The 69,648-nt window shown below is 46.0% G+C and overlaps 5 protein-coding genes and 1 long non-coding RNA gene across 6 annotated transcripts; 4 read left to right on the forward strand and 2 right to left on the reverse strand.

Annotated features, from left to right (window-relative positions):
- Positions 1-5,487: 5,487 nt before the first annotated feature.
- Positions 5,488-28,300, reverse strand: setd1a (SET domain containing 1A, histone lysine methyltransferase). Its single transcript, XM_041236749.1, is given in 22 exon segments — positions 5,488-6,755; positions 7,538-7,675; positions 9,256-9,375; positions 10,532-10,639; positions 11,109-11,281; positions 11,909-12,251; positions 13,048-14,459; positions 15,248-15,541; positions 16,244-16,286; positions 18,269-18,418; positions 18,798-18,878; positions 19,327-19,512; positions 19,890-20,258; positions 20,305-20,652; positions 21,885-22,944; positions 23,245-23,655; positions 24,517-24,800; positions 25,474-25,598; positions 26,034-26,304; positions 26,685-26,783; positions 27,191-27,343; positions 27,885-28,300. Coding segments are annotated over 21 exon segments (6,327 nt in total). The 5' UTR covers positions 27,329-27,343; positions 27,885-28,300; the 3' UTR covers positions 5,488-6,581.
- Positions 28,301-32,226: 3,926 nt separating this feature from the next.
- LOC121305167 (protein orai-2-like) lies at positions 32,227-34,437 on the reverse strand. The gene is made up of 2 exons (XM_041236712.1): positions 34,112-34,437; positions 32,227-33,093 (listed from the first exon to the last, which is right to left on the reverse strand). The coding sequence occupies exons 1-2, from the start codon at positions 34,340-34,342 to the stop codon at positions 32,536-32,538; spliced, it is 789 nt and encodes a 262-aa protein (XP_041092646.1). The 5' UTR covers positions 34,343-34,437; the 3' UTR covers positions 32,227-32,535.
- Positions 34,438-36,625: 2,188 nt separating this feature from the next.
- Positions 36,626-47,230, forward strand: zgc:158376 (uncharacterized protein LOC100101643 homolog). The gene is made up of 13 exons (XM_041236750.1): positions 36,626-36,861; positions 39,256-39,376; positions 39,720-39,914; positions 40,519-40,662; positions 40,990-41,076; positions 42,046-42,225; positions 42,491-42,523; positions 43,168-43,551; positions 43,584-44,059; positions 44,721-44,884; positions 45,390-45,551; positions 45,875-46,093; positions 46,249-47,230. Exons 2-13 carry the CDS (start codon positions 39,335-39,337, stop codon positions 46,428-46,430), a joined length of 2,268 nt encoding a protein of 755 aa, XP_041092684.1. The 5' UTR covers positions 36,626-36,861; positions 39,256-39,334; the 3' UTR covers positions 46,431-47,230.
- Positions 47,231-49,646: 2,416 nt separating this feature from the next.
- On the forward strand, positions 49,647-54,249 carry LOC121305156 (zinc finger protein 135-like). The gene is made up of 2 exons (XM_041236696.1): positions 49,647-49,803; positions 51,695-54,249. The coding sequence occupies exon 2, from the start codon at positions 51,719-51,721 to the stop codon at positions 53,225-53,227; it is 1,509 nt and encodes a 502-aa protein (XP_041092630.1). The 5' UTR covers positions 49,647-49,803; positions 51,695-51,718; the 3' UTR covers positions 53,228-54,249.
- A 2,582-nt stretch (positions 54,250-56,831) lies between these two features.
- LOC121305209 (complement factor B-like) lies at positions 56,832-65,579 on the forward strand. Its single transcript, XM_041236751.1, has 15 exons — positions 56,832-57,153; positions 58,416-58,619; positions 59,233-59,418; positions 59,625-59,798; positions 60,495-60,575; positions 61,092-61,186; positions 61,416-61,524; positions 61,844-61,963; positions 62,348-62,428; positions 62,627-62,752; positions 63,151-63,260; positions 63,630-63,750; positions 64,316-64,472; positions 64,841-64,926; positions 65,488-65,579. The coding sequence occupies exons 1-15, from the start codon at positions 57,087-57,089 to the stop codon at positions 65,577-65,579; spliced, it is 1,809 nt and encodes a 602-aa protein (XP_041092685.1). The 5' UTR covers positions 56,832-57,086.
- Positions 65,580-65,846: 267 nt separating this feature from the next.
- Positions 65,847-67,557, forward strand: LOC121305235. Its single transcript, XR_005948058.1, has 3 exons — positions 65,847-65,963; positions 66,429-66,478; positions 66,896-67,557. It is a non-coding gene; the product is annotated as an uncharacterized LOC121305235 (long non-coding RNA).
- Positions 67,558-69,648: the final 2,091 nt, after the last annotated feature.

Consider the following 69,648-nt stretch of genomic DNA (forward strand, 5'->3'; position numbering starts at 1 on the left):
CTCTAGTGGACACAACTGTTCACAAAATGTGTTTTTAACCCTTTCCGTCCTTTTCCTTTTTATTTTTTGTCAAGGTGAAGGCGGGAAAATTACAGTCATATATAATTAAAACGGGGAAATCCTTCACTATGCGTACAGCTCTGGCCAAAAGTTTTGCATAATTTAGATATTTTTATTTAACATTGTGTAAATCAAAGAGAAACTACAAAATGGTATCGCAAAAAATAAATGAGTATTTCATATTAGATTTCAGAAATGTCACATTTTCCCAGTCAGTTTTTTCAATGTGAAGTATTTGGAAAACTACAAAGCGCTGGGTGAGCAATTCAATATGTTAACAAGGGAACATTATTCAGCAGCTTTCACTGGACTCTATGAAGCTGAGGGAGTTCATTCTATATAGAGGGGGTGCAATTCAATATGTTAACAAGGGAACATTATTCAGCAGCTTTCACTGGACTCTATGAAGCTGAGGGAGTTCATTCTATATAGAGGGGGTGCAATTCAATATGTTCAAGGGAAATTATTTTCATTCTATATAGAGGGGGTGCAATTCAATATGTTAACAAGGGAACATTATTCAGCAGCTTTCACTGGACTCTATGAAGCTGAGGGAGTTCATTCTATATAGAGGGGGTGCAATTCAATATGTTAACAAGCAGCTTTATTCAGCAGCTTTCACTGGACTCTATGAAGCTGAGGGAGTTCATTCTATATAGAGGGGGTGCAATTCAATATGTTAACAAGGGAACATTATTCAGCAGCTTTCACTGGACTCTTTGAAGCTGAGGGAGTTCATTCTATATAGAGGGGGTGCAATTCAATATGTTAACAAGGGAACATTATTCAGCAGCTTTCACTGGACTCTATGAAGCTGAGGGAGTTCATTCTATATAGAGGGGGTGCAATTCAATATGTTAACAAGGGAACATTATTCAGCAGCTTTCACTGGACTCTATGAAGCTGAGGGAGTTCATTCTATATAGAGGGGGTGCAATTCAATATGTTAACAAGGGAACATTATTCAGCAGCTTTCACTGGACTCTATGAAGCTGAGGGAGTTCATTCTATATAGAGGGGGTGCAATTCAATATGTTAACAAGGGAACATTATTCAGCAGCTTTCACTGGACTCTATGAAGCTGAGGGAGTTCATTCTATATAGAGGGGGTGCAATTCAATATGTTAACAAGGGAACATTATTCAGCAGCTTTCACTGGACTCTATGAAGCTGAGGGAGTTCATTCTATATAGAGGGGGTGCAATTCAATATGTTAACAAGGGAACATTATTCAGCAGCTTTCACTGGACTCTATGAAGCTGAGGGAGTTCATTCTATATAGAGGGGGTGCAATTCAATATGTTAACAAGGGAACATTATTCAGCAGCTTTCACTGGACTCTATGAAGCTGAGGGAGTTCATTCTATATAGAGGGGGTGCAATTCAATATGTTAACAAGGGAACATTATTCAGCAGCTTTCACTGGACTCTATGAAGCTGAGGGAGTTCATTCTATATAGAGGGGGTGCAATTCAATATGTTAACAAGGGAACATTATTCAGCAGCTTTCACTGGACTCTATGAAGCTGAGGGAGTTCATTCTATATAGAGGGGGTGCAATTCAATATGTTAACAAGGGAACATTATTCAGCAGCTTTCACTGGACTCTATGAAGCTGAGGGAGTTCATTCTATATAGAGGGGGTGCAATTCAATATGTTAACAAGGGAACATTATTCAGCAGCTTTCACTGGACTCTATGAAGCTGAGGGAGTTCATTCTATATAGAGGGGGTGCAATTCAATATGTTAACAAGGGAACATTATTCAGCAGCTTTCACTGGACTCTATGAAGCTGAGGGAGTTCATTCTATATAGAGGGGGTGGAATTTAAAGCTACACGGTGGAGATGCAAAATTCTTTGGCCGCTGCTGTACTTGAGAATTTTTTTTTGGTTAAATATGGTTTTCATAAACATTCCTTTAAAGTCTCGTCAGCAAGTTTAAGAACTTTAAATGCCAAGATACTGAAAAGTAACTTGTGTGATTGACGCATCTTTGGCCTCCAAGGTCAAAGCATATTTCTACTCGCTTGTGTAATAAACACAGCGGCTGAAGGACTTTCATGCCTGGTTTCTTTCTCACTGACAGAAACCCTGGGTCACTCTTCCACACTTTCTTCCTTCTCTCACAACGTGGTGTTCTTTGACAGTTTAAGAGAGCTGAAAGGTCTCGCGTGGTGTGCAGGGGGGGTTGTCACAGTCAGGGGAGCGCAGGGGTCCCCGAATGTTTCCCCTGGTAAAAGGCACGGCCACGTGGCGTGCAGAGGGGGAGTCAGTCAGGGGAAGTCGCCAGCCTTTGCTGCATTGGCTGTGGAGTTAGAGAGCCAAAACAGGCCAGGCAGTCTCTCATCGCGCAGCAGCGACCCCTACTGGCCAGGCGAGCTCAGAGCGGACACCTGCAGGGCCTGTCCACCAGAGTGGTAGCTCTCCAACATCTGCTCTCGAGTTCCCGTGTGTGGAAGAGGAAGCTGGCAGATTGCGCACAATCAAAACGTACATTGGGCCGGTTTCCCCCACACCGTGACTAGCACTAAATGTTCTAGTACTTATCTGGGGAACACGATTTCTGTATAAAAACATCAACATGGCTTAAGTGAGGTTGGCGCAGTTAAAAGTTTACAGCGTCCTCCAGCGCTCGGCACTCTGCAGATAAGCTCAAAGCGAATGTGGAAAAAACAAATCAAAAACCCCATTCAAAAAGGTTACTACTTTTTCTTGACTGAAAAAAAAAAAGAGAGTCAAAAAAAGTATTGTAAAAAATATTTTAATACACCATTAAATGAAAGTTTGAACTTATTTAATACAAGAGGAAAGAAAACAAAAAGAAAGTAACATATTTACAGGTCTCAAGTAGGAAATCATGTAACATATTTACATAGAAGTAACTCGCGTGTTTCTAGAAGAAACATCAAAATCTACAATATGTACACTTTATAGTTTTTTTGAATGACTTGGAAAAAAATAAAAAATAAAAATGTGTATTTATATATTTTGTCGTCTATCGTTAACCAAAAGACTGCAGGCAAGGATAAACTGCCCCCCCGCCCTCCCGCCCCCCCCAGAACATAAACATGACGTATTAACTTGACTGATCGCAACACCAGACAAAAATGTAAAACAAAAAAAACTCACTCTAGAAACCTCAGGGTTAAAAATAAAACTGTTTAACCTTGTTGCTAACGTTTTTTGTTTTTTTTTTAAATTATTTTAATATTAAAATATTCTGAAAAGTTTGGAAGGGAGGGAGAAAGGAAAAATGAAAAAAAAGAAAAAAACGAGCTGCTACGAGCGACTGTCTGAAACGCAAAATGTGAAACGTTCGATGGCTCTCCCACGTATGTACTGTCTTAACATTTTTGCCCCCTCCTGCGTGTCGATTCCGCTCTAGGCTCGTCCGCAAGTCTGGGAATCAACTCCTGTTTTCGGTTGAAATTGGATTAAGCAGGAACAGGGATTTAAAAACTGCGACCGGTAGCTAATTTTAGCTTATCAGATATTGATCTGCGATTACTTTTTTTTTTTTTTTTTTTTTTAAAAAAAAGGTCAAACTGGGAAGTTCAGCAAATACAAGCTGGTTAAACTACTTTCAATTTGCAAAACTGTAGTCCTAATAAAATTTAACAGTGTAATATATTACAGGGAGAGAGAGAGAGAGACAGAGACAGAGAGAGACAGAGAGACAGAGAGAGAGAGAGACAGAAAGAGAGTGGAGTTTTCTCATCTCCAAATTAAACGCAAACTGGCGAAAGAGCAAGGCCTTCACATTTTTTGAGAATATTAAATTTAATACCCTACTTGTGTGTGTGTGTGTGTGTGTGCGCGTCTCTGTGCGAGTGTCTGTGTGCGTCTGTGTGTGTCTGTGTGTGCGCACCTGCCTGCCTGTCTTGTATAATTCTCATCATTTCCGCTCAGATCAAGCTAAACAGATGTTAGATTTTTATTTTTAGTCCGATTTGCAAAAAGCCGTTTTTCAATGTAAATATTGCAAAAATGCATTTGCTATAAAGTCCTTGAACAGCAAGCTGACCTCTGCAATCCATTTAGACTGTGAGGCTGTTAATGCTTTTGAGAGAATTTGCCATACTAAGATATAACATTACCAGTCCAAGCTATCATAACTGAGAGAGCACCATACATACATACATATATATATATATATATATATATATATATATATATATATATATATATATATATATATATATATATACACACACACACACACACATATATACGTATATATGTATGTATGATTTCACTATGTAACACAATTTTTGTTCCTGGCTAGTAAGTGTTATTTCCTAATTGCTTATGCCTCAAAAGTATAGAAAATGGCTATTATTCCCCACAAACTTTGCTTTTGTGACCAGGACAGTGATATTTCAAAATATCACTATTTCCAATGAGAAAACGGGCAAATGTGTGTCTTTTCGTTCACATAAAGTCAGAAAAAAACAACATATGAATCCAAATTAACATGTATTTATACTAAAGAAATACAAAAACGACTACAAAAGATTTAGAAGTGAGTAGTTTTTCGAGATTTACAATTATAGTGTATTAATTTACTGTTGTTTTTTTTCTGACTTTATGTGAACGAAAAGACACGCATTTGCCCGTTTTCTCATTGGAAATAGTGATATTTTGAAATATCACTGTCCTGGTCACAAAAGCAAAGTTTGTGGGGAATAATAGCCATTTTCTATACTTTTGAGGCATAAGCAATTAGGAAATAACACTTACTACCCAGGAACAAAAAAATATATATTTGTTACACAGTGTTTTATATAAGTTGGTAACACACTGTTTTTTTTTTGCAGGAAAAAAAGGGAGAAAAATGACTTTCATTCAATAATCTTAAAAAAAAAAAAAAAAAAAAACAATATACTATTAAAACATATAAAAAAAAAAAAAAGAGTCTAAAAGTCATACCAAGAAATAAATGAAATGTTGGCAACAAGAGACTTTACATTACAGCCCTCACAGCTCATAAACGTCTCAAACCATACTGTGCTCTGAGCCCTCTTCACTTGCATACAGCACACCAGAGCTGGCAAAGAGACTCCCGCTGCACAGCGGTGTGATCCAGTCCTGCTTTCACTAGGAGTTTAATAATCAGACTCCCGCTGCACAGCAGTGTGATCCAGTCCTGCTTTCACTAGGAGTTTAATAATCAGACTCCCGCTGCACAGCGGTGTGATCCAGTCCTGCTTTCACTAGGAGTTTAATAATCAGACTCCCGCTGCACAGCGGTGTGATCCAGTCCTGCTTTCACTAGGAGTTTAATAATCAGACTCCCGCTGCACAGCAGTGTGATCCAGTCCTGCTTTCACTAGGAGTTTAATAATCAGACTCCCGCTGCACAGCAGTGTGATCCAGTCCTGCTTTCACTAGGAGTTTAATAATCAGACACACCTGAGCTTGTTAGCTAAACACACTGGGGGCTGATCAAGCTGCTAGTAAAACCTGGACTGGATCACACTGCTGTGCAATAGGAGTCTATTTTCAACCCTGAAATTTCACAACAAATGAAAAATCTAATTTGCAAAAGGGTAGCTATGTAGAATAACAGGACCTAAATAGCGCTCAGCCTGTGAAATATCTTTCAGTAGAAACAGATTCCTGCAATAGCTGTGGCTAGAAGCATTGAATATTTGAGTGATTCTCTGCATTGACTGTTACACGATTGTAAGCCTGCTAAATCAATAAACATAAGTGCAGTTCAAACCCAAAACGTCTTCAGCAAGAAGCAGACGAGAGAGTTTAGCAAAACCGAAGGGAAATACACTGCTGTTAATTTTTTTTAAATTAATTTTTATAGCAATAATAACAATAATAATAATAATACAACTAGGAGTCTTTTTTTGAACAAATTAAAATGTCGATTCAATTCTGCTGCTTGCACAGTTTGAAATTGAAATCCCTGTGAAGCTCTAGTGCCCTACCCGAAATCTTTTAACAGATAGCTGGTTTTTAAAAAAATAAATAAATAAAAAATGATATTTTAAAGACTGGATGAGAAAATACAATGGAAGTAAATAAAACGGCTTTAATTTTTACAATTAAAAACTAATTGTAGAAAAAAAAAAAAAAAATCCACTGTCCTTCCCTCGCCTTTACAATAATTTATCAGTTAAACTGTTTTAAAAGTCGAATTTCTCTCTCATCCGGGACCCTGGCATTTTTACAGTAGCGTGATCCAGTCCAGGTTTTACTACCAGCTTGATCAGCCCTGTTTTCACTAAAATAAATTATTATTATTATTATTATTATTATTATTATTATTATTAATGTAATTATTTTAAATTGCAGAACCAGCATTGGTAGAAGGTCGGTAGATACTCGATTGAAAAATAAAAAAAAAGACAAAATTAATAAGAACGATAAGCAGCAGCGTGGAAATGAAGGGGAATTTTTCAAAAAGTATTTTTTTTTTTTTTTTTTTTAAAGGGAGTAGAGGGGTAGGTGCGGTGCCATCATTGTGCGTGGAAGGCAGAAGAGGACTGTTTTGGGGGTGTTTTTTTAGTTCAGCGTTCCCCTGCAGTTCTCCGTGCCGCACAGACAAGGGATTTTGTTCTCCTCGATGGGGAATTTGTAATCGTACGTGATCTCCTCGTTCATGCCGATCGCCTGCTTGGAGTAGATCACGATCTTCTTCTGGGATTCCAGGGTGATCACTTTGGCATAGCAGTTCGGCTGCAAGAGGAAAACTTAAAATCAATGTTCCACAGGCAGCTCTGTACTCTAACAGAACTAACGCTGCATCGGCCTCTCCTGCAGCTCTCTAAAAGTTTTGCATCCTCTAGAATGAACTCGCTCAACTTCAGAGTCCCAATGAAAGCTGCTGAATAATGTTCCCTTGTTAACATACTGAATTGCAGACCAGCGCTTTGTAGTTTTTCCCCCAGATACAATGAAAAACTGACATTTGCTAAATCCAACATGAAATACTACTGGACTGCTATTGTGGCTTCCAGTAGACTTTCCAGTAGATGCAAAACTTTTGGCCAGAGCTGTAGACAGGAAACATGAATTGTGCACAGTGTCTGAAGTGGATACATGAGAACTGAAATTGAAAAAGAGAAAAACAAATGGGAGAGAGCCAGGCACATGACAGGAGAAGAGAAAGAGAGCGAGTGTGAGACAGACAGAGGAGAGAGAGGGAGAAGAGATAGAGAGGAGAGGGGAGAGATAGAGGAGAGAAAGATAGGAGGGAGGACAGAGATAGAGGAGAGGGGAGAGAGAGAGGAGAGATAGAGAGGAGAGAGGGAGGAGAGGGACGACAGAGAGATAGAGAGAAGAGAGATAGAGGGAGGAGAGGGGAGAGGGAGGAAAGAGACAGAGGAGAGGGAGGAGAGAGAGAGGAGAGGGAGGACAGAGGGATAGAGGGAGGAGAGGGGAGAGAGGGAGGACAGAGAGATAGAGCAGAGGAGAGAGAGATAGAGAGGAGAGAGAGATAGAGGCCTGGCTGTACTTACCGTGCAGCAATGGTTGATGAATCGGGCGAGGTTGCCACATTTGGTGGCATCAATGATGGTGTCGTGATCCACTCTGAACAGATAGCTGCTCCCTATCCCCTCCTGGGCATATCGCTTCTCGCGCATGTCCGCCACCACCTGGAAAACACACGCGCCACTTTGAGTTCCAAACAGCAACACGGGATTCAAAACGTCTCGGCTTCAAAACACACACCGCGTCATTACTGCGATCAATCAAAAAATCAACGTACTATCAGGGGTCTCCACTATGACACTTCAAACTCTTAAACCTTTGCGGTCTTGTGTTGGATAATGGCTCCGACTCTCTGGAACTCTCTCCCTGCTTTGGTGCGTGATGCTCCCATCCTCACTCACTCTCCAGACCTGCCTGTTCTCTCTTGCTCTCCGTGCTCTTTAAGCCTGACATCTGCTATTAGCTGCTGTGTATTCTGCTGCTATCCTGTATTCTGCTCTTTCCACTGTATTTAATGCACTATTTCATGTATTCTGCTGCTATCCTGTATTCTGCTCTTTCCACTGTATTTAATGCACTATTTCATGTATTCTGCTGCTATCCTGTATTCTGCTCTTTCCACTGTATTTAATGCACTATTTCATGTATTCTGCTCTTTCCACTGTATTTAATGCACTATTTCATGTATTCTGCTGCTATCCTGTATTCTGCTCTTTCCACTGTATTTAATGCACTATTTCATGTATTCTGCTGCTATCCTGCATTCTGCTCTTTCCACTGTATTTAATGTATTATGCATTGTGTGTGTTTTTGCTGTATATCGTGTATGATGCAGTTCTCTGTTTTTGTAGTATTGTGGATTTTCATCTTGTTACTGTATCTTGCAAAGCGCTTTGTGATGGACGTCCACTGTCACTGTGAGGCGCTATATAAAACAGATTGTTTTATTGATTGATTTATTGATAATCCTACAGAATCAGCATCAATTGTTACCCACCAAGAAAGAGACACTCGTGCGGTGCTTGCTTTTATAGTGATACCCTAGAGGACTGGCACACGCGATAGGGGTAGACTGATACCCTGATTTCACGCTATGCACGCCGTGGGCTAGTTTTATGACAGAACATTTGGTCATTACTGTAAATCATATTTCATAAATGAATACAACTCATAGGGATGGGTGAGAATCAGACTCCCGCTCCACAGCGGTGTGATCCAGTCCTGCTTTCACTAGGAGTTTAATAATCAGACTCCCGCTGCACAGCAGTGTGATCCAGTCCTGCTTTCACTAGGAGTTTAATAATCAGACTCCCGCTGCACAGCTTTCCAGTCCTGCTTTCACTAGGAGTTTAATAATCAGACTCCCGCTGCACAGCGGTGTGATCCAGTCCTGCTTTCACTAGGAGTTTAATAATCAGACTCCCGCTGCACAGCAGTGTGATCCAGTCCTGCTTTCACTAGGAGTTTAATAATCAGACTCCCGCTGCACAGCAGTGTGATCCAGTCCTGCTTTCACTAGGAGTTTAATAATCAGACTCCCGCTGCACAGCAGTGTGATCCAGTCCTGGTTTCACTAGGAGTTTAATAATAAGACACACCTGAGCTTGTTAGCTAGACACACTGGGGGCTGATCAAGCTGGTATTAAAACCTGGACTGGATCACACTGCTGTGCAATAGGAGTCTGATTCCCGTCCCGGTTAAGCAGGCTGGCTGCGGGGGAAATGCCTCACTAGCACCCCCTACCTGTCGGATGTTCTGTCCCACGTATTCGATGACCATTTCGTCAGCAGCAATGGGTTCCATGGCAAAGAGGCCCCACTCGTGAATCCGACTCCTGCCAAAGCGAAGCTTCTTCTTACGGAACTGTGAACGCGGCAAGGACAGGGTTAATCACGCACAAGACAGGGGCAGCAGTTATACATACAGAGAAATAAAAACAAACATTCTGCCGATATTCAGCAGAAAAAACACTGAAAGAATAATAATAACAGGATTCTGCTCATACAAGTCAGCAGGCATTTTTTGTGGTAAGCTTTCTAATCACCCTGTACACACACACTGGACTCTATGAAGCTGAGGGGGTTCATTCTATATAGAGGGGGTGCAATTCAATATGTTAACAAGGGAACATTATTCAGCAGCTTTCACTGGACTCTATGAAGCTGAGGGAGTTCATTCTATATAGAGGGGGTGCAATTCAATATGTTAACAAGGGAACATTATTCAGCAGCTTTCACTGGACTCTATGAAGCTGAGGGAGTTCATTCTATATAGAGGGGGTGCAATTCAATATGATAACAAGGGAACATTATTCAGCAGCTTTCACTGGACTCTATGAAGCTGAGGGAGTTCATTCTATATAGAGGGGATGCAATTCAATATGTTAACAAGGGAACATTATTCAGCAGCTTTCACTGGACTCTATGAAGCTGAGGGAGTTCATTCTATATAGAGGGGGTGCAATTCAATATGATAACAAGGGAACATTATTCAGCAGCTTTCACTGGACTCTATGAAGCTGAGGGAGTTCATTCTATATAGAGGGGGTGCAATTCAATATGTTAACAAGGGAACATTATTCAGCAGCTTTCACTGGACTCTATGAAGCTGAGTGAGTTCATTCTATATAGAGGGGGTGCAATTCAATATGTTAACAAGGGAACATTATTCAGCAGCTTTCACTGGACTCTATGAAGCTGAGGGAGTTCATTCTATATAGAGGGGGTGCAATTCAATATGTTAACAAGGGAACATTATTCAGCAGCTTTCACTGGACTCTATGAAGCTGAGGGAGTTCATTCTATATAGAGGGGGTGCAATTCAATATGATAACAAGGGAACATTATTCAGCAGCTTTCACTGGACTCTATGAAGCTGAGGGAGTTTATTCTATAGGGCGAGGATGCAGAACGTGACCAGAGCTGTGCGTTACTAACAGCACAAAACTGTTTTTTTTTTTTTTTTTAGGGTTAAGTCTGATTCCTAACAAGAAGCGTAAAATTCAGGCGATGTGTTTTACCTTGAGTTGATTCAGCTTCAGCAGGTCGCTGTCCATGACAGCCTGGGTGCCAATAGCGCTCAGCAACCTTCTCTGCTCCGACCTGCGCTTTTTTTAAAGTCGTGATTCCTACCAGAACGTAAATGAGGCTACCTTGATTGATCAGCAGCTCGTCTCTGCAGACCCTAGGTTGGACGCGAGCTGCTTCCGCTGCTCAACCCTGTGCGGGGGGGGGGTGGGGGGGGGGGGGTGGGCGGGGGGGGGGGGGGTGGGGGGGGGGGGGGGGGGGGGGGGGGGGGGGGGGGGGGGGACAGGACCAATGCGTTTTTAACGCATCTAGGAACGAATCCGCCACGGTGACTCCAGAAGCCCCACGGCGATCGCTTAGGCATTTTGGTTTTAAGAGGTCTCCTGGTCGTGTAACACACGCGCGTATCTCTCTGTCCGTATGTATTAAATAAATATTCTCACAAAGCATAACAAAAGGAGATCTAGTACATTATTCCCCGAAGAACCCGCGAGCAGCCACACAGAAAACAATAGTGTTTTGATTATACAGAATGGTATCCTGCCGCTGCAGATCCAGTTCACTGCTTACCTGGGAGTCATATTCCAGCTCTCTGGCGCTCACAGGATACACGTCCAGGTAGATGTCTTTCTCTCTCTTGCTGATCGAGTAGTACCCCTCGCCTCTGGCGCAGCCAGACTTGTGCTCCCTCAGCTGCTTGTCCTGAGATCTCTTCCTTTTCCGAGGGTTCGGGATATTGGTGAGTAAAACCAGAGTCAAGGAGCAAAAACGGGATATTGTGTGTAGGGGGCCAGTGGCTGTTTTTCAATTATTATTATTATTATTATTATTATTAAGTCATTTAGCAGAGGCTTTTATCCAAAGCGACTTCCAGAGACTAGGGGTGGTGAACTCTGCATCATCAACAACCACTGCTGCTGCTGCAGAGTCACTTCCAATAGGACCTCGTTTTGTTTTGCGTCTCGTCCGAAGGACGGAGCCCAAGGAGGTGAAATGAAATAAAAACATGACATTCCGTCTGAAGTAATTTACAATAAGAAAAAATTTAGAAAAAAAAATTATTTTAATATCGGGGAATTTGTTGTATCCAAACTGACTATTTCAGAAAAACTCCCCTTGCACAGCAGTCTGATCCAGTCCAGGTTTTACTACCAGCTTGATCAGCCCCCAGTGTGTCTAGCTAACAAACTCAGGTGTGTCTTATTATTAAACTCCTAGTGAAACCAGGACTGGATCACACCGCTGTGCAGCGGGAGCCTGATTCCCTACCTTTGTTTTTACTGCTTTTGGTTTACTGTAAATAAAACAATTTATATAAAATAAACAGAACGGCCCCAGGGTCTAACAAGAGCGGCCACAGCGAAGGATATTGGTGTGATGGACCCAGTGGGTGTCGTTGAGCCAGTCTGTCCTGTGGTCCTCCTGCAGCAGCTTCTCGTAGGTCAGTTTGAGGAGCCGCATGTCCTCCACGTCCAGCCCGCAGTTCCAGATGTCGTAGAGTATGGTCATCTGCTCGAACTCGCTGCGCTGCTCATACCGCAGCGGGCCAGCGGGGGGCGCCGTCCTCTTCTGCGGCTGTCTGGGGCCCCCGTCTGCCGCCTGCAGCTGGATCAGCCTCTTGCTCTTCCTCCTCTCCTCCCCCTCGTCTTCCTCTTCAGAGTTCATCACCTGGCCTGGTTCTAAATCCTCGACGTCTATTTCCTCCTCTTCCTCCTGAAAGGTTCGAGAGAGAAGGGGGGGGGGCTGTTACTTTACACACGCAAGAAACAGTCAAGCGAGAAACTCCTCAACCTCGAGAGACGCACAAAGCGATTTTTAGGATGGATCTCTCCACAGAAATCAGGTGCCGACAATCAAGCGAGGGTGTCAAAACAGGCCGATTTACCAGAGATGGGAACAGGACTCCCGTTGCACAGCTGTGTCACCCATTCCAGGTTTTACTACCAGCTTGATCAGCTCACAGTGTGTCTAGCTAACAAGCTCAGGTGTGTCTTAAGCAGCTCCATAGTGAAACCAAGCATGGATCATGCTGCTGGGCAACGGGAGTCTTATTCCCAGCCCTGAACACCTTTCTGCTCGCCTCCTCAAGACACACCTCTTCAGACACCTGGAAAACTCTTCAACTTGCACTGATCTGCTCCCTGTGTTACTGAATTTAACCCTGCACTGAACCCTAATCTGTAGTATCTTCTATTTCACTTGCACTGATGTAACTCTCACTGTTATCTTGAACTGCCCCAATATCAGATCACACTGTGTTGTGTATCTTGCTCTTAATTGTGCTGTAATTATTGATATGTATTTTCTTGTATACAAAGTGTAAGTCACCCTGGGTAAGGGCGTCTAAGAAAAATAATAATAATAAGAAGAAGAAGAAGAAGAAGAAAAAGAACAACACCATCATAAAACAATCGCACATCGCTGCAAATCTCTACAATGAACCGACACTAGTGCATGAGCACAAATCTCCAATTCAGTGCGATACACACACACGCACAGAGAACTCTACCTCTGCCTGCGATAACTTCTGCTGCTTCTGCTTCTCTTTCCTCCTCTTCTTTCTTCCCTTTCTCTTGCCCCGCTGGCCCGTGACGACGGGAGCGGTCTCATCCTCTACCTCCTCCCCTTTCCTCTTCTCCTCACGCAGCTCCCCGACCCCGGGCTCTGTCTTGCCCACCCCCGCGACGGAAGAGGAGGAGGTGGGGGAGGGAGTGGCGGCAGAGACGGGCAGGGGAGCAGACTCCCCGATGACCTCCTCCGGCGCTTCCAGAACGGTCTCCATGTCGTGATTCAAAGTCACAGAAGCTGGGGGCTCGGCTGCCTTGTTCCCACTTCCTTTCCTCGGGGTGGCTGGCGACGGGACGAGGGGCTTGGCGTAGTTGTGTTCCAGCAGGACCGAGAGCGGGGATTCCTGTGGGGGACGAGGGGGCCCTCCCAGCATCCTCTGCTCCTCTGCCTCGTCCGAGGTCTCTGTCTCTTCTGAATCCCCCAGGTACAGGTCGCCCCCAGAGAGCTTGTCTCCTCCCTCCTCCTCCTGCTCCTCCTCCTCCTCCCCTCCAGCGAGCGGCAGCTTGTGGAGAGCGACATCAGCCAGCACGGAGAGGTCGACTGGCGAGCCAGGGTCGGGGCGGGTCGGGGAGGAGGAGGAGAAGGCGGCAGTGTTGGCCAGCTCCAGGAGAGTAGAGGCTCCCAGCTGCTCCTTCAGTGTCAGTTTCTGGTCTGAATCCTCCGCTGATCCCACCGGCTGGCTCACGGTTCTGGGACGGCCTCGAGGGCGCCCCCTGCTGGTCACCGGCTCCTCCACAGGCGCTTTGACCAAAGACGCGTGATCCAGGGGCAGGTTGAGGACGGTGCGGCAGATCATTTTGGGGCTGCGACGGCTTGGTTTGAGCTGGGCTTGGGCGCGGGGCGGAGTCGGGGGCAGGGTCTCTGGGGCAGCGGCAGCTGGGCGTAGCGGAGGGGGGATGGTGAGGATGTCGGGGGCGTCTTTTCTGACAGGGCTGCTCCCCATGCCAGATTCGCTGGGTTTGGGGAAGTTGGAGAAGGGCAGGAGGACTGGGGAGGAGGGCTCTGTTTTGGGGGTGGTCAGGATGGATTCCGGAGGCTGGGATTTGACTGGGGAAAGCATGGCAGAGGAAAGGGAAAGGGCGATCGGAGCGGCTGGCTGGGTCACAGAGAGCAGGGCGGCAGCGGGCAGTTGCTCAGAGCGCGTGTTGTCATTGTGATCTTCCTCCATGCAGAAGGAAACGGTTTTCCGGCGCTTTTTGAGGGGAGGCAGGATCGGGGTGGCGTCTTTGCGGGCGGGCAGGAGGGATTCGGAAGGGGGGAGAGGGAGTGGGAGCTGGGAGCGAACAATAGGGGGAGGCAGCTGCATGATGTCATCCGGGGGTTTGTCTGCTTTTTTGGGCTGCTCGCATTTTTCTTAAAAAACAAACAAAAAAAGTATATTATTCAATCAGTCAGTCAGCAGAGGCTTTTATCCAAAGCGACTTGCAGAGACTAGGGAGGGTGAACTCTGCATTATCAACAACTGCTGCTGCTGCTGCAGAGTCTCTTCCAATAGGACCTCGCTTGTTTCGCGTCTCATCCGAAGGACGGAGCACAAGGAGGTGAAGTGACTCGCTCAGGGTCTCTCACACACACACACACACACACAGGGAAACGGTGGCTCTGCTGGGATTTGAACCTCCTGGTATCAAGACCCCCTTTTCTTTAATCTGGAGATATTGAAGCTTGTCCACTTCCTAGAAGCTGATTAATCTCAGAACTTTGAAATAAATGTTCAGCTCTGGCCAAAACTTTAGCATTATCACCCTCTATATAGAATGAACTGACTCAGCTTCATAGAGTCCAGTGAAAGCTGCTGAATAATGTTCCCTTGTTAACATATTGAATTGCACCCCCTCTATATAGAATGAACTCCCTCAGCTTCATAGAGTCCAGTGAAAGCTGCTGAATAATGTTCCCTTGTTAACATATTGAATTGCACCCCCTCTATATAGAATGAACTCCCTCAGCTTCATAGAGTCCAGTGAAAGCTGCTGAATAATGTTCCCTTGTTAACATATTGAATTGCACCCCCTCTATATAGAATGAACACCCTTTTGACCACAGCTGTAGATTCACATAAACTACATGATGCACAAGCAAAGGATCACGGTTCAAAATCGATACTCTGCGTTTTTTCAGCCCTATTTTGGACCTCTTACCTGGTCTGACCTCCAAACTCGCCGTCTTTTCAGCGGCCATTTCAGAGAAGACGTCTCTATCCTCCACCTCTGCCACAGAGCCATCCATCGTGGAGTCGTCCATGGTGTCTGCCGTCTCCTCTTCCTCGTCCCTCCGCCGGCTCACCACCTCCTCCTCTTCCTCCTCCTCTTCTTCCTCGGAGGAGGAGGAGGAGGAGGAGGAAGAGGATCCCGAGCTGCTCTCCGAGTCCGACGAAGACTCGCTCTCCTCTTCGTCCGAGTCGGCTTTCGAGGAGGCATCGCTCACCACCTCGTCTGCAAGGAAGAGACTTCCTTTAACCCTTTGCAGCCCTGTGCCGGACCAGGCCCGACGTTACAATGTCCCCTTTCCAGTCCGACGTCTGGACCCTGTCCCACATCGTCAAAAAGACGTCAAGCGCAGGTCTCCAGTCGTTTTTTTCTCCGGAAAAAGCCGAGGACCCAAATGAAAAGGGAGTATCCGATAGCCCCATGCACCACAGAGATAACACGGACACTGCGTCCCCAGCCAAGCCCCACCCCTTGTTGGCTGTATTTTTCACACACCTCTTTATAGACGTGCACACTGATAAATCCTCTCCTGATCACTCGTTTTATCACCAAACTCCTCAATAATGTGATCCGAGTCATTATTTTATTACTGTAACATCTCAAAAAGCTCTGCAGGTGTCTGATGTTCTGAGCGCTGGGTGCAGAAGCAGCTCTCTCCTTTGTGTGTGTCCGTGTTATCTCTCTGGTGCAGGGGGCTCTCTGTATTGCTCTAATACGCCCTCTTTTTATGGCTCCTATCGGTCTCACTCGGCCACTGAAAGGTTTTCTCTGCTTTTTCTGGAGAAAAACCAACTAGAGACCCGGGCTTGACGTCTTTTTGATGGATGTGGGACAGGGTCCAGACATCGGACTGGAAAGGGAAAAGTGTAACGTCGGACCTGATCCGGCATAGCACTGCAAAGGGTTAAAAAAAAAAAAAAAAGGTACCTTCTGACTCTTCCTCCGGATCATCATCCTCTTCCTCACCCTCCTAAAAAACAGGTTTTACAAAAAAAAAAAAAAATCAGTTACACACATTCATTCACAAAAAAAATCAGTTACACACATTCATTCACAAAAAAAATCAATTTGATTTCAAGACATTTCAAACAAAAAACCTTCAGCTGGGTAGAAAAAAAAATCTATCTATTAGTAATCTATCTATCTATATACACTGAGCATCAAAAGAAATCTTACATTTGGATAAAATTCACTAGATGTGATTGAAAAAATTACAAACTCTGTTTCAGAGCAGACGCGGTGACTTTTTATTGTGCTGATTGACAGCTGACATCACGAAGACGCTGCAGAATGATCTGTCCGTCTCGGGCGGGTGTTGCGACTCTTGGTCTCCCGGTTCTGTCACTGACAGAGACGGTCTGGTTATACCACCTGCCAGGTTTGAAATCGCTGGCTGCGAGCGCCCGAGACGGAGAGCCACAGCCCGCTGCCCCAGCCCAGCCTCCAGCACGCCGATCGCACGAAGGAGCTGCTCTCCTGAAAGACGGGGCATATTTTTCTTTATTGCTTTTATTCAAGCTTTCAATTTGACAGCTGAAATCGCTCCACATCCAGCATCCAATCAACTGTGTCACTAATTAGGTGATTAAGAGCTTCAGTCACTCCAGGGTCAATATATATTATATAAACACATAAGGCCAGTCGAGGAATCAAAACCTTAGTGGATCTTTCAACAGAAGCCACTTCTTAGACTGATAAGTTTTGAGGCAGGAGAAGGAAGACCTTGATATGGATTGTGACTTAACATCGCCAGCAACAGCAGAAATCAGAGCTGTAAAAATCTAAAAAAAAAAAAGGAACTATTTTTAAAACTCTCTTGGGTCGACACTGAGAAAAGGCTGCCGGGCTGCATGTTAGAACCTCACAAACAGGTGCTTCCTGGAAAAAAAAAACAGTGTTTCCTACCTCAGCTGTAGCAGCACCTCTTACAGGAAGTTTAAAAAAAAAAAAAAGGGTTGTCTCATTTTTGTGCTGTGAATGCCAGCCCACTTCGGTACTTCACAAAATGCCTTCAGCTAACCGAAAAAACTAAACAATTCTACTTGCGCACACACACACACAGAGACACACACACAGACAGACACACTGTGCTGACCCAGAAGTGTGTCTCTGTCCTTCAACAAAGACAGACAGAGACACAGACACAGGCAGACAAAGACAGACAGAGACACACACACAGGCAGAGACAGACACACAGGCCCGACACACACACACTCCTATAAGTTCAGCATAGGCATTTCTGTTTAATTGTCTGCCTCTCTATTTCAGCAAATTTATTTAATTCGCTCTTAATACCCTATCGTTTCTACTTGGATCATTGTTTGCCCTGATAACTGCAAGAATGAGAATCAGACTCCCGCTGCACAGCAGTGTGATCCAGTCCTGCTTTCACTAGGAGTTTAATAATCAGACTCCCGCTGCACAGCAGTGTGATCCAGTCCTGCTTTCACTAGGAGTTTAATAATCAGACACACCTGAGCTTGTTAGCTAGACACACTGGGGGCTGATCAAGCTGGTAGTGAAACCTGGACTGGATCACACTGCTGTGCAATAGGAGTCCGATTCCCAGCCCTGAACTAGCTATTCCAGTAAAATCTCGTTCTGAAATTAAGTTGGGAAGCCATGCGACCGTGCCTTTACCAAGGGAAACCATGGGGGGACCCCTGCACTCCCCTGACTGTGCGACTCCCCCCTGCGAGCCACGCGGCCGTGCCTTTACCAGGAGAGACCCTCGGGGACCCCTGCGCTCCCCTGACTGTGCGACTCCCCCCTGCACACTGTTTTGTCATCCGTGATGCAAAGAAATACTTAATCCGCAACTACTACAACGCTAAAAAATAAATAAATAAGTAATGATTTGGGGCTAAAGTTGAAAACACTGAATGAATGTGAAACAGTAGCAGATGTGTTCGCCACTGTTTTAAACAAATTACATTTAAGAAAAGGACTCACTTTATCAGAGGACGAGTCGTCGGAAGTCTCCTCTCCCTCGCTGTCCAGATCGAAGGATTTCCTTCGCTTGTGTCGGCTCTTCCTCCTGCGTTCATCTTCCTCCTCGTCATCATCGTCCTCTCCCCTCGGCCCGGCCTTCGAGTCCCGGTCGTCCCGGAAGCCGAGCCGGGAGTGGAGCGAGCGTTCCTTCTCGCGGTCGCAGCTCAGATGCGCTGTTCTGAAGCGTACACGCTCTGTGCGAGAGACAGCGAGACAAGACAAGAGAAAGAGAGCACACACAACAGTACTTTGTCGTCAAAGAACAGCGAGACAGACACACACACACACACAGAGACAGCGAGACAGACACACACGCACAGAGACAGCGAGACAGACAGACAGAGAGACACACAGAGAGAGAGAATTTTAATTATTGTCTCAATCCTAAAATTTTAGGTGATATAAAACATTTGGCCATATCTATTTAAGTCAATGGGAAAGTCCCTCTAAAGTACCCAAAACATAACTGTGTAAATACACAGCAGACCATACCATCATCATCAGGAGTGGAGGGGCGGGCTCTCTTCAGATCACCCCCCTCAGACAGCTCAAGTGGTTCTTTCCTCTTCACCTAGGGAGCAGACAGAGAGTGTCAGAACATTTGCTGGTCCAGTGGTTAAAGATAAAGGAATCTTGATACCAGGAGGTTCAAATCCCAGCTCAGCCACTGACTCGCTGTGTGTGGCCCTGAGCGAGTCACTTCACCTCCTTGTGCTCCGTCCTTCAGACGAGACGCAAAACAAAACGAGGTCCTATTGGAAGAGACTCTGCAGCAGCAGCAGTTGTTGATGATGCAGAGTTCACCCCCCTGGTGTCTGCAAGTCGCTTTGGATAAAAGCGTCTGCTAACTAACTCATTAATAATAATAATAATAATAATACTAATGTCTGTGCCTGCGTGTGATCTACTACTCACTCATCCATAACTAGTTAACAATCAATACAATTTAGAAATATATTTAAAAAATAATTTAAAAAAAAAAAGTTAGGTTCAATGGCAAAAGTTTCTTCAGCAGTTACCTTGAAGGACGGGAGTCTGAGGGCCCCTCTGAGCCCCCCCGCCCCCAGCCCGAAGCCCTCCAGCCCGACCATCCCTCCGCTCTTTGCCCAGTCCACCAGGGAGACCAGACCCGGCTCTCTGAGCTTCAGTTTCTCCTCCTTCTTCTCTTCTTCTTTCGCCGAGGGCTTGACAGCACTCTGGAATGGCTGAGAGAGAGAGAGGTGGTGGAGAGACAGGAGGAGAGGGAGGAGAAAGAGATAAGGGGAGATGGGAGAGGGACGAGAGACAAGGGGAGATAGGAGAGGGAGGAGAGAGAGGAGAGACAGGGGGAGATGGGAGAAGGAAAGAGGGGGTGGAGAGACAGGGAGAGGAAGAGGAGCGAGAGGGAGGAGAGACAGGGAGAGGGAGATGGGAGAGGAGGCAGGGGGAGAGGGAGGAGAGACAGGGGGAGATGAGAGAGGGAGAGAGAGGGGGGTGGAGAGACAGGGGGAGAGGGAGAGAGTAATGTTACATACTTCTTTATTGTGCTGCATTAACTCTGGCAGTTTCTATGACCGACTTAAATCTCTCTCTCTCTATATACCTTGGCTTTCAGCTCCTTGCGTTCCCACCACTCATCAAACGTCCCGAAGGCAATGTTCTCCACCATCTTGCGGTTGAGGTCTCTCTGCATGATGCTCTTCATCTCCTGGATGAGGGAGGACAGCACGCTCTCCACCGTGGCCTCATGCGGGTCACTCTGAACCGGGTAGGCAGGGTAAGAACCGGCAGGGGAGGGAAGGGGCAGGCCTTGAGAAGAGGAGGGGTAGACCCCTTGCGGGGGCAGGCAGCGACCCCAGGCGGAGGGGAGGTGGGTAGGGAGGTGGGGAGGCAGGTGGGGTCCGGGGGGAAACCCGGTTGGCAGGTGCTGGAGGCGGTGAGTGGGTGTGGTGGTTGGCGAGGAGGAGGCAACCTGGGGGAGGGCGGAGGTGTGGGGGGGGGGGGAGGAGGAGGGGGGGAGGGGGAGGCAGGGGGGAGGGAGGTGGAGGGGGGAAGCGATGGTCCTGGTCGAAGGAGGAAGGCCCGTCCGGTTCGTGGTAAGGTGGAGGGGGGTATGTGGCGTAGTCGAAGGGGTGGAAGGAGCCCCCGACTTTCGAAGGGGAGGAGGATGATGCAGGGTCGCCCGGGCTGGGCTGCGCTGAAGCTGTGTTGTTGCTCAGCCTCATTTGGTGGAGCCTGCTGAGCATTTGGGTCTGCATTTGGAAGGACAGGGGCAGGCCGCCGTACTGGTTACCCAGTCGGTCCATCAGCTCCATGGTCCTCCCCTCGACCAGACTCCCGTTCCCCATTCCATGATTGACATAGTCCTAGATTGGGGGGCACCAGGGGCAAAGGGGAGGGGGGTAGTCTGGAGGGGGCAGGTCTGGGGGCAGGGGCAGGTCTCCGGTGATGTGGGGCAGAGAGGGAGGGGGCTGGAGGGTGAAGCCAGGGGGAGGCGGAGGGGGAGGACAACGGGATGTGGGGGGGAGGGTACGATGGAATGGTCAAGGTAAGGGAGGGGGGAAGTGTTGGTCCCCTACCTTCCCGAACATCAGGTGGGTCCGAGGGGTGGGGGGTGTTCTGTCAATTCCTCATCTGAGATTTCCATGTCTTCCTCCCGAGGAGTGTGCGGATGTCTGGTGGGGGGGGGGGGGGTGGGGGAGAGGGGGGGAATTCAGAATAGATCAGAGGAAGAAGTTACTTATCTTTTTTTAAAAAGTTTCCCCTCCACTCTTAATTATTATTGATTATTATTGAGGAGTGATCACCCATCAGACACTTCAGCGACTTCCGAGACATGGTTTTTCTTTTTTTATTTTTTTTTTTTTATTTTTTTTTTTTTTTATTTTTTTCTTTTTTTTTTTTTTTTTTATTCTTTTTTATTTTTTTTTTTTTTTAAAATTTATTTTTTTTTTTTTATTTTTTTTTTTGTCAGACACTTATCCAGAGCGACTTCCAGAGACTAGGAGGGTGAACTCTGCATCATGGTTCAGGGGGGGCTGCTGCTGCTGCTGGGTATACGTCCTCTCCTCCTTCCCTTTACTTGTCACTTCCAATAGGACCTCGTTTGTTTTCTAATAACGCAGTTGGGTAGTCTGTGATAGGTCGTCGCTAAGGTCTCTATCCTCCCACTTCAGAAGTAGTAGTTGTCTACGACCGACGTGAGCCAGATTAACCTCGGAGTCACACACACACACTCACACACACACACACACACAGCGAGTCAGTAGCTGAGCCAGGATTTGAACCTCCTGGTATCAAGACCCCTTTTAATTTAACCACTGGTCCAGCACAATGCCATTAAACTCCACAGCTACGGACAAAAGTTTTGCCTCGCCCTAGAATTTTAAACTTTGAAACATAAAAGCAAGTCACTTCGGATAAAAGCGTCTGGCGAATGACGAATTTGTAAAAATAATAATACTGTCAGTATTAAATAGTTAAGCATCAGATACAGATGTTATACGTTGATGTTAGATATATATGGATAACCTCGTTTTAGAGAGTAAAAATTCATAGAAAAAATAAAAACTATACAAACATAACTTCGCCCAGTTACCTGCTCTTGCCCATTGTGTGCAGGGTTTCTCCTCCTAGGATCTGCCCCGCCTCTAGAGGGCGCCGTTTCTTCGAAGCAGTCTGTTCCAGCCGGGGTAGCTGAGGCAGCGGTCTTTGAAGTCGGAGGGGATGTGGCCGGGCTCCTTGGCCCCTCCCTCCCTTCTTTCCTCCCCCCTCTCCTGCGCCCCACCCTGATCGACTCCTCCCCTTTTCTCCTCCTTTCTCCGGCCTCCTGCTTCCCCTCCTTCTTCTTCTTCTTCTCCTCCTTCTCCTCTCCCTCCTCTCCCTCGTCGGAGCTTAGGAAAGAAAACTTGGCCCGCTGCTCCTTGAGCAGCATCTCGATGCGAGAGTCCAGGCTGCTGTGGTGCGGAGTGAACGGCAGGCTCTCGTTGGTCGAATCGGGGGCCGGGGATCCGGCACGGGCCGGGGAGCCCGAGGCAGAGCCAGCTGGCGTGGGATCTCCAGTTCGAGGGGGTTCGGGTTGGGATTCGGGTGCTGGGGAGCGTGGGCGAGGCTGCAGCTGCGCTGAAACGGGCTCAGCCGGACTGTCGGCTGTTTCCGAAAGTCCAGCGCGAAGGCGGGGAGAGTACAATCCCTCGGAGGAATTGCTGGTGGCAGCCGTGCTGCTTGTGCTGCTGCTGCTGCTGCTGCTGCTGCCAACGCCCCCGCTTTCCGGAAGAGCAGGCACTGGGGCGGGCGGGAGAGGAGGGAGGACCCTGTAGTCCTTGTCGCCCGACGGCTGTTCAAAACGGGAGGCAGCGGTTGCGGGAGGCGGGGCGGAGACGGGCAAGGGCGAGGAACGGGGGTTGTCTTTGAGGTACGCTTTAGCGGAAGAGGAGGCGGCTTCCGCTGTCGTGGAAGAGGCGGCCGCCGTGGACGAACTGGAGGGATTCTCGGAGTAGCGCTCCGGGTCCCGGCTGTTGTGATTCCTGTGCCGGTGGTAGCCGGACGAGTAAGATTCCGGCCCCGAACGGCCGCTGCTGCTGCTTCTGTAACCCCTGTCCTCTCGCCTCTCCGACAGGGAGGAGGAGTGGTGGTGGTGGTGGTGGTGACCCCGAGAACTTGAACACCACCTCGAAAAAGGCGACTCCTGGTCCTGGCTGGTGTGTAACGAGACAACCACTCATTCTCTCTCCGCCGAGCACCAGGCACCTGACAACACGAATTCTCCCTGCACCACCATCTCCTCTCCGGCACAACACATAACTCGCAGGGAGAGCGCCTGTAGCGGCTGAGGGCTTATCCTCGAGAGCACCGAGCTGGGACAGGAGAGCGCCGTGTCGGCTGCCGACCACCACCTTGTTCCAGGTCCCCAGTACCACCAACCACCAGACCATGAGGAATTCTGCCTAACATGATACCTCAGGAAGGGAAGACGCTCCCCTGCAGTCACTGCGTACTTTCTCCCTTTTACCTGGGCCGGCCGCCGCTGTACGCGGGGTAGTGGTGTTTCGTTGGCTCGGCGTGTAGCTAGGAAGAGGAATAGTGGCCATACGTGGCCTCCGCGCGTACGACCTAGAGATGAAGACGACTGGGACTTATTAAGGGGCCGAGGGCTGAGTCTTGGTAGTTCTCTTGACGTCTGGCGGATCTTGTAACCAACAGGGAGGCTAGAGGAGGAGGAGGAGGAGGAGGAGGACAGGGGTGGCAGGGAGGTAGAGGAAGAGGATATTACCGACGAGGACATCAGAGGGTCCTGGTGGTAACTGCCGCCCCCGCCCCCTCCCCCTCCTCCTCCTCCTCCTCCTCCTGTGTAGCCCGGAGTCCCCTGCCTTCAAGAGAGAGAGAAAAATAATCACTGGGCTGGAAATTAGAATCAGTTCCCTGGTTCTGCTAGGAGTTTAATAATAAGACACACCTGAGCTTGTTAGCTAGACACACTGGGGGCTGATCAAGCTGGTTGTAAAACCTGGACTGGATCACACCGCTGGGCAACGGTAGTAAACCGCACAGATGAAACTGAACAGAAGGCTGCGTTCATGTTAACATTTACTCAAACGAGGATCGATTTACAAATTTAAAAATGCAACTTAGTCTTGACCTACGTTCTTCAGTCAGGTAAGCCTCAGCGGTCCATTTATAAAATTTATGCTCACACGCGCTTTTTAAAAAGTAATTTTTTTGCAGAGTAAAACAGGTTTAAAAGTCCCTGCATATCAACAGGACACTCAGTACTGCATCTCCAGCCAAGCCCCACCCCTTGTTCGCTGTATTTTTCACACACCTCTTTATAGACGTGCGCACTGATAAACCCTCTCCTGATCACTCGTTTTATCACCAAACTCCTCAATAATGTGATCCCAGTCATTATTTTATTACTATAACATCTCAAAAAGCTCTGCAGGTGTCTGATATTCTTTGAGCGCTGGGTGCAGAAGCAGCTCTCTCCTTTGTTATGTCTGTGTTATCTCTGTAGTGTACAGGGCTATGAGAGCCGTCTCACTCGGCCATTGAAAGGTTTTCTCTGCTTTTTCTGGAGAAAAAACGACTAGAGACCCGGGCTTGTCATCTTTTTGATGATGTGGGACAGGGTCCAGACATCGGACTGGAAAGGGAAAAATTGTCGGACCTGGACAGGCACAGGACAGCAAAGGGTTAATTCAACCAATTAAGCGTCTAACCAAGTTACTGACCTGACTGAGAAAGGAGAGTCCTGAGAAAAAGGGGTTCCTCCCCTCGGAGTATAAGGGGTACCCCCCTGCGAGGAGGAAGAGGCGTTGCTGGGGGTGAAGGGCCCCGAAAAAGAGCTGGGGGTATCTAGCCGGCCGCTGGAAAAGCCAGTGTCCTGGGAACAGGGGGTGCTGTTTCCGGGGATGCCTACTGGTAGCCCTGCAGCCATGCCGGTCAGGACAAAACCACTGGGGCCACTGCTGCTGACTGGGAGATCAGTGGAAGATCTGCGACGGACATCTGTGGACTGTGGAGAGAGAGAGAGGGAAGGAGGGGGAAGAAAGAGAAGGGGAGAGAGAGAGAGAGAGAGGGGAAGAGAGAGGCAGAGAAGGCGAGAGAGAGCGAGAGAAGTATTATTATTATTTATTTATTTGGCAGCCTGCTTTATCACAGGCGACTCACACAGGCGTTTCAGGGCAGCACAGGGTTACAATGCAAGCTTCGTATTGAAACACAGTGTAGTTTACAGCAAGGGCTGAATAACAACACTGCTAGAATACAATATGAACTAGGATGCAGCAAGGTAGGATCACAGCAAGTTATATCTACAGTGACAGGTTACATCTAAAAGTGGTGCACTATTATTAATTACGATGAACGAGTCATTCAGCAGGACGCTAACGACTCACTGAGACTGGGGGGGGGGTGAACTCTGCATCATCAACAACTGCTTCTGCTGCTGCTGCAGAGTCACTTCCAATAGGACCTCGTTTTGTTTTGCGTCTCGTCCGAAGGACGGAGCACAAGGAGGTGAAGCGACTCAGGGTCCCGCACACAAACACACACACACACACAGTCAGTGGCTGAGCCGGGATTTGAACCTCCTGGTGTGGAGACTCCTTTTCTCTAACCACTGGACCAGCGAGCCTCCTGCAGTTTTCCATTCCCCCCCTTTGTTATCTGGCTTGCCCCTCACTCACTGTGTCAGGGAGCTGTGCTGTGGGTGGGAGGAATTTGTCTGTAAGAGCTTTGCCCCCCGTGGGCACCGTCTGGGGGGTGTAAGAGCCGTTCACCAAGAGCTCGTAGTATTTCATCCTCTGCTGCCCTGCAGGCCAAACATAAAGACATGGGTTAGACTGTACACAGCTATGACCTCTCTGTGTGTCTCAGTGCCTGTGTGTGTGCGTGCGTGCGTGTGAGTGTGTGTGTGTCTGTGTGTGCCTCTGTCTCTGTGTCTCTCAGTGCCTGTGTGTGTGCCTCTGTCTCTCTGCATGTCTCAGTGCCTGTGTCTGTGTGCGTGCGTGCGTGTGAGTGTGTGCCTGTGTGTGTGCCTCTGTCTCTATCAGTGCCTGTGTCTGTGTGCCTCTGTCTCTCTGCCTGTGTGTGTGTGCGCGCCTCTGTCTCTCTAGGTGCATCTCAGCGAGTGTGTGTCTCTGGGTGTCTCTCTCTCTGAGTCTCAGTTTGTGTTCCAGTGTGTCTCAGTGTGTGTGCCTCTCTCTGGAACTGTGTCTGCGTCTCTCAGTGCGTGTGTCTCTCTCACCCTTGATGTCCAGCTGCGCGTGGACGATGTTCCCCATGACGGAGGTGCTGTGCAGGTTCTTCACGGTGTCCTTAGCTCCGCGGGTCGTGGTGAACAGAACCCTGGCCAGGCCCAGGTGCTTCCGAGTCTTGGGATGGAGCAGGATCTCGATCTCCTCCACCTCCCCGAACTTCCGGCACATGTCTGCCAGGAAGGGCTCCCTGATATTGTCGTTAAGTCGGGCGAAAGTCACCTCCTTCAGTGGGATCTGACCCACGTAAAACTCATCCAGCTGAGAGAGAGAGAGCGATACTTACGAGTGAGATGGCAAAGCAGTGCCGAGATAGACGTGCGACTATTTCCTGCGCGAAATGCATTTACTGCCACAAATGACCGGGTTGGTATTCATTCGCAGAACAGAAAATGTTCCATCCCTCCAATAAATAATGCTGGTTATCATCACAGGGCTGGGAATCAGACTCCCGCTGCACAGCAGTGTGATCCAGCCCTGGTTTCACTAGGAGTTTAATAATCAGACACACCTGAGCTTGTTAGCTAGACATCAAGCTGGTAGTGAAACCTGGACTGGATCACACTGCTGTGCAATAGGAGTCCAATTACCAGCCCTGCAGTGCAGTCCGTGGCACAGGAACGGTCCCGTAGGTCACTCACCTTGAACTTTGGGATGGGAAGCGAGATCTCTCGGTGTCTGGACCAAATCCTCCGAGGACGTGGATCTCGCTGTTCCCCCACAGGGGTGTAGCCAGAGTCCTGAAAACAGACAAGCCCGAAAATTTAAGGACAGCGGACAACCAGGGGGGGAGTCTACTCTAGGCGTCATTTTCAGAGCATTTTACAGCACTGGGGAAATCACCCTGGGTTGTTATCTTTTACCGACTATTTTCAGAGTTAAAAATTGCCGGCTTAGCGAGAAGGACCTCTCCGCAGAAATTAGATGCTGGCAATCAGGCGCGAGGCTCGCCAGTGTGAATCGGGTTCAGAGTGAATTGAGAAGCAGCAGCTTGTGGTTTGCAACGATCGCTCGCTCGCTTTTTTTTTTTTTCACAAACCCAAACCAGCCCACTCTGAACGGGTGAATCAGCCCCGACCCGCACCAGCGACCCTCGCCCGAGGAGAAAGCATGATTCGGTCAATCGAATAATCTAGCACACACTCACAGGAACGCTGAACTCAACTCCATCGTATCGATACACTTTTTGGGCTGCCCGGCGCAAGGCAGGGTCCACGATCAGTTTATAGCTTCTCCACTGGAAATTCACGCCTCTCTGGGCATCTCCCTCACATTCCTGATCCATTCTGAATCATTTACACTGTGGAGCAAACACACAGAACAGCACACGTCAGCCACAAACCTGCTAACCAAAGCTGTATCCTATACTTACAGTAGATATATCAGGGATGGACAGAAGACTCCTATTGCACAGCAGCGTGATCCAGTCCAGGTTTTACTACCAGCTTGATCAGCCAACAGTGTGTCTAGCTAACAAGCTCAGGTGTGTCTTATTATTAAACTCCTAGTGAAACCAGGACTGGATCACACTGCTGCGCATAATTTAGATATTTTAGCTAACACCATCTAAATCAAAAGAAACTACACAAAACGATATCGCAAAAAAAAGAAAGGGTGAATCCATAACAGTCGTACAGAAAGTATTTCATGTTAGATTTCAAAATGCCACGTTTTTCCAGTGAGTTTTTTCAATGTTAGGTATCTGGGAAAACTACACAGCGCTGGGTGTGCAATTTAACAAGGGAACATTATTCAGCAGCTTTCATTGGACTCTAGAGTTCTTTCTATATAGAGAGTGATGATGCAGAACTAGGTAAGGTCCAATTGCTGGAGAAGCAGACCCTGTGTCACTCAATCCTCTCTAGTAGTGGGTTTGGACCCCTTGCTTGCAGAAGCTCGGTTCTCGTCAGTAATTCTGCTAGCAGTAAGACGAAAGTCAGCAAGGGTGTGCGTTGCCAGACTTGCACTGCACTCGGAAGCAGAACTGGGGTTCATCAGAACTATAAAACACAATTATAGCATGCTTGCTGAAATTTCAGTGACAATGCAATTTTGTTAAATTACTATTTACTTGGCAGCCTGCTTTATCCCAGGCGACTCACACAGGCGTTTCAGGGCAGCACAGGGTTACAATGCAAGCTTCATATTGAAACACAGTGTAGTTTACAGCAAGGGCTGAATAACAACACTGCTAGAATACAGTATGAACTAGGACGCAGCAAGGTAGGATCACAGCAAGTTACAAAATGACATATTTAAACACGAAGCTTACACTGTAACCCTGTGCTGCCCTGCAACACCTGTGCGAGTCGCCTGGGATAAAGCAGAAGTCTGGCAAATAAATACATAAAGAATATTATAAACGCAACGCTACAGAGGAAGTACCTGGAAGTACCTCACTGTGTTGTAGTTCAACAGCCAATGGTCTAGCTGCAATCAGACCGTGCGAACCAAAGGTCACGCCAATGCTGCAGTTTGCATACCAGTTTGTTTACATTACCCAATAGCTGCCTGGCCACACTGTCCGTCTAAATCGGGGCTTCTCAACCCCAGTCCTGGGGACCCCCTGTGGCTGCTGGTTTTCCTTCCAAGCGAGCCCTCAATCACTGAACATCTGTACCTGTTCACAGCTGTTAAAAACAGTCCCTGTTCCAAGTTCTCAAATGTTATCGGGGACTTGAAATAAGCACATGTTTCAAGATTCTAATTAAGCAAATGATCAGGTCAGTGAAGGGCCTGGTTAAGTCACTGAGGGTTCGGTGGGAACGAAAACCTGCAGACACAGCAGGGGGGGAGCCCCCCCCAGGACCGAGATTGAGAAGCCCTGGTCTAATGCAACCGAATCCAATTACTATCTGATTATCATCTGACATAAAAATAATAAAATAAAATTTTAAAAAGCTAACATTCAACTTTGCTTTTCTTAAGATTCACACATTAAAAGCACACAATATCTATCATATTCACATATATACGCATCTATATACATATCTGTATCTATCTAATATAAATCTATATCTATCTACATACATATCTATATCTCTCCATCTATCTATATATTGTTAGTTTTGAAACCCTGAAAATACACAGAGCACTCAAACGCTTATTTCTTAAAAAAAAAAAAACACAGTTGAGTCTTTTAGGAAACCGACCTGCTTTGCAATGACTAGATTCAACCTGTCAGTAAATTTCAAACCCTGTTTCACCCACCTCCTCGTTCCCCCCCAAAAAACAAAAAATAAAAACTACGAGGAACACACGCATATCCCAGATATAACTTAAAAGGGTTAAAAAATTTATATCTCTATATATAACTATTTTTTTTTTTTTTTTAAATAAAAATCGTAGCATAACCCCCCCCCCCCCCCCCCCCCCCAGAATTTGGGGTTTTGTTAAACGCGCGCTGAAGTTTTGTTTTTGTTTATTTAAGTTCTGCATGCTAACCGCCCCGGTAGTAGTTTATTTCGAGATCCAATTGTAACTAACCAGCTACTGCTAAGTCAATGGATTCGGGCTTATTTTACCTGCAATATTGCAAAATGGACGTTATCCGTTTTTGGGGCCAAGTATTAAACAATTTGTTGACACTTATCAATTTCGGCACGTGTTGAATTAACTGACATGCGGGAGCCTCGCCTTCGGCGATTTTTCGTTATTTCCTAATGAATTAAATTATTATAATATATTTTTAATAAAAAATAATAAAAAAAAAAAAAAAAAAAAAACCCTTTCAGTTTGTCACGGCGTGATGAAAAGCAGCGCCGGCGGTGTGCGGCGCCTCCGCTCGCCCGTCTCCGCGGCTCCGCTCGCCCGGGAAAGAACAACAACAAGCCCCGGTGCCCGTGCGGCCCAGGCTGACGGAGAGAAAGAAACGCGAAATTATCCCTTAAAAACGGGCTCCCGGGAGACCCAGGCGCCCCGTTTCGCTCGCTAACCGTCCCGGGTCCGCAACCCCACCCCTAAAACCCACAAACTCGCGTTAATAATGATAATAATGCGAATAATAATCTCTCCGGCGAGCGCCGCCGCCTCTCACTGACCTGCAAGCCGCTTCTCCTCCATCGGCGACTTCGCCTCCTCGATCGCACTTTCCGCTCGCGTTGGCGCCCGACCTCCCGTAGACCGTAATTAAAAAAAATAATAATAATAAAAAAATATATATATATCTATAGATATTCAGGGCAGCCGTTAAACCGCCGGCCGGGTGGGGGTTTATTGTGAAAGACGTTCTTTTATAATTTTTATTTTTTTTTTCCAACGCTCTCCTGGTTGTTTTTTTTATATTCCCACCCGACTTTGACGAATCTACGGATTCGATTCGGCAGCTAGGAAACCTGCTAATTCAACTCTGCCGGTGATGCCATTAATATATACATACAGTGACCCCCACAACGAGAAATCAATCATTCTTTATATATATATAAAAACATATACACGAACACAAGTATGCCAGCGGGACTCAACATCAAAAAAAAAAAAAAAAAAAAAAAAAAATGAACTAATTAATTCCAGTAAATATATCAAAGTTAAAAAATCAATAAGCAAAATTAATTCAAAAGTTGTGCATGCTGATGCGCTGGGGAGACCGTATCAAGGCTGATCCTCAGAGCCAGCATTGCATGCTAATATAAATATAACTTTTACATACAATAATGTTAATTGGAATTAATGTAGATTTAAAGATGTAAGCAAAAGTGATGTCACATATAGAACACCATTACATCATATAAGAATAAATCGTGGATTTGAATATAAACAACAAGAAGTCATGACGTCAAACACCTAGAAATACCTCCAATGTTTTGATTCAAACACAGGCTCCCTTGAGAAAGATATGCACAACATATCGAAACGTTGGGCAGCTGGCTCTTTGAACTAATATATATATATATATATATATATAGGCCGATTTGATAGATTGAATCCGCTATACGATAACTAGCTTAATATATATATATAGGCGATTTGAATCCGCGATTGGAATAAGTGACTAACTTTCTGTTTGACAAACTCGCCTGTACAAGCAAGACTGGAGGGTTGATGTTATTAAAAGTTATACCTTTTATAAGGGGTGCCCATTTCGACTGGCATTATTAAACTGATTATTAAACTCCTAGTGAAAGCAGGACTGGATCACACAGCAGCGGGAGTCTGATTATTAAACTCCTAGTGAAAGCAGGACTGGATCACACTGCTGTGCAGCGGGAGTCTGATTATTAAACTCCTAGTGAAAGCAGGACTGGATCACACTGCTGTGCAGCGGGAGTCTGATTATTAAACTCCTAGTGAAAGCAGGACTGGATCACACCGCTGTGCAGCGGGAGTCTGATTATTAAACTCCTAGTGAAAGCAGGACTGGATCACACCGCTGTGCAGCGGGAGTCTGATTATTAAACTCCTAGTGAAAGCAGGACTGGATCACACCGCTGTGCAGCGGGAGTCTGATTATTAAACTCCTAGTGAAAGCAGGACTGGATCACACTGCTGTGCAGCGGGAGTCTGATTATTAAACTCCTAGTGAAAGCAGGACTGGATCACACTGCTGTGCAGCGGGAGTCTGATTATTAAACTCCTAGTGAAAGCAGGACTGGATCACACTGCTGTGCAGCGGGAGTCTGATTATTAAACTCCTAGTGAAAGCAGGACTGGATCACACTGCTGTGCAGCGGGAGTCTGATTATTAAACTCCTAGTGAAAGCAGGACTGGATCACACTGCTGTGCAGCGGGATCTGATTATTAAACTCCTAGTGAAACCAGGACTGGATCACACTGCTGTGCAGCGGGAGTCTCATTCCAATCTTTGATTTGTGTAATCCTGAAAAAGTCACACAGAAAAAAAAAACAAAGACAGACAACAACTTAATGTGCGTATATATATTGAAAAATAAGCTTTTTTTATTATAAAAAGAGATGAAATACATTACAAACGCTGTATCACAGTAAACATGCTTCAAACAAAGAGTGATTCATGAAGTAGTTCCCCACCCTCACTTTATTCTTCAGCTAAGCAAACCTTTACTGAAGACAACAGGTCTCACATCTTGTGTAATGGCAAATTTTATAAATGGATATTTAGCGACTTACAGAGACTGGGGTGGGGGGGTGGGGGGTGAACTCTGCATCTTCTACAGCTGCTGCTGCTGCAGAGTCACTTCCAATAGGACCTCGTTTGTTTCGCGTCTCGTCCGAAGGACGGAGCACAAGGAGGTGAAGCAACTCGCTCAGGGTCTCTCTCACACACACACACACACACTGACGCGCGCACGCAAAGCAGGCGGGGCTAACAGCTGAAAGCTAGTCATGTGATTCAACGAAAAACAATCCAGGACCACTTGAAAACTAAAAGCTGCACAAATCGATTATCGAGGCGCAGCTCTCTGCAGAAATCGTGCGCGACGGTCGCTGAAATAACGGCTCAGAGTGAATCGAGAAACAGCTGCTTGGGGTTTGATGATCGCCTCTCTCTCTCTCTGAATCTCTGTCTCTCTGTCTCAGACATCACGCACGCCAGCGTCCGCCCCATCCAGCTGGCATTTGATCTGGTTCAGCTCGTCGATCTCCTGCCTGTGGCGGTCAGTCTTGTGGCCGACCAGCGACCGGTAAAAGTGAAAAGCGAAAGCCACGAACACCAGCCCCACGGGGACCATGATCGCAGTGGAGGCCAGCGCCACGTTCCAGCCAGATCCAGGCTCCATCGTGGTGTAGGACATCAAATTCTGGCTGGAGGAAGAGGAGGCTGCAGCTCCTAGTGGCACGAACTTGACCCAGCACAGGAGCACCACCTCGGCCAGGAAGAGCAGGATTCCCAGGGCGGTGGAGAAGCCCCAGGCCAGCTCGATGTAGTGGTGCATTCGCTCATGGGGAGACTCGCACACCGAGTTCAGGTTGTGGATGTTGCTGACCGCCTCGATGTGGGGGAGGATGCACGTGCTGATCATCAGGGCGAAGAGGTGGACGGCCACCAGCACCGTCGTGCACACGCTGAACGCCATCAAGAGGGCGCTGGGGTAACTGAAGTCTTTGTCCAGCTGCACTTCCACCATGGCCACCTGCAGGGGGAGACAGAGAGAGAGTTGCTACAATGCTTTAATTATTATTATTATTATTATTATTATTAGAGTCATTTAGCAGAGCCACTTACAGAGGCTAGGCTGTTGCAGAGTCACTTCCAATAGGACCTTGGACCCCGAAGGACGGAGCACAAGGAGGTGAAGTGACTCGCTCACGGCCTCTCTCAGGGCTGGCTGAGCTGGGATTTGAACCCGGGTTCAGGTCCGTTTCCTTAACCACTGGACCCACACAGCTGCCTCAGTAAGACACCCCTCAGCCCTGCACTTTGAATGAGGGGCTGAAGTATACTGTGCACACATTGTGCCACCTTACTTTTCCTCCCCAGAAAACAAACAACACAATCTCATCATCAACCTGCCAGGTTAATCCTGGGAGCCTATTTGTAGTATTATTATTATTATTATTATATTATTATTTATTATTATTATTATTGCAGAGCAGTCTGAGAGGCAGTCTGTATAAAACCTGACTCACTTTTGTATTTTGTAATGTAATTTTTTTTTTAAAGACCTACAAAAACATAGCAATTAATTCAATTCATTAATTTAATTGATCGTTGTCGTTATTTCCAATTGAGAAAGGCGGGCTCTGTTTCCGGTTTCGTTTTTAGTTTAGTACAGATTTGATTTTATTTATTTTAATAAAAACACACACACATCAAACACACACAGGTCCAGCATTATCTGTTTATATATATAGTATATATAATAAAATAGTATATATAATCTATATATATATATATATTATATATAACTTTAAATTATAATTTTATGTATCTACCCCTCAACATAGAGTGGAGTAGTTTGACAAAACATAAGGAAATTAATACATTTTAAACACGATAAAATAAGGAGATACCACTGCTGGGGGGAAATCTAACTAATTTTAGCAGCCCTCCAGCCCCCAGCCCCTCCAGCCCCCCAGCCCCCCAGCCCCCCAGCCCCGTCTCCTCCCCATTCCCCCCTCCGGATACCCGAACACACCGGTTCGACTCACCATAGCAAACCCGGAGAGGAGAGCAGATGTCCGGCTCGATGCTTTCAGCTTCGCCCTGCCGAGGTACAGCTGCCTCCAGTTCAAGGCGTGAACCGAGTGCTGATTTGCGCTCATCAGGTCGAGGTAGGAGCTGGTCACGAATTCCCGGTAAGTCGTTACAGAGGCGGCTCCGGTGCAACTCCGCTCTGCTTCTCCGGTCACTGCGCTGGACGAGGCGGCTCCGGGATGCATCGGGGGGCCGGCCAGTTCCGGGGCTCAGGGCAGGGTGCAAGGCGGCGGGCAGACCCGGTAAAGAGAGGATAGGGGAGGGAGCTGAAAACAAAAAAGCGCTCGAGGGGCCCGTCAGTCAATAAGAATAATAATATAATAAGAAAATAATAAGATTATATATAATATATTTTCATAGAGGAAGTAAATGTTGCCAAGTCTCACGAGAAAAAAAATAGCGGCACTGCCCAGAACAAGCCCAACCCATTTCCCAGGGAAGGGAGTGGCGGTATATATAATATAAATTAAATATAAATATCTATCTATCTTATTATAAGAGCGGACTTGGCCACTGTACAATGAACACGTGTGTGTGTGTGTGTGTGTGTGTGTGTGTGTGTGTGTGTGTGTGTGTGTGTGCAGGTAACGCGCTCATGAATATTCAGTGAAAGCTGAATAATGTTCACCTACGTGATATTCATGAGCTAATAAAACAGCACAACGCGTTAAGTATTAATGTGTTAAATGTTAAACTATTTAAGCTATGTATTTGTTATATAAATATGCACATATTAATTATGTTGCAAGTAATCATATATCTACTGGTAATTACAGCTCTGGACAAAAGCTTTGCATCCCTATAGAATGAACCCCCTCAGCTTCATAGAGTCCAGTGAAAGCTGCTGAATAATGTTCCCTTGTTAACATATTGAATTGCACCCCCTCTATATAGAATGAACTCCCTCAGCTTCATAGAGTCCAGTGAAAGCTGCTGAATAATGTTCCCTTGTTAACATATTGAATTGCACCCCCTCTATATAGAATGAACTCCCTCAGCTTCATAGAGTCCAGTGAAAGCTGCTGAATAATGTTCCCTTGTTAACATATTGAATTGCACCCCCTCTATATAGAATGAACTCCCTCAGCTTCATAGAGTCCAGTGAAAGCTGCTGAATAATGTTCCCTTGTTAACATATTGAATTGCACCCCCTCTATATAGAATGAACTCCCTCAGCTTCATAGAGTCCAGTGAAAGCTGCTGAATAATGTTCCCTTGTTAACATATTGAATTGCACCCCCTCTATATAGAATGAACTCCCTCAGCTTCATAGAGTCCAGTGAAAGCTGCTGAATAATGTTCCCTTGTTAACATATTGAATTGCACCCCCTCTATATAGAATGAACTCCCTCAGCTTCATAGAGTCCAGTGAAAGCTGCTGAATAATGTTCCCTTGTTAACATATTGAATTGCACCCCCTCTATATAGAATGAACTCCCTCAGCTTCATAGAGTCCAGTGAAAGCTGCTGAATAATGTTCCCTTGTTAACATATTGAATTGCACCCCCTCTATATAGAATGAACTCCCTCAGCTTCATAGAGTCCAGTGAAAGCTGCTGAATAATGTTCCCTTGTTAACATATTGAATTGCACCCCCTCTATATAGAATGAACTCCCTCAGCTTCATAGAGTCCAGTGAAAGCTGCTGAATAATGTTCCCTTGTTAACATATTGAATTGCACCCCCTCTATATAGAATGAACTCAGTCAGCTTCACCGAGTAGATTTATAGGTGTCACACATATTCACTGCTACTGTTATGGCTTCCGGTAGATTATTTTTTTGCGATATCATTTTGTAGTTTCTCTTTGATTGAGGCACATAGACTGAACTGCTCACTCCCTCCCCCCCCCACAAAGAAAGTGGGCTCCCTCCAGTCCAGGGCAGGCTTGAGGCACGGAGACTGTATATCTCACACGATGCATTAGGGAAAAAAAAACAAAAAAAACTACACGTCCCATGAAGACATCGCATATTAACCCCGCCGTCTTCCATTCTGCTGAAGAACAATGAAAAACTCCACTCCCGGGCGCCTACAACTACCGTCGTCCCTTTCGGCCAAACCTCAGGGGCAAACCACTGGCCGGAATGAAACATTCCGCTGCCATGTTGTTTGTAGTTCCAGGCCAGGCCGGCACCGACGCGACTGGACGGGATCGGGGCTCTTATAAAACTACATTCCCCATCCCTCCCCCCGCCGGGTCCTTTTGAAGGAAGAGGGCGGGGGGTGACCCTCGGCCCGCCATGATGTTTGATTCAGCGATAATGGAGACAGTGTGAAGTGCTGTTGAACAACCTTTGCATGATGGCCCCAAAAAATTACCAAACAGAACAATAAAAATGTTACAATCGTTTTTTTTTTTTTTTTTTTTTTTTTTTTTTTTTTTTTTTTGGTACAACCGTTGTTGTGTTGTTATTTAAACAAGGGAGCTTTATTTATATATATATAAAAATAACAACAGCAACAACAACAACAGCAACACACAACAACAACAACAACAACACAACGCATTTTACAGAACACACACACATAACAATAAGTCACCCTTCATTCAGAAGACAGATCAACTTGTCCTGTCGAAGAAAAACGAAGAAACATAAAATCCTAGGATGGTATAAGAGAGACGACCCCCCAGGAACGAACAAGCTGTGACTAGTTTGTCTCTTGTCCAATAATCCGCAAGTATGCAACAAGAATCGGACAGGTATTATTATTATTATTATTATTGTTTATTATTATTATTGTTATTAGTATTTGTTGTGGCTGTGCGGGATTTAGAATAAAACCTATTTTCTTTTTAGTTCCAATCTCAGGAAACTATCAGGAAAGGCCATATGCATATTTAGACACGTTATTGATAATGCAAATTAGGGGGATAAAAACATGCCTTGATTGTGTTATATCTAAGTAATTAAGCATTGGCTAATAATAATTAACTCGAGGAGTGGTAATGTAAACGAATCGTCTCTGCAAATCAAAGCAGACTGAGGTATAAAGACAGTAATAATATTGAAGCTGCTGTGTTAAATGCAATTAAAATCTCCCTTCAATCCACTGTCTGTGTTAATATAGCGAATCTGTAATAGAGATCACGTCATCGTATTGCGAGGTTTCAAAATTCAGTTTTAAAACAAACAAACAAACAAAACGCGTTTTTTTTTTTTGTTCTTCGTTTTAATAATACATACGTCTTTAAAAGCTGGCGGTGACAATGTTACCTTGTGAGTGTAATCTTTAGATTAAATATAGAAATACGTTTTAAAATCCGTCTTTTTGATTATAAAGAGACGGGTGAGGGAACGTAAAATTGTCCTAGGTATCGAAATAATTAACAGTAAAAGCCTATGTGTTTTTTGTAACATGCCTACCTAAAGAGGTTTTCATAAAACCGCAATATCTGTTTGCAAAATTTGCCAGAATATAAAACCAGACCGAGATACAATACGTAGTTTATTTAATTAATTAATTTATTTATTTATTTACCCCCCCCCCCCCCCCCCCCCCCCCCCACCATATACTCTGCATTGCGCTGGATATGAATTCAGTGGTATGTGATGCCAAGTTATGCAATAATTAAATGGTGCATTTACCAGCGAGGTTGAAATCGTTGCTCAACCTCATCGATAACTTGATCAACGAGAAAATGCGGATTTCACGTCTTAAGGAAGTAAACTTGCCCCGTCATGAATGCTAGCATAAATTTAAGATTGTAAGACAGCTTCAAGATCCCGGCTCAGCCACTGACTTCCAGTGTGGGACCCCGAGTGAGTCACTGAACCTCCTTGTGCTGCGTCTTTTGGGGCGAGAGGTTGCTGTAACAGACCTTGCACTGATGCATAGCTCACACGCCCTACCAGCCAGATTGCAATAGGGGGGTGAGGAAACGTTTGCGCTAAATTAAGGTTCGGGGGGGGGGGGCGGACGGTCCAGCCCGGAGAAGCTGGGAGGAGTCGTCAACAAGCTGCTTCCTGGGAATTAGTACCCGCATGGTGCGCTTGCCCCCTCTCGCCCTGGTCTGCCCTGCTGGCATCAAAAACAGTGCGACAGCGGGTAGAGCATGACAGTCTGCAAAGTTTCCGGGCCACAGCGTGGCAAGCCAGGGGAGACTTGGGAAGGCGTTCGATCAAACTAGGTCTCCCGGGACCAGCTTTCAGGTCGTCGTTCCTGGGGTGGGGTTTATTCTCGGTACCCTAGGTTTAGGTGTCTGATCCGATGTGGGATTACTCAATTGTACACTCACAGAGAGCACAGGTAAAATTTGAGACTGTGTATTGGGGGGGTAAGATAAAGGGGAATCCTAGGACACAGAATCGCTATCTGTAGTAAAACCTGGACTGGGTGACATTGCTGTGCAATAGGAGTCCGATTCCCATCCCTGCAGAAATAACAATGCACGTTATCCTCACAGGGAGGGGAATCAGACTCCTATTGCACAGCAGTGTGATCCAGTCCAGGTTTCACTAGCAGCTTGATCAGCCCCCAGTGTGTCTAGCTAACAAGCTCAGGTGTGTCTTATTATTAAACTCCTAGTGAAAGCAGGACTGGATCACACTGCTGTGCAGCGGGAGTCTGATTATTAAACTCCTAGTGAAAGCAGGACTGGATCACACTGCTGAGTTTCTAACCCTGCTCAAACTCCTGGCTCCTGATCATTGCAATATTAATAATACTAGACTTCATTGAGGGGAGCTCTGAACCCCAGGACTGGGTGCAGCAGCAGCAGGGCTAGTGTGAGTTTGTAACCCTGCTCAAACTCCTGGCTCCTGATCATTGCAATATTAATAATACTAGACTTCATTGAGGGGAGCTCTGAACCCCAGGACTGGGTGCAGCAGCAGCAGGGCTAGTGTGAGTTTGTAACCCTGCTGTAGATAATTATTTTATGGAGGTTGGTAATGGATTGAAAGTGTGAGTTTCTAACCCTGTTGTGATAATTCTTTATGGAGGTTGGTAATGGATTGAAATGTGAAAAAGTGGGTCAGTCAAATGAAGAATGTTTTATTGCAGAGGCTCAATTAAATAATTGATCAAAACTGATTCCCTGTTTGTTTTTTTTTTTTTTGTGTTTGTTTTTTTTTTTTTTTTTTGAGCACTGTAGACTCCTGGTGTAAGCTTGGGCCCCCTTTGAAGTCTTTAGTAATTGTTTAACTGGGAGCGATACTGAGAAACGAGAAGAGATGCCACAGCCTTTGGCTTTTTCTAAACCTGTTCTAGGTGAAGTGAGTTACGTTTTTTTTTTTTTATTATATATTTCTAATAATGTTGAAGCTTTGTGTTCCCCTTTAAATATTCATTTTGATGGCGACAGCAACCTCCCAGTGATTCCTGTCGCTGCACAATTCTTATATAGTCAGGGCTGGGAATCGGACAGCAGTGTGATCCAGTCCAGGTTTCACTAGCAGCTTGATCAGCCCCCAGTGTGTCTAGCTAACAAGCTCAGGTGCGTCTGATTATTAGACTCCCAGCGAAACCAGGACTGGATCACCCCGCTGTGCAGCGGGAGTCTTATTCCCAGCCCTGTTCAGGTCTCTGTCTCTTTGCCCCCCTCTGGTTGCCTCGCAGTATTCGCTGAAGCTGGCAGCTGGGATGTCGTCCTCTAAGGCTCTGGGCGGAGCCCGCAGACGCCGGACACGCTGCCGGAAATGTGATGCCTGCACGCGCACGGAATGTGGGGAGTGCCACTTCTGCAAGGACATGAAAAAGTTTGGCGGTCCGGGGCGCATGAAGCAGTCCTGCCTGATGAGACAGTGCACAGCGGTGAGTCCTGAAGCCAGGCTGAGCCAGCACACAGCAGGCAGTGCAATTCCATATAGAGTCTGTGTTGGGGGGGGAGTGGTAGTTCTCTCCAGGGTTTTATATCAGTGTTATACAGTGTGGTCCTGCCAGCATTGCCCTGTGTACAGCACACAGCACAGCCAGGCTCTGCCCAGCACAGACAAATCTTTAATTTCCCCCCAGTTTGGAATGTCCAATTTTTTTTTTCTCCATATCGCAGTGGGTCCCCACACAGCACAGACGTTCTGAGGGCGTGTGAGCATCCTCCGATCTCACAAGCCTAAAACCAGAATTGCTTTTATGCCGAGCAGTCCAGAGCAGAGGTGGGCGGGGCTACCGATCCCGGAGAACAGATCAGCCCTGCTTTTTATCCACTCTGAATGTGCTCTGTGTCTGGCCAGTAGGGGTCGCTGTTGCGCGATGAGGAGTCGTCGTCCCTGCTGGTTTCCCCTTCCCTCACCACAGGAGTGTCAGAGCAGGCGACTTTTTTTTTTTGAGTTTCCGATCAAAGACTTTCGCATTGGGTCGGATTCAAAGCCTGCTGTAAGGGACCCCTTGCTGACCTCTGCCCTTTGCCCCCCTCCAGCCCGTGCTGCCTCACACGGCAGTCTGTCTGACCTGCGGAGAAGCTGGGAAAGAAGACACGGTCGAGGACGAAGACGAAAAGTTCAACCAGTCTCTTATGGAGTGTACCATCTGCAACGAGATCGTCCACCCGCGCTGCCTCAAGGTAATGAAATATTATTATTAATGAGATATTTAGCAGACGCTTTTAGGTCGGCCAGAGCGTCCTCGTCTCACCGGCGCCCCCCTCTGGTCAGGCCGGGCACCTGCGGGCTTGCCTGTAAGCTGTCCTCCGACTCTGTAGCTCTGAGGAGGCTGCAGGGCGTGCCTGCCGAGTCAAAAGAAGCTGGCGGCTGACTACTTCGGAGGACAGCGCAGATTCGCAGGTTCGAATTCCACAGACCAGTGATTACATATAGACTGGGGGGTATAGCCTGGGCATGGCTGTCACTAACAGAGCTGTCTGTCTCTCTGTCTGTCTCTCTCGTTTCAGATGAGCAAAGCTGAAGGCATCATTAACGATGAAATCCCAAACTGCTGGGAGTGTCCGAAATGTAACAAGGAGGGAAAAACCAGCAAGGCAAGTCTCTCTGTCTCTCTCTCCCTCCCATCTCCCCGTGTCTCTCTTCTCTCTCTCCCTCCCATCTCCCCCAGTCTCTCCTCTCGCTCCCTCCCATCTCCCCATGGTCTCTCTTCTCTCGCTCCCTCCCATCTCCCCATGGTCTCTCTCCTCTCTCTCTCCCTCCCATCTCCCCCGGTCTCTCCTCTCTCTCCCTCCCATCTCCCCCGGTCTCTCTTCTCTCTCTCCCTCCCATCTCCCCATGGTCTCTCTTCTCTCGCTCCCTCCCATCTCCCCATGGTCTCTCTTCTCTCGCTCCCTCCCATCTCCCCATGGTCTCTCTTCTCTCGCTCCCTCCCATCTCCCCATGGTCTCTCTTCTCTCGCTCCCTCCCATCTCCCCATGGTCTCTCTTCTCTCGCTCCCTCCCATCTCCCCCGGTCTCTCTTCTCTCGCTCCCTCCCATCTCCCCATGGTCTCTCTCTTCTCTGTCTCCCTCCCATCTCCCCATGGTCTCTCTTCTCTCTCTCCCTCCCATCTCCCCCGGTCTCTCTCCTCTCTGTCTCCCTCCCATCTCCCCCGGTCTCTCTCCTCTCTGTCTCCCTCCCATCTCCCCTGGTCTCTCTCCTCTCTGTCTCCCTCCCATCTCCCCTGGTCTCTCTCCTCTCTGTCTCCCTCCCATCTCCCCTGGTCTCTCTCCTCTCTGTCTCCCTCCCATCTCCCCTGGTCTCTCTCCTCTCTGTCTCCCTCCCATCTCCCCTGGTCTCTCTCTTCTCTCTCTCCCTCCCATCTCCCCGGTATCTCTTCTCTGTCTCCCTCCCATCTCCCCTGGTCTTTCTCTTCTCTCTCTCCCTCCCATCTCCCCCGGTCTCTCTCCTCTCTGTCTCCCTCCCATCTCCCCTGGTCTCTCTCCTCTCTGTCTCCCTCCCATCTCCCCTGGTCTGTCTTCTCTCTCTCCCTCCCATAATTTGTGTTCTTTATGTTTCTGCAGGACCAGGAGGACGGGACTGGAAAGAGACGGCTGGACAACGGGGAGGTGGGACGCTGGAAACTGATGGACGACCCCGCCCCCAGCAAGAAGTCATCCTCAGTCCAGGAAGAGGGGGTACAGGGGGGCCACAAGCGCAAAAAAGAGAAGGAGGTACCCCAGGACACGGGGCCCAAGAAGAAGGTAGAGAGGGGAGGGGAAACAGAGGACCCAATGCCAAGGTGGAAATAAATGACTCCCATTGCACACAGCAGTGTGATCCAGTCCAGGTTTTACTACCAGCTTGATCAGCCCCCAGTGTGTCTTATTAAACTCCTAGTGAAACCAGGACTGGATCACACTGCTGAGGCGCGGGAGTCTGATTTCCTGCCCTGCAAAGGAGTATGTATAGTTGTCTGTTTTCTTTAAGCTTGTGGCCAACATCTTTTTTTTTTTTTTCTCTCAACAGGTAAAAGGAGGACGAGAGAAACATCTAAAAAAGGTGTGTTTTTGATTTTTTTTTTTTTAAATTCCTGTTCCTTTTTATGGATTAAAAACTAGTATTTAACTAGATTAGGTTTGGCGCATCAGGTCCAATTTATTTCACACGTGCTGTTTAAAATATTTTCAGAGTAAAACAGGTTAAAGGCACAACAGCACACTCAGTACTGTATCTCCAGCCAAGCCCCACCCCTTGTTGGCTGTATTTTTCACATCCCTCTTTATAGACGTGCGCACTGATAAATCCTCTCCTGATCACTCGTTTTATCACCAAACTCCTCAATAACGCGATCAGAGTCATTATTTTATTAGTGTAACATCTCAAAAAGCTCTGCAGGTGTCTGATGTTTTGAGCGCTGGGTGCAGAAGCAGCTGTCTTGTTTGTTTATGAGCACTAGGGAAACTCGCAATGAATCATGGGATCTGTAACCCCAACAGTAACACTCAAATACAGAACAGAGGCGCTAATCTGGATGCCTACGTTTCCCAGTATCCTTTGCCCTCGAACTAGTTTTTGTTCAAGTTTCTTCCCTCGGAGGTTGAAAGTAATCCGCACGCAAACAGAAAATGTGTTTTGAATTTGTAAAATACTGCTAACCTTGACTCTCTGTGTGTGTGTCCTTATTTTTTTTTTTAATCGCCCAGAAACAGAAGCCCTCGCCTCCAACTCTTGAAACTCCAGTCCCCCAAAACCCACCAGACCACCGCTCCCATCACAGAGAGAAACTGGAGCGCTTCAAACGCATGTGCCAGATGCTGGAGCGAGTCCGGAACTCCAGCACCAGCTCCAGCTCCAGCTCGGACTCTGACTCGGACTCGGACTCTCTTTGCCAGGGCTCAGAGCGGGCCTCTCCCCTCCCTCTGCCTCAGGCAGTCCGGGGCGCCGCTGTCAGGAACAAAGAACATGACCGCAGGCTGGCGGAGCTGGGGTTCAGCGCCAGCGAGGAGGAGAGCGAGGATGAGGAAGAAGACAGAGACGAGGAGGAGGAGGACGACGACGAGGGGGAGGACGAAGACGAGGAGGACGGCGAGGAAGAGGAGGAGGTGGAGGAGGAAGCGGAGGAGGTGGAGGAGGAGGAGGAGGAGAGGAGGAGCTGCCGACGATCCAGCCTCAAAAAAACAGTTCGCGAAATGGTCGCACCAGAGCTGGGGGAGTCCGCTCTGCCTCCTTGAAAGAGAATAATAATAATAACAATAACAGTGGCGCCAGCGGGCGCCACCGCAGAGGCAAGAACCGCTCCAAGGCAGGGACAGCCGCCCAGCCCAGCCGCAATTCCCGGCAGACTCCCGGGGGCCAGAGGCTGACTGCCCGCTCACAGTTCCTGAAGCGCCCGGCCGTCCCTTCCCCGCCCAAACCGGTCCAGATGGAGAGGCACCTGGTCCGGCCCCCTCCCGACTCGCCCGAGCCCGACTCCCTGCCCCTGGACTCGGGTTCCGATCACGTCATGCAGAGGGACGTGTGGCTCGCTGTGTTTCTGCACCTGAGCCACGGAGAGCTGAGCGTCTGCATGAGGGTCTGCAGGACGTGGAGCCGATGGTGAGTGAGGGAGGGAGAGAGAATGGCTTATTATCATTATTATTATTAATGAGTCACTGAGCAGATTCTTTTATCCAAAGCGACTTCCAGAGACTAGGGAGGGTGAACTCTGCATCATCAACAACCGCTGCTGCTGCAGAGTCTCTTCCAATAGGACCTCGTTTGTTTTGCGTCTCGTCCGAAGGACGGAGCACAAGGAGGTGAAGTGACTCGCTCAGGGTCTCTCACACACACACACACACACACACACACACACACACACACACACACACACACTCACACAGGGAGTCGGAGGCTCAGCCGGGATTTGAATCTCCTGGTATCAAGACCCCCTTTTTCTTTAACCGCTGGACCACCCCAAAAAAAGTTTGGTGAACGAGAAAGTCGCTCAGTCGATCCCTCGTTAGCACACCGTTAAAAAGGCTTAATTAAGCCTTTTTAATTGTTCTCGCCTCCTGAAAATCTGCAGACTTGAAGCTACTTGCAAGATGTTACATAGTTGACTTGAAAATGTGCAGCCCAGAACAATCTAATTAAGCACATAATCAGTTGAATGAAAACCAACAGACACAAGGTTTGGGAAGCACTGTATTATTATTATTATTATTATTATTATTATTATCCTGTTTTCTTTTCTGACCGGCTTGTCTCGTCCCATCAGGTGCTGTGACAAGCGACTGTGGACCAAGATTGACCTGAGCCGGCGCAAATCCATCACCCCTCCCATGCTAAGTGGTATAATCCGCCGGCAACCCGTTACACTGGACCTGGGCTGGACCACTATCTCAAAAAAGCAACTGATGTGGTTGATCAACCGGCTGCAGAGTACGCTGTTCATAATGTGGAGATGGGTGGGGGTGGGGGGGGTGGGGATGTGCAGATGACAGTATCACAAGAGCCAATCAAATTCGCCAAAAGGTTTCGGCGTGTTTTTAAGAGCACAGTAACAGCTGCGGTCGTGTATCGCCTTATTTTGAGGTCCGTCAATGTAGTGTAACTGTACTCCAGTATTTAGAGCTACTGAGAATACACAGAATATGTAGGACCCTCAATCTTCCGTCTCTCTCTCTCTCCTCCCTGTCTCCCTCTCTCTCCGTCTCTCTCTCCCCTCTGTCTGTCTTCCTCTCTCATTCTCTCTGCCTCTCCCTCGCTCCCTCTCTCTCTCTCTCTCTCCCTCCCTCCTCCCCACCCTAGTTTCTAAGCTCTGATGGATCTGATTCTCTCTCTGAAAACTCAAGTTTTGTTCTGACATCAGTCTGCCTCTGCAGCTGCAGCTTCTCCCTTCTGACCGATTGCTCGCTTCTCTCGGTCTCCGCTCCCCTCCCTTCAGGTTTGAAGGAGCTGATCCTGTCCGGGTGCTCCTGGTCCTCCGTCTCTGCTCTCTGCTCCTCCTGCTGTCCTTGCCTGCGTCTCCTGGACCTGCGCTGGGTGGAGGACGTCAAGGAATCGCACCTCCGAGAGTTGCTGGCGCCCCCTGCTGACTGCAGAACAGGTTAGCATCTCCCAGACAGACAGACAGACAATGAGAGAGACAGAGCGCAGTAGCTGGACAGCTACCAACTACAAACTCATTAACATTGTAGTTTTGTTTCAATAAACAAATACATTTTAAACGATATTTACAATTGAGGATATAACCGCTACTCAGTAAAAGTTTGGTTTTATTTAAGGCGATTTCAAGTTAAGAGAATTTAAAATTATTATTATTGTTATTATTATTATTAACAGCATCAGTAATAAAACCTGCTTTTTAAATAGTTTTGAAATGTATTAATGATTTATTTCATTTTTTTTTTTTTTTTTTTTTGTTTATAGGTAACCATGACGGCAGGGGGTGGTTCCAGAACGTGACGGAGATCCGATTGGCCGGCCTCGACGTGACGGACAGCTCTGTGCGTTTGCTGGTTCGCCACATGCCCCATCTGACCAAACTGGACCTGAGCCACTGCGGCCACGTGGGTGACCAAGCTGTGAACCTGCTGACCGCTGCTAACTCACCACTGAGAGACACGCTCTCTGATATCAACCTCTCGGGTCAGTTTCCATCCCTGCTCAAACTCCTGGCTCCTGATCATTGCAATATTAATAATACTAGACTTCATTGAGGGGAGCTCTGAACCCCAGGACTGGGTGCAGCAGCAGGGCTAGTGTGAGTTTGTAACCCTGCTCTGTGTGTGTCTCTTCCCCAGGTTGCGGGCGTCTCACGGATCACTGCCTGCCTCTCTTCAAACGCTGCTCCTCTCTGGCACGGCTAGACCTGCGGTCCTGCAAGCAAGTGACCGGCGATGCCTGTCAGAGATTCACCGAGGAACTGACTCCCGGCGTCACATTCCGCTGCTCTGAGGACAAACTGCTGATCAAAAACAGCTAACAGGGGGGGCCCTAAACACCCCTCCCTCCCCCACCCAGGGAGAGAGAGAGAACTGATACACAAAAGGGAGCGGCAGGAGAAAAAAAAAAAAAAAAAAAAAAAAGAAAAATCGGGGACACACGACAGATCACTTAGGGGAATTTTTTTTTTTTTTTTTTTTTTTTGATTTTTTGTTTTGCAGTCAGGAGGAGAAAGTGGGAGGCCTCTTTTTTTTTTTTTTTTTTTCCTCTGCAGGGACTGAGCTGCAGCGTCTAAGGAAGATAAGCGACAGATCAGGTTTGGCAGGGAAATTTTACATACCCAGAGTGTTATCCACTGTCTTTTTTTAAAAAAAAAAAAAAAAAAAAAAAAAAAAAAAGGATTGTTGTTTACATATGAGAAGGAAATGGGTGTCATTACGCATCTTCACCACTAGATGGCACTGCCGTCCCCTCTCTAGTACTCAAGCGATTTGATTGGGGCGGGGCGACTTTAATTTCCTTCCCACTGAGGTTACTATCCTTTTCAGTGCTGAATATTATCAAAAGATTCACCCCAAAAAAAAAAAGTGTTGATTTTAAAAATGTTTACAATAGCAATGGAAAGATAACTTTTACCAGTTCATAAAGACAATAAGAGCCTGATTTATCATGCATTATTAGCTTGTTAGTTGACCGTGCCCTTGCGGTCTAAAAACATTTCAGAGTTTTGTGGCTTAAATATTTCTGTAGATCTCACTAATGGGAATTCCTATTGCACAGCAGTGTGATCCAGTCCAGGTTTTACTACCAGCTTGATCAGCCCTCAGTGTGTTTAGCTAACAAGCTCAGGTGTGTCTGATTATTAAACTCCTAGTGAAAGCAGGACTGGATCACACTGCTGTGCAGCGGGAGTCTGATTATTAAACTCCTAGTGAAAGCAGGACTGGATCACACTGCTGTGCAGCGGGAGTCTGATTCTCATCCAGCTATCCAAATTAAAATGACTCTGTTTATTCTAGATAACCAAAGCAACAAGATTATATAATTGAACTGGAATCGATCAATTATCTGTTAGAAAAAATTACAAGTACTGTGAAAAGGGGTCTTGATACCAGGAGGTTCAGCCACTGACTCGCTGTGCGTGTGTGTGTGTGCGGGACCCTGAGCGAGTCACTTCACCTCCTTGTGCTCCGTCCTTCGGATGAGACTCAAAACAAACGAGGTCCTATTGGAAGAGACTCTGCAGCAGCAGCGGTTGTTGATGATGCAGAGTTCACCCCCCTGGTGTCTGCAAGTCGCTTTGGATAAAAGCGTCTGCTGAATGACTCATTTTAATCGATAATAAATCGCGTCGCGCTTCCTTCGTCCCTCCCCCTTGCAATCTTTCCTCTCATTAACCAATCAGCTGCTTCCCTTATTGACTGACACGTCAGCAGGCCATTGGTACTTGAGCGACACAATCGCTGTGATTTTACTCAACTAAAATTTGAAGCCTTTTTTTTTTTAATTGGCTCATGAACCGTGATTTTGATTAGAATTTCTTGCCACTGCTATGAGGATTGTTTTAACAAGAGGGCAGCTGACTTTAAAAATGGGGATTGGAAATTGATTTTAAAAAGGAGAATGAATCGAACAGACACCCCCCCCCCCCATGCAGAACAAGAGAATTCAGGATTGATTTTAACACAAGGCTTCCATCCCATGGTTTGTGAAACTGTTTTTGTTTTTTTTAAATGTTTGGGTCTTTTTTTTTTTTTTCACTCCATACCTTGCGGAACTTGATCTGTTGCTATGCCAATGTTTGACTGGGGGCTGGGCGAGGTGATGCACTGAAATGGAGTTTAATTAATAGGGGGGGTGGGGTGGTGGAACTGAAACGGTTTTAAGGTTCTAGTGTGATCACACTTTTTTTTTTTTTTTTAGACACCAGAAATTTTTATTTATTAATTAAAAAGAAGACGTTCTGTGTCATTTGTTTTAAACAAATTATTAATTTTCTTCATTAATTTCCGTCGAGCTACCCATTTGATGACTAAAAAACAAAAAAAATAAAATAAAAAATAAAATATATATAAAAAAAACGTACAAAAATAAGAAATGTGTCTGTTTTATTTGAACAGTCTTCTGTTATTGTACTTGTTGCAATGGTCTAGATCACAGGCTCTCGAACCCGAGTCCTGGGGACCCCCTGTGGCTACTGGTTCTCAATCACTGAACCAGACCCTTCATTGAACTGATCATGTGCTTAATTAGACCTTTCTACTTGTTTCCAGCTCTTGAACAGTTTGCATATTTCAAGTTAGCTGTAACATTTGACAAATAACTTGAACTGCAGCTGTTTAAGAGCTGAAAACAAGTGTTCAATGGAGAGTCTGGTTCAGTGATTGAGAGCCACAGGGGGTCCCCAGGACTGGGGTTGAGAAGCGCTGGTGTAGGCGGAGCTGGAAGGAGTTGAAAAGTCACGTCAGTCTCATGCATTGAACGGACTGAGAAAGGCTGGCGAGTGCCCTGCTGTTTGGATATTCTGCAGGTAACCCTTTCAAGAGCCAGGTGAATACAGATGTTTGCCTTGTTTAAAGGGAGGGATCAGTGATCCTGTTATTAAAGCTAATAAGAGGTGAGAGAATGGATTTTAAAGATGGTCAGCGCTCCTTTAAAGGGAGGGGCCGGTGATCCTGTTAATAAAGCTAATAAGAGGTGAGAGAATGGATTTTAAAGATGGTCAGCGCTCCTTTAAAGGGAGGGGTCAGTGATCATGTTAATAAAGCTAATAAGAGGTGAGAGAATGGATTTTAAAGATGGTCAGCGCTCCTTTAAAGGGAGGGGCCGGTGATCCTGTTAATAAAGCTAATAAGAGGTGAGAGAATGGATTTTAAAGATGGTCAGCGCTCCTTTAAAGGGAGGGGCCAGTGATCCTGTTAATAAAGCTAATAAGAGGTGAGAGAATGGATTTTAAAGATGGTCAGCGCTCCTTTAAAGGGAGGGGCCGGTGATCATGTTAATAAAGCTAATAAGAGGTGAGAGAATGGATTTTAAAGATGGTCAGCGCTCCTTTAAAGGGAGGGGCCGGTGATCCTGTTAATAAAGCTAATAAGAGGTGAGAGAATGGATTTTAAAGATGGGCAGCGCTCCTTTAAAGGGAGGGGCCGGTGATCATGTTAATACAGCTGATAAGAGGTGAGAGGAGGTGCGCCAGACTGGGGTTGAGAAGCGCTGCTGCACTACATCTTTCCAAACCCTGAGGAAGCGGAGTCTTCCTCCCCCAGAAAACTACAAATCCCACAATCCCGTGCGGCGTAAGTCGGTGTACCAAATGGTGGAAGCCCCGGGGGTGGGGGGGGATTTGTCGTGTGACACCGCAGAAAAAAAAGGTTCCGCTACAGGAGTCTTGAGTGAGACGGACAGGGGAGTCGGTGAGTATTAATAACGGATCATATTAATATCGGCAGAAATTACATTTTAATGTTCGCTGTTATCACGTCGTGTGTGGGAGAGATTCAATATTTTCTCTGCTGGATTCGTTTCTGTTCAGTATCTGCGCTAAATCAAAAGCAATGGCGGCTGGGAAGCTCGCATTCTTGTAAACAGAACCGTGTTTTTCTTTTCTTTTTTTTTTTAATTTATTTAAATTGTTTTTTGTAACTGTGGGATAAATATTTTACCGCTACTCCTTGCTTTTGTAAACTTCAGTGAGTCTGTGTTATTGTAAATGACGGTGATTCTGCGTAGCGTAAAAACATCCTGGTGAAATTAACGAACATTAATATAATCATAATACTAGTAACTGGCAAAATTTGGGCAATAAGTCTATTATTATTATTATTATTACACACTTAACCAATAGTTAATTATTTATTATATTCGCAGAGTTGGAATCAACCTCACTCGCAAACCCAAATTATTACCAAGCTGAAAACAAAACGGCCCTTGATTAATATTTATATTCAAACGGTAACAACACTCGCTCAACCCTGGCCTGCCCTAAAATGGTGCCCCGCAAGAGGGTCAAATGAATCGCCTATTATTATTATTATTATTATTATTATTATTATTATTATAGTTTTTCTAATCAAATATACTGAATTTATTGTTAGTTAACATGTATATGCAATTTTCACACGTCTGCAATCAATTGGAACAGATTGCCCATTGAGAACTCTTAAACGAAACCTCACTCAAATTCTGTGCAACACAGACTCTCTGTGCCTACAGTCTCATCTTGGTAAACAAAGGAATTGATGCATGTTAGAAATTCATCTTGTGTGGGTGGGGGGTGGACACAAAATGTTTTCTGACAGGGTGGGGTGAAAAAATACCATTTCATTTTTAAACCTCTGATCTGGTAACACTGGCTACAACAGGACCTTGTTTTGCGTCTCGTCCGAAGGACGGAGCACAAGGAGGTGAAGTGACTTGCTCAGGGTCTCTCACACACGCACAGCGAGTCAGTGGCTGCTGCAGAGTCATTTCCAATAGGACCTCGTTTTGTTTTGCGTCTCGTCCGAAGGACGGAGCACAAGGAGGTGAAGTGACTTGCTCAGGGTCTCTCACACACGCACAGCGAGTCAGTGGCTGCTGCAGAGTCATTTCCAATAGGACCTCGTTTTGTTTTGCGTCTCGTCCGAAAGATCTTCTTCGGAGATCAATTTTACTTGATGTCACGAACCGTTGAAACGAATATATGCCAATTCTGTTCTGTTCACAAAACACTCATTTCTAATTTTTTTCAATACTTTGATCAGCATTATTTGTTATAATCCTATTAGACATCAGTAAAACTCTGGAGTGTTTTAGGTGAAATAAGTGTAACGTTTATGGGGATGGGAATCAGACTCCCGCTGCACAGCGGTGTGATGCAGTCCTGGTTTCACTAGGAGTTTAATAATCAGACTCCCGCTGCACAGCAGTGTGATCCAGTCCTGCTTTCACTAGGAGTTTAATAATCAGACTCCCGCTGCACAGCAGTGTGATCCAGTCCTGCTTTCACTAGGAGTTTAATAATCAGACTCCCGCTGCACAGCAGTGTGATCCAGTCCTGCTTTCACTAGGAGTTTAATAATCAGACTCCCGCTGCACAGCAGTGTGATCCAGTCCTGCTTTCACTAGGAGTTTAATAATAAGACACACCTGAGCTTGTTAGCTAGACACACTGGGGCTGATCAAGCTGCTAGTGAAACCTGGACTGGATCACACTGCTGTGCAATAGGAGTCTGATTCCCCTCCCTGGTGTGGAAAATTAAGTATGTTAACTTTTATTATATATATAATATATATAATTTTTTTTTTTTTTTTTTACCAATACAGAGGCGGTTGCATTTTGGATGAAAGATGCAGTCTGTGCCGATCAAAGAGGAGACAGATGATTGGGAACCGGTCCATATTAAAGAGGAGCTATCAGAACCGGAGCCAGACCCACACCCTGCCCTCATTAAAGAAGAGATCCTTGAATTTGAACCCGTCTGCATTGGTAAGGAGGAGACTGCAGAACTGAACCCTTGCACCGTCAAAGACGAGTTTCAAAACAATGCTGTTCCTGTTAAACTGGAAGCCCCCGATCACGAAACTTTAGCGAACGAGGGAGCGTCGTACAAAGACGTAGCAACCCGGGATGATGTTGAAGAAGAGGAGGAAGATGCCCATTCCGAAAAGGCGAGCCCTGTCCACCGCTGCGGTGAATGTGGAAAGAGTTTTACCCAGCCAGCTACCCTGAGGAGACACCAGCGCGTTCACACGGGCGAGAAACCATACAGCTGTGGCGCGTGCGGGAAAAGCTTCCGCCAGTCGTGCCACCTGAAATCCCACCAGCGCGTACACACAGGCGAGAAGCCCTACAGCTGCTCCGAATGCGCGAAGAGCTTTGGCGGCTTGGGAGGACTCAAGAAACACCAGGGGACGCACGCTCAGAAAAAACCCACCTACGACTGTGGGGAGTGCGCGCTGAGCTTCACCAAACTGCGCCCGTACAAAGAACACCTGCAGATCCACACCGGGCTGAGACTCTACAGCTGCCAGGATTGTGGGAAAGGCTTTACTGATTTGCGGCACTGCCAGACTCACCGGCGCCTCCACACTGGCCAGAAACCGTACAGCTGCGGCGAATGCGGAAAGACTTTCAACGAAGCGGGGAATCTCCGGAAACACCAGCGCGTTCACTCGGGGCTGAAGCCCTACTCCTGCTCCGAGTGCGGCCGGAGCTTCAGCGAATTGGGGAATCTGAAAACGCACCGCAGGGTCCACACGGGCGAGAAGCCTTACCGGTGCGGGGAATGCGACAAGAGTTTCAGCCGGCTGCACCACTTCAAGGCTCACCAGCGAATTCACACTGGGGAGAAACCGTACCACTGTGCCGAGTGCGGGGAGGATTTCAAGTACCGGGCCAGCCTCAAAATCCACCAGCAAGCCCACCTCGGGGAGAAGTTGTTCGTCTGCCAGTGCGGGAAAGGGTTCGGGCGTTTGCAGCACTTTCAGACCCATCAAAGAATTCACACGGGGGAGAAGCCATTCGCCTGCCAGTGTGGGAGGCGCTTCAGCGAATCGGGGAGCCTGAAGATCCACCAGCGGGTTCACAGTGGCGCGAAGCCGTACGTCTGCGAGACCTGTGGCGCCAGCTTCCGGTATTTGAAAAGCCTGAAAACGCACCGGCTCGTTCACACCGGCGAGAGGCCGTACCTCTGCGGCGACTGCGGGAAGAGCTTCAGCGACGTCGGTTGTCTGCAGAAGCACCGGCGCATTCACACGGGGGTGAAACCGTATGGCTGCAGCAACTGCGGGGAGAGCTTTCGGTATCTGAAGAGCTTGAAAAGCCACGAGAAAAGCCACGGCAAAGAACCTCGTTGAAACGCCCGGGGCAGCACAGGGCTGCTGCCACTTCTGAAAATGTCGTGCGAAAATTTTTCTGTAGAAGCAGATTGTGTTCAGCTTTGTTTCTTGTTGTCTTTTTTTGTTTTTAATTCTTTAGCCTGTTTTTAAAAGGTAGACAATTATCTAGTCAGAGAAATTTAGCGAGCAGAGTATTCCCGAGCGAAATTATCCGACAGCTCCCCCTGTCCCCCAGCTGTGCTGCTTTCCTAGAAAAAGGGGAACATTTTCGGGCTACCGTTCTACTTGCGGGACGTCCCCTTCGTTAAAATATTTTGCATATTTTGAAGGAGGAGACTGTTATCTATTCGGGGAGACCCTGGTATTTCGCAAGTGAGGAGACAAGGCCAATACAATCCCCACCTCTAGTCTTGCTGGAAATCTCCTGTTTCCACAATTTGTGTCAGTAATGTGTATTGCATAGATTCATTTATTATTATTATTATTATTATTATTGGAAAATCAGTTTTATTAACCCAACACTAATGAAATGACTGCTAAAGTACTGGCTTGGCACAGGGGGGGGGTGGCAGTTTCAAGTTCCACCTCCTTATCTAACCCCCTTCGTAGTCACCGCTCCAGAAGATTATTCTGAACAGGTATGACCAGTTCAGGCTGCGACCCAGAGGCCCACAAATGTCCTGAAAACGCTGTATACCAGTCCAGCTAACGCAGAGGGTCTTGAACCCTGGTCGTGGAGGGCCCAGCCAGCCAGCCAGCCAGGCTTATAGATATCTTTACATCATCACTGGCTAAAAAGATCTGGAACACCTGTTCATCTCGACTAATTAAGCCAATAATTGGTGCAATTTAGGAAGATTGGTTTGAAACAAAATCTCCAGGAGCAGAGCGGGAGACACCAGATACTGACTTGTCTTCTTCCCTGTGTCTTAGTACATGTGTACCAAATCTTGCTTCGACTGGCATCTGCTTTATTAATTATGTTTTTCTCCTGTCGTCTTTTCCTACACCATGACATTAATAAAGCATAATCAAGCGTACTAGATGACTTCTCATTGACAGACTCTGTATTCCTGAACAGAATACTTCTTGATAATAGAAACAATGGTTGAAAAGTGTTCACCTGTAATCCAGAATTTTCTAGAATTAGGTTCTGCATTATCATATTGAAATTTCTAGCACCTTGTAGACAATACTATCACAGCATCAAAGGTTATGAATAAAAAAAATCTCTTTCTTTGTAACAGTTCAGTCTCTGTGCCTCAAGCCTGCCCTGGACTGGAGGGAGCCCCCTTTCTCTGAGGGGGGTGAGGGAGGGAGGGAGCAGTTCAGTCTCCGTGCCTCAAGCCTGCCCTGGACTGGAGAGAGCCCCCTTTCTCTGAGGGGGGTGAGGGAGGGAGCAGTTCAGTCTCTGTGCCTCAAGCCTGCCCTGGACTGGAGGGAGCCCCCTTTCTCTGAGGGGGGTGAGGAAGGGAGGGAGGGAGCAGTTCAGTCTCCGTGCCTCAAGCCTGCCCTGGACTGCTCAAGCCTCAAGCCTGCCCTGGACTGGAGAGAGCCCCTTTTCTCTGAGGGGGGTGAGGGAAGGAAGGAAGGAGGTAGCAGCTCAGTCTCCGTGCCTCAAGCCTGCCCTGGACTGGAGAGAGCCCCTTTTCTCTGAGGGAGGGAGGGAGGGAGCAGCTCAGTCTCTGTGCCCTAATAGGAGACTGTATTTGCCATACAGAAACTTATAAGCTTGGCTAAATATTTGTTTTATCTCCAGATGAATTTGCATAACTGAAAAAGAAAGAGATTTTAATATACAGCCCTTGACACATCAACACAGCAATTGGGTTTCTGTCAAATTACCTACAGCTTGGGACAAAAGTTTAACATAATTTAGAACTTTTATTTAACATCATGTAACCAAAGAAACTACAAAATGATATCGCCAAAAAAAAAAAAAAAAGCACTGTATGAAGCTGAGGGAGTTCATTCTATATAGAGGGGGTGCAATTCAATATGTTAACAAGGGAACATTATTCAGCAGCTTTCACTGGACTCTATGAAGCTGAGGGAGTTCATTCTATATAGAGGGGGTGCAATTCAATATGTTAACAAGGGAACATTATTCAGCAGCTTTCACTGGACTCTATGAAGCTGAGGGAGTTCATTCTATATAGAGGGGGTGCAATTCAATATGTTAACAAGGGAACATTATTCAGCAGCTTTCACTGGACTCTATGAAGCTGAGGGAGTTCATTCTATATAGAGGGGGTGCAATTCAATATGTTAACAAGGGAACATTATTCAGCAGCTTTCACTGGACTCTATGAAGCTGAGTGAGTTCATTCTATATAGAGGGGGTGCAATTCAATATGTTAACAAGGGAACATTATTCAGCAGCTTTCACTGGACTCTATGAAGCTGAGGGAGTTCATTCTATATAGAGGGGGTGCAATTCAATATGTTAACAAGGGAACATTATTCAGCAGCTTTCACTGGACTCTATGAAGCTGAGGGAGTTCATTCTATATAGAGGGGGTGCAATTCAATATGTTAACAAGGGAACATTATTCAGCAGCTTTCACTGGACTCTATGAAGCTGAGGGAGTTCATTCTATATAGAGGGGGTGCAATTCAATATGTTAACAAGGGAACATTATTCAGCAGCTTTCACTGGACTCTATGAAGCTGAGGGAGTTCATTCTATATAGAGGGGGTGCAATTCAATATGTTAACAAGGGAACATTATTCAGCAGCTTTCACTGGACTCTGAAGCTGAGGGAGTTCATTCTATATAGAGGGGGTGCAATTCAATATGTTAACAAGGGAACATTATTCAGCAGCTTTCACTGGACTCTATGAAGCTGAGGGAGTTCATTCTATATAGAGGGGGTGCAATAGTAAAGTCAAAGCAGTGTAATAAAGCATTGTAAAGCACAGAGAGGTCTGGTAAAGCACAGGGAAGCATTGTAAAGCACAGAGAGGTCTGGTAAAGCACAGGGAAGCATTGTAAAGCACAGAGAGGTCTGGTAAAGCACAGGGAAGCATTGTAAAGCACAGAGGTCTGGTAAAGCATAGGCAAGCATTGTAAAGCACAGAGAGGTCTGGTAAAGCACAGGGAAGCATTGTAAAGCACAGAGAGGTCTGGTAAAGCACAGGGAAGCATTGTAAAGCACAGAGGGGTCTGGTAAAGCACAGGGAAGCATTGTAAAGCACAGAGAGGTCTGGTAAAGCACAGGGAAGCATTGTAAAGCACAGAGAGGTCTGGTAAAGCACAGGGAAGCATTGTAAAGCACAGAGAGGTCTGGTAAAGCACAGGGAAGCATTGTAAAGCACAGAGAGGTCTGGTAAAGCACAGGGAAGCATTGTAAAGCACAGAGAGGACTGGTAAAGCATATAGAAGCATTGTAAAGCACAGAGAGGTCTGGTAAAGCATAGGGAAGCATTGTAAAGCACAGAGAAGTCTGGTAAAGCATATGGAAGCATTGTAAAGCACAGAGAGGTCTGGTAAAGCATATGGAAGCATTGTAAAGCACAGAGAAGTCTGGTAAAGCATATGGAAGCATTGTAAAGCACAGAGAGGTCTGGTAAAGCATATTAAAAGAAAACAGGGTAAATAGTCAAAGAATGGTAAAATTGCCAAAAAAAAAAAATTGTGCAAAAAACGCTGTGATGATGTAACTGTGGCTCCTCTTTCTCGAAACGCAACCCTTTTGGGTTTCGAATTGAGTAGAAAAATACTTCGAATAAGGAACACAATTATTTTCTCACGGCAAAGGAAGGTGTGTTGTTGTAGCACAGCAATAAAACCCAGCTGGACTTTGCAAGAGCAAATGTATACATATATACTCAATGCTGTTGGTTAGTCTGCTGAAACGCACGGAGGAATACAGCGATGGCGTCGGACAGAGCTGTAGGATTGCTGCTCCTGTTGTGCTGGGTTATAAACCCAGTTCTGTGCGGTAAGACTTGGCATTATTATTATTATTATTATTATTATTATTATTATTATTATTTATTATTATTATTATTATATCGTCGTTCATGTTAAACTTTAAGTAACCAGTACAGTATAACTATATAACCTGTTATAATATTTGACGTTCTTGTACTTCAATTGCATTCATTTATACGTTGAAATACTGCATTAAAATAACTTTTTTTAAAACGAAATTTGTCCATAATTGTAATGTTATGTATTGTAACGAGGTAAAGTACAGAAACCGACAATGAGGACTCGAAGTCGGGGTCCGGGGTACACGACTCCCGCTGGACAATGATTATTCTGACCCGTAAATTATAGAAAAATGACATTTTCGAATCAATTTTAAGCAAAAATAAATAAATAAATAAATAAATGGCATATTTTTGGTTAAGTATCTGGGAAAACTATAAAGCGCTGGGTGTGGAATTCAATATGTTAACAAGGGAACATTATTCAGCAGCTTTCACTGGACTCTATGAAGCTGAGGGGGTTCATTCATATAGAGGGGGTGCAATTCAATATGTTAACAAGGGAACATTATTCAGCAGCTTTCACTGGACTCTATGAAGCTGAGGGAGTTCATTCTATATAGAGGGGGTGCAATTCAATATGTTAACAAGGGAACATTATTCAGCAGCTTTCACTGGACTCTATGAAGCTGAGGGAGTTCATTCTATATAGAGGGGGTGCAATTCAATATGTTAACAAGGGAACATTATTCAGCAGCTTTCACTGGACTCTATGAAGCTGAGTGAGTTCATTCTATATAGAGGGGGTGCAATTCAATATGTTAACAAGGGAACATTATTCAGCAGCTTTCACTGGACTCTATGAAGCTGAGGGAGTTCATTCTATATAGAGGGGGTGCAATTCAATATGTTAACAAGGGAACATTATTCAGCAGCTTTCACTGGACTCTATGAAGCTGAGGGAGTTCATTCTATATAGAGGGGGTGCAATTCAATATGTTAACAAGGGAACATTATTCAGCAGCTTTCACTGGACTCTATGAAGCTGAGGGAGTTCATTCTATATAGAGGGGGTGTAATTCAATATGTTGGCAAGGGAACATTATTCAGCAGCTTTCACTGGACTCTATGAAGCTGAGGGAGTTCATTCTATATAGAGGGGGTGTAATTCAATATGTTGGCAAGGGAACATTATTCAGCAGCTTTCACTGGACTCTATGAAGCTGAGGGAGTTCATTCTATAATACTTTGCTGGCATGCTTCCATACAGAGACGCTGTGTAGCGAATCGGTGAAAATCGCTCATGGAGAGGTGTGGTACCCAGCCACCAGAGAGGTGGGCAGCGTTCTGAAGTATGTGTGCCCAAATAACACCCGCGCGTTCCCGGTGAGCTGGAGGGTGTGTATGAAGAACGGACAATGGTCTCCTCTCAGGAACAGCTACTCAGAACAAGCGAGAAGCGCCTCCTGCGTCCGTGGGTACATTTATCAGCTTACCAAGCTGGCTTGGGAATCTTAATGTTAGGGAGACAATTTAGATGTGCAAGAAATCGTGTGTGCTCTAACCAAAAGTGACATCGCCTGTGACCTTTGAAGTCACTCTGGTCAAATGTGAAATATAGCTTACAATAACTCCTTGCAGGGTTAGGGGTAAATGTATCATTAGCTTATAATTCTTTACAGCGTTCAGATAGGGTCGTGGTTACTATGGTGTTTACAAAAAGAACCTCATTAGTTCATTAGTTCATTATCCTGAGATAATGAACTAATGCAGTATTTTGAATTGAAAAACTCATTAGCTGTTGACACTTGTGTGGCAATGCTAGAGCTTGCCAAAATTTCCCGCTGGTACTGAGCTTGGAAGCTGTAAAACTGGCTGGCAGTTCTAGTTATTATTATTATTATTATTATTATTATTATTATTATTATTATTATTATTATTTATACCATTGGCAACCGTCTATCGGAAATAGCTCCTGGCAAATGTCTACATATTCGCTGCGACCAGGTCACCAAGAAAAGGGTCTTGATACCAGGAGGTTCAAATCCCGGCTCAGCCACTGACTCGCTGTGTGTGTGTGTTTACAGCATATTCCTGCAGCGGCCATATCTCTCTGGAGAATGGCAGGTTCTTCCCGCGAAGGACCAAATTCTCCATTGGAAGCACGGTGCACTTTGAGTGCAACTCCGGCTTCAACATGTTTGGCTCACCAAACAGGACCTGCTTGAGTACCGGAAAATGGAGCGGTAAAGTGACCATCTGTGATTCTGGAGGTGAGTGCGGATTTTACTACAGGGTAACAAGACCGGGGCAAGTCCTGTCACCTTGTGGAAAACATATATATTGAGAAAATACATGCATTTTTCAAAATAAGCTTTCAGTAGAAATGGATGTCTCAATTGATGCCTCCATCTAGTGGTCTGATTTGGTAGTGCACTCTCCAGACCCTTTTAGAATGGGATGTGTTTGTCTTCGACAGAAACTTTCTGTCCGAACCCCGGGATACCGCTGGGGGGCCAGAGGATCGGGTCCCGGTTCTGGGAGGGGCAGCAGGTCCGATACACCTGCTACAGAGGCTTGGTTCTGAGGGGTCCAGAAATGAGAACCTGCAGGGAAGATGGCAGCTGGACTGGGACAGAACCACGATGCGAAGGTTATGATTATGATTTATTTATTTATTCATTCATTTATTTATTTAGCAGCCTGCTTTATCCCAGGTGACTCACACAGACATTTCAGGGCAGCACAGGGTTACAATGCAAGCTTCGTATTGAAACACAGTGTAGTTTACAGCAAGGGCTGAATAACAACACTGCTAGAATACAGTATGAACTAGGATGCAGCAAGTTATGGCCCTTTCTCTCTGGGATTCTGTGCAGGAGAGAGAGAAAGAGGGGGGGGGGGGGGGGGGGGGGGGGGGGTGTAACAGGGCAGTCTAGGGTTACAATGAAAAACTATATTTAAATATAGTTTACAGTAAGTTCAAATAACACCGCTAGAATACAATCTGATATAACAATTTAGGATTAAGACATCATATGATAAAGTATTTTGGTGAACCAGTCCTGAGTGATTTACAGCTCCGGTCAAACGTTTTGCATCCTCGCCCTATAAAATTATTGAATTGCACCCCCTCTATATAGAATGAACTCCCTCAGCTTCATAGAGTCCAGTGAAAGGTGCTGAATAATGTTCCCTTGTTAACATATTGAATTGCACCCCCTCTATATAGAATTAACTCACTCCTAAAATTCTAGGTGATGCAAAACTTTTAGGCAGAGCTGTATGCTTATTTTATCCAGCACTGTCTCAGGTCCCCTTGACTTTACACACCGTCTTTTCTCTTCAGAAAGATTCTCGTTTGACGAACCAGAAGCTGTGGGGAAGCAGTTGAACATGGCAGAGGAAGTAATCAGCAACATAGATAAAGGTTTGTGAATTGTCTCGCTTACTGGGAGGCTCGCTGGTCCAGCGATTAAAGAAAAGGGGGTCTTGATACCAGGAGGTTCAAATCCCGGCTCACGGTTCAAATCCCGCCTCAAGCCACTGACTCGCTGGACTGTGTTCAGTGAAGTTCCTTGAGGAACCTTGTGAGGCAAAGTAAAATCTTTTACGAAAATAAGGTTTCTCTGAGCGGACTGGTGTTGGGGGGGGGTGGGGGGGGGGGGGGGGGGGGGGGGGTGAACTCTGCATCATCAACAACTGCTGCTGCTGCTGCAGAGTCTCTTCCAATAGGACCTCGTTTGTTTTGCGTCTCGTCCGAAAGACGGAGCACAAGGAGGTGAAGTGACTTGCTCAGGGTCACACACACACACACACACACACACACACACACACACACACACACACACACCACACACAGCGAGTCAGTGGCTGAGCCGGGATTTGAACCTCCTGGTATCAAGACCCCATTTTCTTTAACTTTGACTGATTTCTTTCTCCACAGGTATTCACATGTACTTTGTGGTCAAAGCTTCAGCAAGCGTTGGGAAAGAAAACATAGAGAAAGCACAGAAGTTCATTGAAACTACGATTGAAAAGGTATGAGGGATTCACCACATTCAACAGACAGACAGCCAGCCAGCCAATGCAATAAGGACCAATGATAACACAAGTATATTTATTGCTTTATAGCGCTTTTTATGTAAAAATATCGCAAAACACAAGTGTAGGGCAGCTGCAATGGGGTGAGGCTGCTAGAATGGGATCACAGAGTGCTGACTGTACCTAGTTGCACTAATCTCGTTGGGTTGATGTTTTGTGTTCGCAGTACACAGACTTTTCAAAATTCCTAAGGTCCAGTGTGATCATCTTTGCTTCCAGTGCCGAAGAGATATTGCCGTTGAAGGATAACCCATCGGACGACCTGAACATTATGAGTGAGTCCGAATTCTCAACTGCACTTCCTCAATAATACCTGCCAATAAAGAACCAGGTTCTGACAACCAGGGTCTCGCGGATTTCATAATTCCCATCGTATAAATGCACAGCTCTGGCCAAAAGTTTTGCATCCTCACCTCCTTGTACTCCGTCCTTCGGACGAGACGCAAAACAAACGAGGTCCTATTGGAAGAGACTCTGCAGCAGCAGCAGCTGTTGATGATGCAGAGTTCACCCCCCTAGTCTCTGTAAATCCCTTTGGATAAAAGCCTCTGCTAATTGACTAATTAATGTCTGTCCATGTTGTTGCCTCTTCAGAGTTTCTGAACCACACTGGTTGTAATACAGGAGAGGCCCTCGGTCTGGTTCTGAATTCAATCAGGGAGAACTTAAATTGGACGAAACCTGCTAAGCAAATCATTATCCTCATCACCAACGGTAACCTGCTTTTACATACATTAAAATAACTCTTTAAAATCCAGAATAGCTGATTACAGACTGAGGAAGATAAAGCACAGATCTTTTATACCCAGCCAGCCCCTCCCACACACACCAGACCCCCCCCCCCGTGCTTGCAAGCCACACCCACTAAGTCACTCCCCCTTATACCAACAGCTATCTGATGCTACTGCTGACAAAAAAAAACCTGGCAATCAGTGCTATTGTTGACAGTCTTTAAAATCCATTCTCTCACCTCTTATTAGATTTATTAACAGGATCACCGGCCCCTCCCTTTAAAGGAGCGCTGACCATCTTTAAAATCCATTCTCTCACCTCTTATTAGCTTTATTTACATGATCACTGGTCTATCTTTTTTTGCAGGTCGACACAACATGGGCCCTAGTCCTTATGCCTTAATTCAGAACATAACTGAGAACATCCCAGAACCAGCCAGAAATCTCGGTGAGTGAACGGTGTTTGTCTCAAAGTCATGGATTTTCCTTTCTGCTGTCATTGTGAAAACAGCAGGAAAAAGAAAAAAATGTCATTTAAACAGCTGTAGCTGACGTGTCACGGTGAATTTTTCAACCTCGCTGCCTGCTCTTTTAAGCTGGCTGAGTTTCAGATGCGTTTGAAATGAGGGGGTCTCTTTTCCCGTAGATATCTTCACAATCGGGATTGGTGATGCTTCCAAAGAAGACCTTGATAGAATCGCTTCTCAGAGACAAGAGCCCAGGTCCTTCTACCTGCCAGATTACGAGGCCCTGGGAAGAATCTACCCAGAAGGTTAGACTGTGTTTTGACCAGCTATAAAACCATCTTAGAAGGATGCTCTGTGGTCCAGCGGTTAGAGAAAAGGGGGTCTTGATACCAGGAGGTTCAAATCCTGGCTCAGCCACTGACTCTCGCTGTGTGTGTGTGTGACCCTGAGCAAGTCGCTTCACCTCCTTGTGCTCCGTCCTTCGGATGAGACACAAAACAAACGAGGTCCTACTGGAAGAGACTCTGCAGCAGCAGTTGTTGATGATGCAGAGTTCACCCTCTCTAGTCTCTGCAAGTCACTTTGGATAAAAGCGTCTGCTACATGACTAAGTAAGATAATAGGTGAATAATCCAGGATGATTTTTCAATCTCAACCGACTGTCTGAGTTAAGTGTTTACTGTAGTTTTTATTCATCTTTCAGAAAACCCTAACGCATGCGGTGTCAGAGGAGTGAAAGCAGTGAATTATGGGAGAGTGTACAAAGGAACTGAAGCCAAAGAGCAGCAGTGGCCGTGGCAAGCCTTCCTAAAGGTGCGACAGACGCCTCCCGTTCTCATACAGATCATCACACCCCTGCCCAGCCACTTTATTAGGGACACTTCCTACACACACACACACACACACCTCTCGCCCTCTCCTGGAGACCAGGGGGGTGAACTCTGCATCATCAACAACTGCTGCTGCTGCAGAGTCTCTTCCAATAGGACCTTGTTTGTTTGACGTCTCATCCGAAGGACGGAGCACAAGGAGGTGAAGTGACTCGCTCCGGGTCCCACACACACACACACACACACACACAGAGCGAGTCAGTGGCTGAGCCAGGATTTGAACATCCTGGTATGAAGACCCTTTTCTTTAACCGCTCCACCTCTCCCCTCCCGTTCTTTCTTCTTCTCTCAGACGTCCCATACGTTCGGAGGGGGTTCTATTATCGCTGACCGCTGGATCCTGACCGCAGCTCATGTCCTAATGAAATCTGAGAACACGATGTATGACCCGAGCGAGATTACGGTCTACCTTGGTGAGTACTGGACACACTTGCAAACTGTTCAGCCAAAACAGCGATCGTCTGGGGTCTCCCAAGCGGCGCATCCAGTAAAGGCGCTCTGCTATAGCTCTTTGCGCTCTCCTATAGCCTGGAGGTCGTAGGTTAGAGTCCAGGCTATTCCACTGCCGACTGTGGATGGGAGTTCCCAGGGGGCGGTGCACAATGGCCGAGCGCAGACCAGGTGGGTGAGGGCTTGGGTTGGCTAGGGTGTCCTCGGCTCACCGTACACCAGCGCACCCCTGTGGTCTGGCCGGGCACCTGCGGGCTTGCCTGTAAGCTGCCCAGAGCTATCCTCCAACACAGTAGCTCTGAGGTGGCTCCACGGCGAGCGTGCAGAGTGTAAGACAGCATGTGGTAGAGACTTGGGGGGGTGAACTCTGCATCATCAACAACTGCTGCTGCTGCAGAGTCACTTCCAATAGGACCTTGTTTGTTTACTCACTCTGAGCCGGGATTTGAAGACCCCTTTTCTCTAACTGCTGGACCAGCGAACCTCATTTACACAAGACTGTAGCTTTCTGAATTCTTGCCACTGCAGGTATGACTGGAACCACACCGAAAGAGCTACTGGATAAAAATATGACAGTGGAGAAGGTTCTTGTTCACAAGGACTACGTGCACAGCGATCAAACCTATGCTCATGATGTTGGCCTGCTCAAACTCAAGAAAACAATCAAATACAGTGACAAGAAAAGGTAAGGATCTTCCAAGAGTTTCCTACAGTAAAAGCAAAGCAAAGTGTAATACAACACAGTGAAAGCATGGTTAAGCACAGAGGGGTCTGGTAAAGCATAGGGAAGCATTGTAAAGCACAGAGAGGTCTGGTAAAGCATAGGGAAGCATTGTAAAGTACAGAGAGGTCTGGTAAAGCATAGGGAAGCATTGTAAAGCACAGAGAGGTCTGGTAAAGCACAGGGAAGCATTGTAAAGCACAGAGGTCTGGTAAAGCACAGGGAAGCATTGTAAAGCAAAGAGAGGTCTGGTAAACTAACCCTTATAGAAGTGTCGCAATTAATAGGAATTCAATTATTTTGGTAGCTGTAACTGTTTTATTTGTTTTAAGGCCCGTCTGTCTACCATGTACTAAAGAATTATCCGAGATCCTGTCTTTACCAAACCTAGACTGGGACAAACAGTGCCAATATCAAGGTAAAACTCCCACTGCACTGCAGTGTGATCCAGTCCTGGTTTCACTAGGAGTTTAATAATAAGACACACCTGAGCTTGTTAGCTAGACACACTGGGGGCTGATCAAGCTGGTAGTAAAACCTGGACTGGGCGACACTGCTGTGCAATAGGAGTCTGATTACCAGCCCTGCAATGATAATAATGCTGGTTATCCTCACATGGATGGGAATCAGACTCCCGTTGCACAGCGGCCTGATCCATTCCAGGTTTCACCGCGCTTGCGTTGAAATGGAGGCCATTTAACTGGGGGGAAAAAAAAAAAAAAACGCATGGTTAAGTTAGTCCCACCCCTTTGCAAAGGTGGGGGAAGGATGGGTCGTTTTGTTTTTTGAGCTCAACGTGTTTTTTTTTTTTTTAATTTATTACCTGTCAATTTAAAAATAAACAAGTAAATTTGAAAGCAATTTACGAATAATCTCATTTCAATAAAAATGTTTTTGTTTTAAAAATTGAAGTGTGTACCTTTTTTAATTCTTTTTTTTTTTTTTTTTTTAATTCATTCATTTTTTTAAACCCCCCCAGACCGCATTTTAACAGGTAACGGGGGTGAAGATTTGCGAACGGTTATTGGCTACATCTCGGGGTGGGGCAAATCTGAGAGGAGAAACGCCTAGCTACTTTGGCGGTGTGTCTTTTAACGATCCAAACCTCTCTAACTATATTTCCACTTTGCTTGTATCCTGTGCGACTGTCGTGGATTTTGAAATCCTCGCTCAGACATAATAATAATAATAATAATAATAATAATAATAATAATAATAATAATAATTTTAAGTGTCTGCCGGAAGCCAGTAGTATTTTGCGTTGGATTTTGAATTCCAACTGTCATTTTGTTCGTTAAGTATATAATTCCATTAAATAAAAATACAGCCCTAACGATCTCTTAACTTTTTTTTTTTTCTAGAGTCGTGATGTTTGTTCCAGACTTTATCCCTTCCCCTTGCCTTTTCCCAAAGACCGGTTTTGTGCGATAGGGGACGATATTGATGCCTGCGGAGGTAATAATAATTTTGTGACTTGTTTGCACTAATTTCCTTGTAAAACTGTGCAATAGTTAAAGCACAGCAAAGTGTAATAAAGCACAGGGAAGCATTGTAAAGCACAGAGAGGTCTGGTAAAGCACAGGGAAGCATTGTAAAGCACAGAGAGGTCCGGTAAAGCACAGGGAAGCATTGTAAAGCACAGAGAGGTCTGGTAAAGCATAGGGAAGCATTGTAAAGCACAGAGAGGTCTGGTAAAGCACAGGGAAGCATTGTAAAGCACAGAGAGGTCTGGTAAAGCACAGGGAAGCATTGTAAAGCACAGAGAGGTCTGGTAAAGCACAGGGAAGCATTGTAAAGCACAGAGAGGTCTGGTAAAGCATAGGGATGCATATTTAATATATTTCTTCTACCGCAGTATTCATTTCAGTATTTCATTTCAGTATTTGAAATAATAAATATATGTATTCTTTTTTTTGATAGGGGATTCTGGAGGGCCATATGTCATCAAAACAAAGGGAAGATGGATTCAGGTAAAAATATTTATCTTGGGCCCACCCTCTCTTGAAAAGAGTGATATGTATTTTACAACAAATATGGCAATATATCAATTTACTTTAAAAAAAAAAAAAATCTCTTAAACAGTACGTAAAGCGAAATAATAATAAAACTATACTGTGAACAATGAAAACCGCTCAACTCTGAATTTCTTAGTCATTTCTTAACCAATACTGCCATCTTGTGGCCATCAAGTATAACCCACCATTTAAAGGAGCGCTGACCATCTGTAAAATCCATTCTCTCACCTCTTATTAGCGGCTGCAACGTTATCTCTTAGTTTTCCTGTGTGAGCCTGCGCTAGCTGTGCGATCGCCTCGCTTGCCTGTGCGAGCCTGCGATAGCTCAGTTTTCCTGTGGATGATGGACTTTGTCGTTTTTTTCTCTTGTAGGTGGGGATTGTAAGCCACGGCAGCTCCCACAAATGCAAGAGCGGTACTATGGGATACTATGCCAGTGTTCCCCGCCACATGGACTGGATCAAGCAACAGCTGGGCGATTAACCTGTGCTGAAACGCCTCTCTCCTCCTGCCGCACGCTTTCTGAAACAACGAACAGCTAATCATGCCATTTTTAATTGCTCACGGTCGTTTTATGTGCCCAAAATGTTCAGAACTCTTGTGTACGTTTTTGGATATCAGTAATCGATTATTATTATTTTAAATATATATATTTTTTAATGGGTCTCGGTTCTCAAACTCGCAGATTTTCAAGTTGCATCAATAACATACCGTGGTTAATTAGTGATCTCCAAATGTTTTAAAAACCAGTTAGGTCCGGAAGGGAGCGGAAGGTCTAAGTGAAGCACGTGTATTAGTTCTGTTAAACGTTTAGTTAATCAATCAATCAATCAATCAATCTGTCAATCTTTATTTTATATAGTGCCTTCCGTAGTGGACCAGGCAGATTTAGAGAACTGATTTGAAGTCATGATTGATGAACCGAAACCCACGAGCCAGAATCCAGCGGTTAGAGAAAAAGGGGGTCTTGATACCAGGAGGTTCAAATCCCAGCCACTGACTCCCTGTTTGTGTGTGTATGTGTGTGTGTGACACGCTGAGCAAGTCACTGAACCTCCTTGTGATCCTTCCTTCGGACGAGACGCAAATCAAACGAGGTCCTATTGGAAGAGACTCTGCAGCAGCAGCAGTTGTTGATGATACAAAGTTCACCCCCCTAGTCTCTGTAAGTCGCTTTGGATAAAAGTGTCTCTGCTAAATGACTCATAGTAATTAATAATAATAATAATAATATAATAATGAATAATAATAATGGGCATTGTGGCAAACACCATACAATAGCAACTGAGAAAATATGAAAATTAATGCAAAGGAAATTTGATGCTACTTCTTGATTTTTCGGCTAGGCCAATGTCCTGTGTATTTCAACTGAATAACTGCTGTAAAATATCACAAACCCGGCTTTATATTTTGTACAGAACAGATTTTTTTTTTTTTTTAATTAAATACTTCTCTGTGCTTTATGATGCTTCCCTTGCTACCTGTGCTTTACAATGCGTCCTCTGTGCTGCCGCTCGCCTGTGCTTTACCAGACCTCTCTGTGCTTTACAATGCTTCCCTGTGCTTTACCAGACCTCTCTGTGCTTTACAATGCTTCCCTATGCTTTACCAGACCTCTCTGTGCTTTACAATGCTTCCCTATGCTTTACCAGACCTCTCTGTGCTTTACAATGCTTCCCTATGCTTTACCAGACCTCTCTGTGCTTTACAATGCTTCCCTATGCTTTACCAGACCTCTCTGTGCTTTACAATGCTTCCCTGTGCTTTACCAGACCTCTCTGTGCTTTACAATGCTTCCCTATGCTTTACCAGACCTCTCTGTGCTTTACAATGCTTCCCTATGCTTTACCAGACCTCTCTGTGCTTTACAATGCTTCCCTATGCTTTACCAGACCTCTCTGTGCTTTACAATGCTTCCCTATGCTTTACCAGACCTCTCTGTGCTTTACAATGCTTCCTTATGCTTTACCAGACCTCTCTGTGCTTTACAATGCTTCCCTATGCTTTACCAGACCTCTCTGTGCTTTACAATGCTTCCCTATGCTTTACCAGACCTCTGAAACTCAATGGCTTTCCCAATGCCGAAGGAGAACCTCCCGTGCTTTAACAACCCCCTTTAAAACCATTCTCCGAGGCTTTTGCTATGGGGGAATTTTCATAAGAGGCTCCTTATTGACCGTTCTGTGTAAAAAGGCAGTTTTTTTTGTTTGTTTGGTTGTTTTTTGCTACAGCAAGATAATATAATTCCAATGTTCCATCACTAGAGGGCACTCTGTCGCTGCATTCAGCTCTTGCTGTCAGTGCAAATGGTTTCAATGAGACACCTCTGCTGTGTCTCAGTTCTTTCCTGGCGTGGTGTGTGGAAAATGAATGGCGTCTGGGAGTTTTAAAAGAGGTCCAAGTCATGCTGTGATTTAATTTCTCTGCTGTTTCACTAACCTATTTAATATATACAAAGATGGTATTTTTTTTCTATTTAGGAACCCCAGTTAGCCGAAAAATAAGAAAACCAAAAAATAAAAAAATTTAATAAAAATTAACAAAAACTTCAAATTTAAAAATGGAAAAATGGCAAAAAAATAATAATAATAAAATAAAACAAAAAAGGGGGCTATGGGGAGGGGGGGGGGTGTCAGAGCGCATTGTGCAACACCCAAGATCGCCAAACGCCAAATCTTTTCATGCATGCTATTGAAATATTGAATTTCCCCTGGGCAGATCCGGGTGCTGCTTCAGCGAGTTCTCTGTAACTCGCTGTTGTGGTTTTTGCTCGCTTTGTAATTTGACCGGTTTACAAACTATTCTAGCTGAAATGCCTTTCAAACAAGCGCTCATCTGATATGTAATGATACTTGCTCAGGACCTTCTCCAGCTCACAAGCTATTGAGAGGATCAACCTGTCTTCTCTGTGTGTCTGTGTCTCTGTATGTGTGTGTGTGTATCTCTCTCCTTCCTCCCTCTCTCCCTCCCTGTCTTTCTCCCTCTCCCTCCTTCTCTCTCTTCTCTCCCATGCAGGATGTCATGACTCTACAATGCAAGTTGTTTGTGATTAGTGTTCCCCAGGAGACAGTGCAAACTCAGACATAATAGCAAGCTGTTACACTCTCCTGTGGAATGCAAGGGGT

This window comes from Polyodon spathula, chromosome 42 (assembly GCF_017654505.1).
Source record: "Polyodon spathula isolate WHYD16114869_AA chromosome 42, ASM1765450v1, whole genome shotgun sequence".
Classification (NCBI taxonomy): domain Eukaryota; kingdom Metazoa; phylum Chordata; class Actinopteri; order Acipenseriformes; family Polyodontidae; genus Polyodon; species Polyodon spathula.

Bases quoted from the DNA above. Each gene is read 5' to 3' on its own strand.
- LOC121305156 (XM_041236696.1), top strand. From the start codon at position 51,719: ATGCAGTCTGTGCCGATCAAAGAGGAGACAGATGATTGGGAACCGGTC.
- LOC121305209 (XM_041236751.1), top strand. From the start codon at position 57,087: ATGGCGTCGGACAGAGCTGTAGGATTGCTGCTCCTGTTGTGCTGGGTT. The intron at 57,154-58,415 runs GTAAGACTTGGC...GCTTCCATACAG, and splicing joins TATAAACCCAGTTCTGTGCG to AGACGCTGTGTAGCGAATCG. The intron at 61,964-62,347 runs GTAACCTGCTTT...CTTTTTTTGCAG, and splicing joins CATTATCCTCATCACCAACG to GTCGACACAACATGGGCCCT.
- zgc:158376 (XM_041236750.1), top strand. From the start codon at position 39,335: ATGCCACAGCCTTTGGCTTTTTCTAAACCTGTTCTAGGTGAA. The intron at 39,377-39,719 runs GTGAGTTACGTT...GTTGCCTCGCAG, and splicing joins CTAAACCTGTTCTAGGTGAA to TATTCGCTGAAGCTGGCAGC. The intron at 41,077-42,045 runs GCAAGTCTCTCT...ATGTTTCTGCAG, and splicing joins AGGAGGGAAAAACCAGCAAG to GACCAGGAGGACGGGACTGG.
- LOC121305167 (XM_041236712.1), bottom strand. From the start codon at position 34,342: ATGCATCCCGGAGCCGCCTCGTCCAGCGCAGTGACCGGAGAAGCAGAG. The intron at 33,094-34,111 runs GTGAGTCGAACC...CTCCCCCTGCAG, and splicing joins TCCTCTCCGGGTTTGCTATG to GTGGCCATGGTGGAAGTGCA.